At 34.0% G+C, this 72,089-nt stretch overlaps 6 protein-coding genes and 1 pseudogene across 8 annotated transcripts; 4 read left to right on the top strand and 3 right to left on the bottom strand.

Annotated features, from left to right (window-relative positions):
* The first annotated feature begins 2,517 nt into the window (after positions 1 to 2,517).
* On the top strand, positions 2,518 to 3,592 carry LOC127120962 (uncharacterized). The gene has a single exon (XM_051051589.1). The coding sequence runs from the start codon at positions 2,845 to 2,847 to the stop codon at positions 3,421 to 3,423; it is 579 nt and encodes a 192-aa protein (XP_050907546.1). The 5' UTR covers positions 2,518 to 2,844; the 3' UTR covers positions 3,424 to 3,592.
* A 2,807-nt stretch (positions 3,593 to 6,399) lies between these two features.
* LOC127120961 (uncharacterized) lies at positions 6,400 to 7,556 on the bottom strand. The gene is made up of 2 exons (XM_051051588.1): positions 7,382 to 7,556; positions 6,400 to 7,142 (listed from the first exon to the last, which is right to left on the bottom strand). The coding sequence occupies exon 2, from the start codon at positions 7,123 to 7,125 to the stop codon at positions 6,634 to 6,636; it is 492 nt and encodes a 163-aa protein (XP_050907545.1). The 5' UTR covers positions 7,126 to 7,142; positions 7,382 to 7,556; the 3' UTR covers positions 6,400 to 6,633.
* Positions 7,557 to 25,564: 18,008 nt separating this feature from the next.
* LOC127123948 (uncharacterized) lies at positions 25,565 to 28,031 on the top strand (annotated as a pseudogene).
* Positions 28,032 to 28,652: 621 nt separating this feature from the next.
* On the top strand, positions 28,653 to 30,471 carry LOC127121594 (uncharacterized). The gene is made up of 5 exons (XM_051052054.1): positions 28,653 to 28,994; positions 29,061 to 29,210; positions 29,284 to 29,433; positions 29,563 to 29,733; positions 29,819 to 30,471. The coding sequence occupies exons 1-5, from the start codon at positions 28,704 to 28,706 to the stop codon at positions 30,209 to 30,211; spliced, it is 1,155 nt and encodes a 384-aa protein (XP_050908011.1). The 5' UTR covers positions 28,653 to 28,703; the 3' UTR covers positions 30,212 to 30,471.
* A 7,059-nt stretch (positions 30,472 to 37,530) lies between these two features.
* On the top strand, positions 37,531 to 42,434 carry LOC127120960 (KH domain-containing protein At2g38610). 2 transcript variants are annotated; one of them, XM_051051586.1, is made up of 7 exons: positions 37,531 to 38,010; positions 38,087 to 38,175; positions 39,227 to 39,378; positions 39,981 to 40,097; positions 40,220 to 40,336; positions 40,441 to 40,584; positions 41,730 to 42,434. In XM_051051586.1, the coding sequence occupies exons 1-7, from the start codon at positions 37,928 to 37,930 to the stop codon at positions 41,883 to 41,885; spliced, it is 858 nt and encodes a 285-aa protein (XP_050907543.1). In that variant the 5' UTR covers positions 37,531 to 37,927; the 3' UTR covers positions 41,886 to 42,434. The 2 variants fall into 2 exon arrangements, with proteins under 2 accessions (XP_050907543.1, XP_050907542.1); XM_051051585.1 differs by having other exon boundaries at positions 39,978 to 40,097.
* A 12,928-nt stretch (positions 42,435 to 55,362) lies between these two features.
* Positions 55,363 to 57,653, bottom strand: LOC127120959 (acid phosphatase 1). The gene is made up of 3 exons (XM_051051584.1): positions 56,682 to 57,653; positions 56,377 to 56,589; positions 55,363 to 55,726 (listed from the first exon to the last, which is right to left on the bottom strand). Exons 1-3 carry the CDS (start codon positions 57,131 to 57,133, stop codon positions 55,549 to 55,551), a joined length of 843 nt encoding a protein of 280 aa, XP_050907541.1. The 5' UTR covers positions 57,134 to 57,653; the 3' UTR covers positions 55,363 to 55,548.
* Positions 57,654 to 60,549: 2,896 nt separating this feature from the next.
* Positions 60,550 to 63,049, bottom strand: LOC127120957 (vicilin-like seed storage protein At2g18540). Of its 2 annotated transcripts, XM_051051583.1 has the most exons (5): positions 62,882 to 63,049; positions 62,404 to 62,659; positions 62,198 to 62,319; positions 61,421 to 61,485; positions 60,936 to 61,034 (listed from the first exon to the last, which is right to left on the bottom strand). In XM_051051583.1, exons 2-5 carry the CDS (start codon positions 62,624 to 62,626, stop codon positions 60,968 to 60,970), a joined length of 477 nt encoding a protein of 158 aa, XP_050907540.1. In that variant the 5' UTR covers positions 62,627 to 62,659; positions 62,882 to 63,049; the 3' UTR covers positions 60,936 to 60,967. The 2 variants fall into 2 exon arrangements, with proteins under 2 accessions (XP_050907539.1, XP_050907540.1); XM_051051582.1 differs by lacking the exon at positions 61,421 to 61,485 and having other exon boundaries at positions 60,550 to 61,034.
* Positions 63,050 to 72,089: the final 9,040 nt, after the last annotated feature.

Genomic DNA, 72,089 nt, shown 5'->3' with positions numbered 1-72,089 from the left:
GTTGATTTTAGAGAACTCTCCACCCGAACACACTGATTTCAGATGGAGTTTTGTTTTCCCACATGTTTGCTATGACTTGTTTTTGTGTGACATCCAGCTGCAAAGAGAACAGAAAATTCAGCAAAGTGTCATAATGTGATTTAACTGTAAAACATATGGGAAAGCAACACTCCATCTGATGTTTATCCAATGGTAGTTTTCTGCTACCGTGCTTAGGTTTTTGATTCTGTTGGGGAAGAGTGTTGGGAACAGTGCGGCGAAAGGTTGTTAGCCCATCCATTTATCGATTCAAAAGTCAATTTCTGTACCATTTCCCAAGTTGTAACAAATGTTGTTTGAGAACCAGGACTTTTCCGGTGTTGTTGTTGTTGTTCCTACGAGAATGAGGTCTTTCCACCAAATTGAGTCACCTCTTCCATTGGTTGTGTTGGTAGTAGCCAAAATCTTTTGATGCAGTGTTCCGTATTTGAATTTCAAGAGTCACTGCCATGGTGCATTGTGATCCGTTAGAATGCGCCATTTCCATTTGTTTAAGAGTGCCAAGTTGAATATTTCCAGTTCTTTCACTCCAAGCCCACACTTGTTTTTAGGCGCACAGACATGACTCCAAACGAACCCAACAAGTCTTATTTGGTTCAGTATTGGATCCCCACAAGAAGTTCTTTTGAGTTCCTTTTATTTTCTTCAGAATGCTTTTTGGGGCTACTTAGAGGTGAGTTGATACGTGTTACCCTTCCGCCTATGGAGAGGTTTCTGCAATTCTATGCCGAAAGCTTTTTCTGCATTATCGTCACCACCGGTTTCCAAGTTGCACGTTGCCGGGGGTTTGCACCAATAGGTAAGCCGAGGAAATTGAAGGGTATGCACTCTGTGTTACAAGAGAGAAAGGATGATGCTGCCTCCAGGAATCTATCCTTAAGGTTGATCCCATACAATTTGCTTTTGAAGAAATTTTCGAAACTTCTTAGTATTATTGTCTTGATGCTCCAGAGATTTTTCCATGTGCCTTCACCTATTAAGATCGTGTCGTCTGCGTATTAAAGTATGTGATGATGTTGGCAATCATTCACTACGTAGCCCTTGAAGCATTCAATTCGAATGACATTGTTTACGAGAGATCTGGGAATCCTTTTGCTGCTATTAAGAGTAAGAATGGAGACAAGGGGTTCCCATGCCTCAATCCTTTGAATACTTGAAAATCATCTGTGGGATCAGAAATCAAGTTATTATAACTCTTGTGCAGTTGCAAGTGAGGATGCAGGGGAGTGGCTTATGGCTTTACTTCAATTAAGCATGTATCTTGTAAGAGATCTAATGTGTATTTTCTTTGACACAATATGATACCTTCTTTGATCTAGCACTTCAAAACTTAGAACGTAATTGAGAACTCTTAAATACTTGATGTTAAATTTGTCATTTAAGAGGGTCTTAATGTTGATAATCTCATCAACATCACTCCCCTCTAAGACCAAATCTTCTACATATACAAAGATCATTGTCAAATGTGAACTATTAGACTTATTTATGATTGAATATACCCTCAGTGAAGAAGAGTTTCGGTATGTTTTGTGTTTCATTTCCTACCTGTCTGCTTCAAATCATAAAGTGATCTTTGTAGCTGGCACATCATTTCTAAGGTGATCTTTGTGTTCCATTTCTTAAAGCATGTATCTATGGTATGATTAGTCATACCATAATGTGTGCAATTTTTGATTCCTCTTCCTTTACCACCAGATTTTCGACCACCTATAACATTCTTGCCACGAAAAGAATAATTACTTATACCTTGAGATTGACTAGAAGGGAAAGCTAAGATCTTAGATTCATCAAGAGGGGTGACAACATGTATTTCTTGTTAAGGAATACACTTTATAAATATTAGATAGAGAATCCATCAACATAATCTGAGACCTAACACCTAACAGTAAAATATTGGTCATTTAAACCCTTTAAAATTCTAATAACTTGATCAGAATCTTTATAACTTCGAATTTTGTCAAAGGATATACAAGATATGGCACAATCACAAGCAAGAATGGGGCGAAAGTTGTCTAACTCTTTCCATATTATTTTTAATTTTGTGAAGTAAGAAGAGATGAAAGAGTCACTCTATTTTAAAGTACGAATGTTTTTCTGAATATCTGAGATTCTGAATATATCACCATGATAAAATTTATATTTCAACTTCTTCCAAATGTTGGATGCAGTTAACATCCATAAGATACTCTAAAAAATTTTAGACTCAACTTAATTGTTCATACTATAATCAGTTATCGGTTGACTTGTTATAGAAGTAACTTCTCCAACCTTGTAATTTCCTTCTTAACAATATTAAACAAACAATTAACAGTAGTATCATCCATTAAAAGTGAAAGATAATAAAATATGCAGTCAAAAGATGAATACAATTGAGGTAAAAGAATGATTTTACCTCAAATTTGATTTTGTCTTTTAACATTTGTTCTTTTAATGGAGCTGATTATCCATTTGAGTTGAATCGTTTGGTTTACGTGTACATAACTCCTAAACCGCATTTAAGAACAACACGGGAGTTTTTATTTAGAGGAGAAAAAAACCCTAGGAACAATAGGACTAATACTTATTTGCCTATATTGTTGAGTTACACTCGTGATTTAATTTATTTATTTTTCAAGAAAAAGGAGAGTTAGAAATTGAAGTCATTCGTTAAACCATAAAGTATTGAACAAGTCCCTGTCGTAACTGCACGCTGTGTTTAGGGTTTTAAAAAGAGATCCAAATTGGTGAGATTTCCACCATGTCATTTGATTTTGGGCAATATTGAAAGAAAGAAAGAAACAAACACACCATTCTTGTGTTTACAGGATGAAAGTAGGATCTGGCAAAGGGAGAAAAGTATGTCTCGCGGTGACTATTGTTTTCATTGCAATTGTATTGCTAATTCTCATTCTCGCTTTCACTGTATTCAAAGCCAAGCATCCTGTCAACACCGTTGACTCCGTCAAGCTACAAAACTTCGACGTCCACTTGGATATAGCAAAACTCAAGGTTGATTTGAATGTAACCCTCGATGTCAATGTATCGGTCAAGAACCCTAATAAGGTTGCTTTCAAATACTCAAACACCACTGCGCTACTCAATTACAGAGGGCACCTTATAGGTGAAGTCCCTATCCCTGCTGGACACATATCTTCCGGTGGGACCAACGGATTCAACCTCACCCTCACCGTTATGGCTGACCGTTTGCTCTCCAATTCCCAGCTTTACTCGGATATCATCTCGGGTACATTGCCCCTAAACACTTTCGTCACTATTCAAGGAAAAGTCAGTATCTTAGGCTTTATCAAAGTGCATGTGGTTTCCTCCGCATCCTGTGATCTTGCACTTAATACTTCTAATAGAACAGTTGGCAACCAACACTGCCAATACAAAACTAAACTTTAATTATTCATTTCTATTTTTTTTTTATGTAATATGTTCCTATTTTACCTTCTTCCATGGGTAATCCTCATTACTATTCAACTATCTCTTCTCCTCTGTAAGCAAGCTGCTTCTGCAAATTTATTTGTTATTATCTTTCTGTTTATCAAATTACATGATTTATTCCATTCCATTACTCTTCTCCTTCTTTTATTAACCCATTGCTACTCTCAAACATGCTTCTTTGCTTCATTCGTTATCTGTTTCTAGAATTAACTTATACATCTACCTTATGTCCTGGAATAATGTAACAACACACTGCAGAAGAAACATCTCAATGCTTCATACTACATAAATGTGCAGAAAGAAGCATCTCAATGCTACTTTTTGTTGTCCCTTTTAAGCACGTTAGTCTAGTTGTCAATTTGGGTTGGCTCAGTTCATGTGTCACTCTGTGCCGGGCCAACGCATTATTGTGTCCGGCAGAGTTGGCTTAAATTTAGTTCAAATCAATAACTTGCTAGCATGACCAATATCATCTTTGGAGAAGAGAGAATGGTTTGAACTAAATATCTCTTTGGTGACAGAGAAGACTTGTATGCCAACACATTGTGGAGTCGGCTAAGGAATTGGTTTGAACTAAATTTAACCCAACAACTCAACGTCTGCAGTAAAATGTCTTTGGTAAAAGAGAGGACTTGTATGCCAGTGTCATCATTGGAAAAGAGAGTGGCGGCGCTAGGGGCTAGCAACAGCTACTGTCATTATGTATGTCAATAAAGGGTATGAATCCCCTTAGTCCCAAACTCTGCCGTATGTGTTATGAATTCAAATCAGAGAACACTAGTTTCAATTCAAGGGTCTTATCTCTGAACTAGTATTTAACACCAGTGGAAGATGATCACTGTATATAAGCAGGGTTTTGTCGAAGAAGAAAGGGGAAATGTAGTTTCTTTGGTGAACTGTGTTTGAATCCTAGTTGAAGGACTAGTTTCTTTGGTGAACTAAGTGGGCTTCATATGTGATATAAAAAATGAGTAAACTCAATCGAAGATGAATTGAGTTCAGTATTTTCTATGGATGTTGTTGCTTCAATATGTTTGCAGTGATTTTTACAGTATAACAATATCTAGTTTTTTTCTCAAAAATTAAGTGTTAAGCTCTGCAATAGGTCACCTGTGTAATCTGTTTTTCCTACTAATAGCATTTTTTGTGTTTTTAAGTAGTGTTCAATAAAATTTTGCCTTAAAAACTAAAATGCATGACTAACACAAACTTAAGACAGATACATGAAGACCACCTCGGCACTCTTACCAATCGAAATGAAATCTTACCTCATAATGTTCCTCAAGCATTCTTCTTTTGGATGCAATTGTAGAAATTAGTTTCTCAAATTGAATTGTGATGAGGCAAGAAAACACTCAAAATTCAACACTGTTTCGTTCGTAGGACAGGCCAACCCTCTGCACCTCCCAGTGTTGCATTTCCCACCTGCAGTTGCGTGTACAGACATCACCTGATAAAAGTAGATTTTTTATTGCATGAAATGAACTGTCTTATGTGTTTTTTTGGGGGTCTTGACGTTTCCTGTAATGGGGGAGTTGGTGTATTGACTTTCATTTATCAGTGTGGATGTGTATCTTTTCAAAAAGGCCAAAAGATGTTTCTTCAACAAGTAAATCATATATAGTCATATTATATGCGTAGTTGCCACGGTGGCTCTGTGTAGCTGTCTCTGTCTGTTATCTAAATTGCAAGGTGTCTCTACGGACTTATTTTGCTTAGAAATTTTACAATGACAATTAATTGGCACGGTGCCCTTTTGGAAGGATTTTTCACCTCATCAAAATATAGTTTCAATGCGAGATTCCTCTATATATTGTAATGTCCCGTTGATCCACAATTCCTCTATGTTTTTGCGTTACTTATACAGGGTAAAGTCTCATTATTCAATTTAGTTGATAGTTGTAGGAACATTTGGTTACAAGGATGTGGTTTTGAACATATGAAATTTTCTTTATTCACCTTTTAGAGGTGAAATTTTTATTATTGAACTATTAAATAAAAAAAAAGTTATATTTATATGATGTGACATTTTGCAGGTATAAGAAGAATTTAAAAAATAGACAAATAATAAATAATAAAGACTGCAAGTCCGATTTAAATATTGTTGAGTCAATCGACATCGTCATATGGTTCGATGTGTGTCTTCTTTGTTCACTGTGTCTATGACATCGTCATGATTTAGTCGTTTGATTCAATATATAATATCATAGTTTATTTAGTGTCTTAAATACTAGGGGTGACAAACGGGCATCTTCATCCTATAACAAATTTAAAAAGAAATAGAATGGAGCAAAAATAATAGAGGGGGTGTTTCAGAAACATTGACGCGCACTAAAATAAAACGGATAAGAGAAGATTTGACGAGCACTGCACCAATAAAGCCTAATAGTGACCGAAAAAAATCCTGTTAAAGCCCACACCATCAAAAAGCAAGATGGTGCGGGCAGGGTAGAGGGTGCATGTGGAAGACCTTGACTCGCTTCTTTCCCGTGTTGCCACCCCTACTTCTTACCCTTACCAAGTTGATTTAAGACACTAGGTTGGTGTTATTGATAGCAACAGGTCCAGTTGGCATTCTACGAAAAAGTGTACTCTGGCTTATCTTCCATGGTACTATTCTCTCTGAACACCAAAAAGTGAGACTTCCCAAATTAATGCAATGGGGCTCACACCTCTCAACATACATATGCAAAGTTTCATTTTTTACAAAGCTCCCACAAAATAATATGAAGAGATGAGTTGAAACAAAATCAGTCCCCAGTGTCTTGATTGATCATTTCCTTTTCTTAATAGAGGAAAGAACGTTCAAGAATCAAGCTGGCATAACTCCAATCCAAGTACTGCTAGGGACACCCAAAACAATGAATTTCAAAAGATTAACATTTCTACTAATAATCACACAAATAAGTGAAATAACAAGAGTAAATCTCCCCATTAAATTCAACCGGATCTGAATGATTTATTTAGCACAAAGTAATTAGTGTAGTTATACAATATTGATGGTCATGCTGCTGCTACATCCATCTATATGAGGTTGGTCAGATGCAGTTATTTGGTCTAAAATTATAGTATCATTCAAAAAAATAACAATAACTAACTAAGATACAAATTAATAAGACATAGAATCTCAAAATGAGCAGCACAAGTACAGAAATCTGTTGGAGTGAGTCAGAATTCAAGCTTCTTGCATAGCTCCATTAGAATGGCCTTGGGTTGATGTTTGAGCTTGCGAGGCGCAGGAGGACAAGTATGAGCAATTCCTGTGAAACGGAGCTGGGGAGGAGGCGATTTACATTCATCTTGTTGCACATTGGACATTGGAGTGAGGAGCCTCTCCTCCATTTGCTTAGAAAGAATGAATTGAAAGAGACTGTCGTGTAGTGATTCAAAGATATCGAGATCGGAACGAGAATCAGCACGGAAAGGAAGACAGCGTACAACAGAGCTCCTGGAATCATTGAGATTCTTGCGAGTATCCGCAAAAGAGTCGACAAGAACATCCTTAGGGCCAGAATGAATGGTTGTCTGGTTAAGTTGTTTTCTGACGACGGTGAGTGTGAGAGGGGATTGCAATTCAAAATCAGCATTTTCCTTGACAACTTCAGGAGTTACAGGAACTTGACAATCTATTTTGTCACCATTGGGAGAGCTGGAATCCATATGGGGCGAGTTTAGTTCTACACAGTGAGGCAGCATTTGTAAAGTTAGGGTTTAGTTTTCCAGATAGAAAGAACGAAAGAAAAGAAACCCTAATTTTACCCCCAAAGCAGAAATAAAAAGAATATTGTGAGAAAGTAATAGATAAAAAAACACGAAAAGAGATAAAGAGATCGGATCGAAAAGTTGAAGGTAGTTAGATAGAAAAGGTTTGGAATTTGAAATTGGTGAGAAAAAGAGAGAGGAGAGTGAGTAGTACCTGGTTTGGTTGAGTTGAGTTGAGTTGAGTTGAGTTGAGTTGAAGAGGGAGACGGAGAAAATGAATGAACAGTAAAGTTTTATTGTAACAGTCGCCGCTGCCAAGTACAAAGCTTTGCTTTCATGTGTTCTGTCCTCCAACTACTGTCTATGAGTGCCAAATTGCGCCAACTATTCGATCCTATTTATATATTATTTTTATTTTTATTTTTATTTTCTCTACCACTTTGCTTTTCTATTTCCATATCCATATACTTGTAATAATGTTGTTATGCGGTTATTAACTTTCTTTTTGGACGGAACAGGTATTTCATATTTATTTCCGCAGATTCTCCACGTTTACTTTGGAACACCAGGGAAGTAACTATGGAACTCAATCTTCTATTTGCCACGTAGTCTACAACAGTTAAAGGATAAATATTTATTTCCACTACTTCCACTTAATTCATAATTCTCCTCTATGGAATTAATAATTTTACTACTACATTAAATTAAAGCTATTGGGGATGTTTTTAACCAAAACAATACACTTTTTTTATAGGTTAAGAAGCAATAACATAAATAAAAACACAAAACTATAAGGACATGTTTGGATTGGTGGTATGTGATCAAATGAAATGTAGTGGAGTGGTAATTAATGAGATTTCATTGTTTGGATTTGTAAATAATGGATGAAATGGAATGGAACATGATGAAATCCGTTCCATCCAATTCCATCAAAATCTCTATTTTTTATTCCATACAATTTGGGGTGTATGTGATGGAATGAGAAATTTATAATAAAATAATCAAACAATGGAGTAGAATCTATATTCCATTCCACTTCGTTCTGTTCTACTCCGTCATGTTCCATTCTACTTCGCTCCGTTATGTTCCATCATTCCAAACATAACCTAAAATTTTGATTTATGTTCAATCCTGTCATCATACTCAAATTAGTTGTGACTCTGTTTAAATATAATGTTCATTAAGAATTTGTTTGAATGATGGACTGAAATGGAGTAGAGTGGAATGAATTACGATGAAATGAAGTTGAGTGGAGCTGAACGAAATGAAATAAAAAATTTATCCTACAATTTATCCTATAAAAGTTTGCTTTTTACTCTTCTAGGATATCACACCTCTTGTTAACGTAAACATATAACCAGAAGTTGATTTCCTATTAATTACACAACCAACAAGATCAGAGTCAGTATACCCAACTATTTCCAAGTTGTCAACTTTCTTGAAAACAAGCATATACTCTTCAGTTCTCTACAAATATCTCATGACTTTCTTAGCAGCAATCTAATGACCATCCCTAGGATCAGACTGATATTATCCTAAGACGCCAACTATAAAATCGATATCAGACCTAGTGCATACTTGAGCATACGCCAAGCTGCCCAATGCACTATCAAAGGGGTTTCCCTTCATTTCTGCACGCTTAATCTCATTTTTAAGACATTGATCTTTACTGAATTTGTATCCTTTAGTAACTGGGACATCCCCTGGCTTACAGTTCTTCATATTGAACCTCTATAAGACTCTATCAATTTAAGTCTTTTCGGACAAGCCAAGTATACCACATGATTTATCTTTGTGTATTTCATTTCCTAGCACAAAGGATGCTTCACTGAGATCTTTCATATTAAAAAACTTGGTTAACATAAGCTTGATCTCATGAAGTAGACCAAGGTTGTAACACCCCGATTAAAATAAGAGAATTATTTAATTGAGTTAATATTATTTTATTAATTTAATTAAATAAAGTTGAATTATTGGATTATTTTTATTATTACTATAGATGTTATTTATTTTAATAATAATTAAATAAATAAAATAAATGGAATATGAAGAGTGGAAGGGTAAAAGTGGAAATTGGATAAAAGAGGCCAAAGTGAGGACTCAGGTTGTTTTCACGTGTTTTGCCTCAGAGTCAGAGAAAGGGGGGAGAAACGCTGAAGAGAAAGAGAAGGAAGAGGAAAAGGCCAAAGATTGCTCAGAGCTTCCTTCAATCCAAAGAGGTAAGGGGTCTGAACCTTATTAAACAATAATATGTTGAAAATGGTGAAATATTGGATGAACGAAATTGGGATTTTAATCGAAGGAATTCGTAGAAATCATATGCAATGATGTTAGGAATTGTGAAATCGAATAGGGGACTATTTGTATTAGATGATATGAGTGATTTTGTGTGAAATTTGGACTGTGGAAGGATGAATTTGGATAGATCTTGTAACACCCTTCTAAATACCCCAAAATATTATAATTTAAAATAACAATATATTCATCAGAGTAATTATGCCCCGAAGGGTGTCACACAATCATTTCACCACAATTATCAAAATGTCCTGTCATGCTCATTTATTAAATCAAAATAAGGTTCTTTTGCATAATTCGCAGCGGAATGAAATCCAACATCAATGTAAATCATGTAACACGATACATGTAAATCATTCAACAACCAATATCAAATTAATTAAAACATCCCCTCCCGATGTTACATCTATCAGAGCATGACCCGCTAAAGACGACATTAGACTCCAAAGAATAGCTTCTACTCAACTCACTGCTTGTTACCTGAAAAATAGTTGTAAGGGTGAGTTCCTCAATCAATGTAATAGGCATTATACAACATTATGTAATGTTAAGTAAATAACGCAACAATTCACCCTAACCAGACTACACCCTCAATAACGGCAGTATTAACTCCAACATCATACTCAACAATAATATATATCATATATAAAATTTTCAACCCATATTCAACATCACAACACAACACAATGATTTACTCACTAATTCCTCACAATGGGAATTAGCTACAGCCCCACAGGCTATGCCATGCATTCACTATGTAATGAGACTCCATGAAATGCGGTACCGACTCTTCTTGAACATACAGTTCAAGCTCACCGATCCCTCCGGATACGGCTACTAAGCTCACTAGTCCCACTCATTGAGATCTAATGACTCACTCACTAATTCCTCACAATGGAAATTAGCTACAGCCCCGAAGGCTAGACTATGCAAGCTAATCATCTAGCATGCAAACATCAACAACAATTACCACAACAATTCACTCACTAATTCCTCACAATGGGAATTAGCTACAGCCCCGAAGGCTATGCTATACACGCTAATCACCTAGCAATGCAGCATCAACAATAATTCACAACGGACATAAGCTTACACTCTAAGCCATACAACAGTCCATTCACAACACAGGCAATATATATACATTCACATCATTTGGCATGCCATCATACATCAATCAACACATCATTATCATGTAAGTCAATTAAACACCGTATTAGCACTCTCTACTAATACCTATACGGCTCACAACAGCGGAATACAATCCCTATTACATCACGTGCCAACATAGGCCAGCTCTCAATTATGTACACAACATTAACATATCCATCTTTCCACTCTGCAACATACGATATCCAGTTTCGATGATGACAAAACCCTTATGCACGTCCATGAACAAAGAATGAAGGCTTTTGAGTCGACTATAGGGGTCAGCTCAAAGCTCGCGGTCGGCGCAAAGGCTCTGCTCAACTGGAGGGAGTCAGCGCAAACACCCCTTGCGTCGACGCATAGGGTCGACGCTTAAGTCACGGGTCGGCGCAAAATGCCTTGCGTCGACGCATACAGTCGGCGCATGCCCCACGGGTCAGCGCACGCCGACTCTATGGTCGACCGTTCGCGCGCAGACTCAGATTTTTCTGAGTTATTCCCAGTTCCGTCAGCTTAATGCATATCAGGTTTTCCGGCCGCTCCCGCATCTAAAACCCTTTCTACAAAAACCCAATTTGTCTCATAAATTGGTAGTGCCGATTCAAGTTTTTAATTGGGATCCGTGCCATAGTCTAACATTTACGACTCGTACAACTATCGATTTAATTTACAGTTTTTAACACAGTTTATCCAACATCAACTTCAGCATATACAGTCCCAATTAGGGTTAAATCGACGGCTTATCACTACCCATTACATATTATCCCATAATTCCCATTAATCGACGATAAACCCCCTTTACCTGAGATAATCCGGCAATTCTTTGAGTTCAAGCTCTTCCTCTTCTCCAACTTTCTTCCTCTTGCTCTGCCTCTGCCCTTTTCCTCTTCTCTGTAGTTTCTCTGTTTTCACGTGAAAACACTCCTTTACCAAATGGGATTCTCTTTCCTCATTTCACACTTATATATTTTCCAATAATAATTATTATTCCAAAATAATTAAAATAATCCAATAATAATAATCTAATTATTTAATTAAATTAATAATATACTATTAATTCAATTTTTAATAATTATTTTATTTTATTTGGGTGTTACAACTCTTCCCCACTAAAAGAGTTTTCGTCCTCGAAAACATACCTCAAGCGAACAACTCTGGATAAGACTCTTTCATCCTACTCTCCAGTTCCCAAGTCGCGTTGCCACCTGCTGGTCCTCCCCAAGCTACCTTCACCAAGGCAATCTCTTTACCCCGCAACTGCTTCAACTCTCGATCCTCGATCCTCATAGGTGATGTTTCAACAGTCAGGTTATCTCTCACCTGTACATCATCTACTTGGACAACATGCGACGGATCATGAATGTATCTCCTCAACTGAGACACATGAAAAACCTCATGCAAATTCGCAAGTGACGGCGGTAAGGCGATACGATAGGCTACCTCTCCTATCCTTTCCAAAATCTGATACGGACCAATAAATCGAGGTGTCAACTTCTTCGACTTCAAAGCTCGACCAACACCAGTTATCGGAGTAACACGAAGAAACACATGATCTCCCTCTTGGAACTCAAGTGACTTCCTCCTCTCATCATGATAACTCTTCTGACGACTCTGAGCAATTCTCATCTTCTCCTGAATCATCTTAATCTTTTCTGTAGTCTGTTGAACAATCTCCGGTCCAACCACAGCACTCTCACCGGACTCATACCAACATAACGGTGTCCGACATCTCCTACCATACAAAGCTTCAAACGGTGCCATACCAATACTCAAATGAAAACTATTGTTGTAGGTAAACTCAACCAAAGGTAAATAACAATCCCAAGCACCTCCCTTTTCCAAAACACAAGCTCTCAAAAGATCCTCTAGTGACTGAATCGTCCTCTCAGTCTGACCATCAGTCTGCGGATGATATGCAGAACTCAACCTCAGCTTAGTTCCCAAAGCCTTCTGCAAACCTTCCCAAAACTTCAATGTAAACCTAGGGTCTCTGTCCGAAACGATACTCGACGGAATACCATGTAAACTTACAATCTTCTCAATATACAACTCGGCTAATCTTTCTAACGGATAATCCATTCTGATCGGAATGAAATGAGCCGACTTCGTCAATCTATCAACAATCACCCAAATAGCCTCCAAATTCCTACTTGTCCTCGGTAAACCCGAAACAAAATCCATACTGATACTATCCCACTTCCACTCTGGAATAGCCAACGGTTGCATTAGCCCAGACGGCTTCTGATGCTCAATCTTCGACTTCTGACAAGTCAAACAGGAATAAACAAAACTCGCAATTTCTCTTTTCATCCCCGGCCACCAAAATAGCTTTTTCAAATCATGATACATTTTTGTAGCTCCAGGATGAATACTCAAGCCACTACGATGTCCTTCCTCCAAAATACTCTTCTTAAGTTCGGTAACATCCGGAATACACACCCGATTACCAAATTTCAAAACACCATTCTCATCAACTCTGAATTCACCACCTTGACCTTGATTCACTAGAGTCAACTTATCAACCAAAAGCATATCGGATTTCTGACCCTCTCTAATCTCATCCAAAATACCACTCGTTAACTTCAACATTCCCAATTTAACACTATTGTGAGTACTCTCACACACCAAACTCAAGTCTCTAAACTGTTCAATCAAATCCAACTCTTTAACCATTAACATAGACATATGTAACGATTTCCGGCTCAACGCATCAGCTACTACATTTGCTTTACCCGGATGGTAATTCAAACCAAAGTCATAATCCTTCAGAAACTCTAACCATCTCCTTTGTCTCATATTCAGCTCTTTCTGATCAAACAAATACTTTAAACTTTTATGGTCACTGAAAACCTCAAATCTTGACCCGTACAAATAATGTCTCCATAATTTCAGAACAAATACCACAGCTGCCAACTCTAAATCATGCGTCGGATAGTTCCTCTCATGAACCCTTAGCTGTCTCGAAGCATAAGCTATAACTTGCTTATTCTGCATCAACACACCACCCAAACCCAACAACGAAGCATCACAGTAAACCTCAAATGGTTCCGACGAACTCGGTAATATCAGAATAGGAGCAGTAGTTAACCTTCTCTTTAACTCTTGGAAACCTTCTTCACATTTTGAGTCCCAAACAAACGCTTGCCCCTTTCTGGTCAACATCGTCAACGGTAATGCCAACTTAGAAAATCCCTCAATGAACTTCCTGTAATAACCAGCTAAACCAAGGAAACTTCGAATCTCAGCAACAGACTTCGGAGCTTCCCACTTAGACACCGCTTCTATCTTAGAAGGATCAACAGCCACACCACCTCTGGAAATCACATGACCAAGAAAACTAACCTCTTCCAACCAAAATTCACACTTGGATAGTTTAGCAAATAACTTCTTTTCTCGTAGAATTCCTAAAACCAATCTCAAATGCTCAGAATGCTCTCCTTCAGATTTCGAATACACCAAAATGTCATCAATAAACACCACAACAAACTTGTCTAGGTACGGATGAAAAATCCTATTCATATACTCCATAAATACTCCAGGCGCATTAGTCACACCAAAAGGCATTACAGAATACTCATAATGTCCATACCTTGTTCTGAAAGCAGTCTTCTGAATATCCTCAGTCTTCACACGTATCTGATGATACCCAGATCTCAAATCTATCTTGCTGAACACACTCGCACCAACCAACTGATCCATCAAATCATCAATCCTCGGCAAGGGATACCGATTCTTGATCGTCACTTTATTCAGTTGCCTGTAGTCCACACACAACCTCATAGTACCTTCTTTCTTCTTAACCAACAACACTGGTGCACCCCACGGTGACACACTCGGACGAATGAAGTTCTTATCCAACAGATCTTCCAGCTGACTTTTCAATTCAGCTAACTCAACAGCAGACATACGATACGGCGCCATCGATATCGGTCTAGTACCAGGTACCAAATCAATCGAGAACTCAACTTCACGCTCTGGCGGTAATTCATTCACCTCTTCCGGAAACACATCAGGAAAATCGCACACCACAGCTAAATCGCCAATCACCAGTTTATCTTTAGCCTCCAAAGTCGCTAACAGCATAAACAACTCTGCCCCATCTGCTACTTCCTCATTCACCTGCCTTGCTGATAAAAACAAACTCTTTTCTTCCTCAACTTCAGGAAATACCACTGTCTTATCAAAACAATTGATAGAAACTCGGTTAAACACCAACCAATTCATACCCAAGATAACATCAATCTGCACTAACGGGAGACACACAAGGTCTATCCCAAATTCTCTACCAAAAATACTCAAGGGACAACTTAAACAAACAGAAGTAGTAGTCACTGAACCCTTCGCAGGAGTATCAATCACCATACTTCCAAACATCTCAGATATCTCTAACTTAAGTTTCACAGCACAATCCAAAGATATAAAAGAATGAGTCGCACCTGTGTCAATAATAGCTACAAGAGGAAAGCCATTAATATAACATGTACCTCGGATCAAACGATCATCTGCAGAAGTCTCAGAACCCGATAAGGCAAAAACCTTGCCTCCCGACTGATTCTCTTTCTTCGGCTTAGGACACTGTGGGCTGATATGACCCAACTCTCCACAGTTGAAACAAGTCACAGTCTTCAACCGACACTCTGCAGCCAAATGACCACCTTTTCCACACTTAAAACACTTCATCTCAGTACTGGTACACTCGTGAACACGATGTCCAGCCCGACCACATCTGTAACACTTAACAGGAGCACTAGAATCTCCCCCACTAGGCCTCTTCATCCCACTCTGTCTCTGGAAACCCTTGCCAGCTGCATACGGTTTCCCACGATCCATCTGATTCTTACCCTTCCTATCAACCCTCTGCTGATAGCTCTCTGCTCTAGCCTTGGAATCCTGTTCAAAAATCCTGCAACAGTCAACCAAGTCAGAAAACACCCTGATCCGCTGATATCCAATCGCCTGCTTGATCTCGGGACGCAACCCGTTCTCAAACTTCACACATTTGGAAAATTCCCCAGCAGCCTCATTATACGGAGTGTAATACTTTGACAGCTCTGTGAACTTCGCAGCATACTCAGTAACGGTCCGGTTACCCTGCTTCAATTCCAAGAACTCTATTTCTTTCTTTCCTCTGACATCCTCTGGGAAGTACTTCCTCAGGAATCTTTCCCTGAACACAGCCCAAGAAATATCAGCATTCCCAGCAGTTTCCAACTCGGTGCGGGTAGCAACCCACCAATCATCAGCTTCCTCTGACAGCATATGTGTACGGAACCTGACCTTCTGGTTATCAGCACACTCAGTTACTCTGAAGATTCTCTCAATCTCCTTCAACCACTTCTGAGCACCATCTGGATCGTATGCTCCCTTGAACATTGGAGGATTGTTCTTCTGGAACTCACTCAACTGACGAGCAGCTCCCATTCCCACAACATTCGGATTTCCTCCAAGTACTCCAGCTAGCATACCCAGAGCCTCAGCGATCGCAGCATCGTCTCTACCTCTTCCAGCCATCTCTATTCTGAGAACCCAAACAAGCTAAACAATAAGTACTGATAGGGTTACACAACACCTATCCCGTACAGGGGAAAAAAGAATAGTTACGACTCGACACGACCGACTATGCTCTGATACCACTAATGTAACACCCTTCTAAATACCCCAAAATATTATAATTTAAAATAACAATATATTCATCAGAGTAATTATGCCCCGAAGGGTGTCACACAATCATTTCACCACAATTATCAAAATGTCCTGTCATGCTCATTTATTAAATCAAAATAAGGTTCTTTTGCATAATTCGCAGCGGAATGAAATCCAACATCAATGTAAATCATGTAACACGATACATGTAAATCATTCAACAACCAATATCAAATTAATTAAAACATCCCCTCCCGATGTTACATCTATCAGAGCATGACCCGCTAAAGACGACATTAGACTCCAAAGAATAGCTTCTACTCAACTCACTGCTTGTTACCTGAAAAATAGTTGTAAGGGTGAGTTCCTCAATCAATGTAATAGGCATTATACAACATTATGTAATGTTAAGTAAATAACGCAACAATTCACCCTAACCAGACTACACCCTCAATAACGGCAGTATTAACTCCAACATCATACTCAACAATAATATATATCATATATAAAATTTTCAACCCATATTCAACATCACAACACAACACAATGATTTACTCACTAATTCCTCACAATGGGAATTAGCTACAGCCCCACAGGCTATGCCATGCATTCACTATGTAATGAGACTCCATGAAATGCGGTACCGACTCTTCTTGAACATACAGTTCAAGCTCACCGATCCCTCCGGATACGGCTACTAAGCTCACTAGTCCCACTCATTGAGATCTAATGACTCACTCACTAATTCCTCACAATGGAAATTAGCTACAGCCCCGAAGGCTAGACTATGCAAGCTAATCATCTAGCATGCAAACATCAACAACAATTACCACAACAATTCACTCACTAATTCCTCACAATGGGAATTAGCTACAGCCCCGAAGGCTATGCTATACACGCTAATCACCTAGCAATGCAGCATCAACAATAATTCACAACGGACATAAGCTTACACTCTAAGCCATACAACAGTCCATTCACAACACAGGCAATATATATACATTCACATCATTTGGCATGCCATCATACATCAATCAACACATCATTATCATGTAAGTCAATTAAACACCGTATTAGCACTCTCTACTAATACCTATACGGCTCACAACAGCGGAATACAATCCCTATTACATCACGTGCCAACATAGGCCAGCTCTCAATTATGTACACAACATTAACATATCCATCTTTCCACTCTGCAACATACGATATCCAGTTTCGATGATGACAAAACCCTTATGCACGTCCATGAACAAAGAATGAAGGCTTTTGAGTCGACTATAGGGGTCAGCTCAAAGCTCGCGGTCGGCGCAAAGGCTCTGCTCAACTGGAGGGAGTCAGCGCAAACACCCCTTGCGTCGACGCATAGGGTCGACGCTTAAGTCACGGGTCGGCGCAAAATGCCTTGCGTCGACGCATACAGTCGGCGCATGCCCCACGGGTCAGCGCACGCCGACTCTATGGTCGACCGTTCGCGCGCAGACTCAGATTTTTCTGAGTTATTCCCAGTTCCGTCAGCTTAATGCATATCAGGTTTTCCGGCCGCTCCCGCATCTAAAACCCTTTCTACAAAAACCCAATTTGTCTCATAAATTGGTAGTGCCGATTCAAGTTTTTAATTGGGATCCGTGCCATAGTCTAACATTTACGACTCGTACAACTATCGATTTAATTTACAGTTTTTAACACAGTTTATCCAACATCAACTTCAGCATATACAGTCCCAATTAGGGTTAAATCGACGGCTTATCACTACCCATTACATATTATCCCATAATTCCCATTAATCGACGATAAACCCCCTTTACCTGAGATAATCCGGCAATTCTTTGAGTTCAAGCTCTTCCTCTTCTCCAACTTTCTTCCTCTTGCTCTGCCTCTGCCCTTTTCCTCTTCTCTGTAGTTTCTCTGTTTTCACGTGAAAACACTCCTTTACCAAATGGGATTCTCTTTCCTCATTTCACACTTATATATTTTCCAATAATAATTATTATTCCAAAATAATTAAAATAATCCAATAATAATAATCTAATTATTTAATTAAATTAATAATATACTATTAATTCAATTTTTAATAATTATTTTATTTTATTGGGGTGTTACAGATCTCGTAGCAGAAAAAGCCACTGCAGATCTGGAAATCTGATTTCTGGTCATACGCGTATGGCACTAGGCAATACGCGTATGAGACTGCTGGTACGCGTATGGCACTAGGCAATACGCGTATGGACGAGGAAGATGATGTTTTGAACGTGTTTTGGTCTCTGTTGGTACGCGTATGGGAATGTGATACGCGTAGCATACGCGTATGGACATGGGCAATACGCGTATGGATTTGGTCAGGCGTGGGCAATACGCGTATGGGCATAGGCAATACGCGTATGGGCAGACTTGTGGTCTTTCCTGGGTTGTTGTTGTGCAGTTTTTGGTTGGTTAGGCTGAGCGAGGTAACTTAGCTGATGCATGGTATACGAGGGATCATTTCCCGTTGCTTTGAGTGGTGTAGATATTAGTAGAGTGTGATAATACTGTGTTTGATTATGTGGCATGATGTGATATGCTTTTGTGATAGAATGTGTTAATGATGATGATAACATGAATATATGATGCTGTTGTTGCTATGTTGATTATGATGCATGCTTGGTGTGCATGCATTCATGAAAGGCCGATGCCTAGTGATGAACGGACTGAGTTCCAATGATGTTGTTGACTCCGGGCTTGTTGAGAGGCTTGGTTCCTTGCGGGGAACTCGGATTCTATGGTGATGAATCTGGGAGTGGTGATCCTGTAGTTGGTCACAAAATGGGTATACCGAGTCGTGTTGAGTCATGCATGGGTGTGTGCATTGCATTTGATATGTTGTTTTGTTGATGTTCATGAATATGTTGATTATGATGATTATGATGAGCTGTGTTGGCATATGTGAAATATATTTATGTTTATATTTCTGTCGTTATATTATTATTTAATAATGTAATTCTCACCCCTTCTGCATGTGTTTATGTTCATCTGTGATGAGCAATGTGCAGATAAAGAGGAGTAGCTATTGTTGAGGTTTGAAGAATAAGTGTAGAGTTATTCTACAGAGTCGAGTCAAATGCTCTGGTCATGTGACACCGGGGTTATGGGATTCGATAGATAATTGATTATTATTTACGTTGTTTATGATGACTAACATGTTGAGATGTTTTGTTGAGATAATGTTGAACCATTATTATGAATTGTTATATGATGAATGATAATATTAATGTTGTTGTCCGCTGCGAAGTTTTAATAAAATAAATAATATGTTTTATGTTGTGATGCGATAATTGTTATGTTGTAAGAAATGTAAACTCTTCTACATGTTGTACTCTGATAATCTATTTAAATATGTCGTTTGGGTAGAAGGGTGTTACAAAGGTCACTACTAGAAAGCAAAATATCATCAACATACAACACAAGAAAGATGAATTTGCTCCCACTGACCTTAAGATAGATGCATTGATCAACTTTGTTTTCTTCAAAACCCAATGAAGTTACCAGCTCATCAAATTTCAAGTACCATTATCTAGGAGCCTGTTTCAAACCATAAATATATTTTCTCAATTTACAAACCAAAAGCTCATTACCACTTGTCACAAAACCCTCAGTTTGCTGCATGTACACCTCCTCATTAAGATCACCATTCAGAAAATATAGTCTTAATGTACATCTGATGCAAATCCAAGTCAAAATGTGCTATAAGAGCCATAATTATTCTAAAAGAGTCTTTAGTGGAAAGAGGAGAAAAAGTTTCATTAAAATTAATCCCCTCTTTTTGTGTGAGTCCTTTAGCCATAACTCTTGCCTTAAACCTCTCAATTTTACCCTTTTGAGTCCTTCTTTGTTTTGAATATCCACTTGCAGCCAATCGCCTTACGATTTCTTGGTAACTCCACTAGTTCCCAAACATCACTATTTACCATGGATTTCATTTCATTATGCATTGCATATGCCCATATGCTAGATTGAGAACAAGTAATAGCTTCTAGATAATTTTTAGGATCAATAACAATACCAACATCATAAGCATCCCCACTAAGATAAACTACAAACTCGTCCAGGATAGAAGGTTGCTTTTGTCTTACTGACCTTCTAACATGAACTTGCTAAACTGGCTAAGCAGGTTGTGCAGCCTCAGCCACAACATGAGGATCAACTACATTTTTAACAAATGGTTCAACCACATTTTCAACTGGATGTTCAACCATATTCTCATTTGGAGCAAAACCGTAATGAGTAGGGGATGATCTAGCATTATTAAAATTAGGCAGTGACAGAGTAACAACGCCATGTATAACATAATCAATATTATCAGATATAATGACAAGCTCAACAACATCAAGCTCAAGAAATTTTACATGCATGGATCATCCATAGGAATTTGTACAGACTTAAACAAGCTCCAAGAACTTGGAACAAGAAGATGGATTGCTTTCTAAGGGAGAAGGAATTTGTGAAGTGCAAATCTGAACATGGAGTATATGTAAGAAGAAGCAAGAATGAATTGTGTAATACCTCGTATTTCCTAAATACCTAAATTCCTATTAATTGAGATCAATTGAGTTCCTATGTGCTCTAAAAGTTGCCGATTGGGATAAGTAGAGTAAATAATGAGTTCAAGTTGACTTAATTAATATTAATTTGGACTGACCTTTTATTAATTGAGATATTTTGGTAACACTAATAATGGGTCAATAGCTCTAGTAGAACAAATATTACAAGTTTAGTGCCACTTGAGATATTTGTTGCTACTAGTAACCACTTTCTTACCACATATTTCTCATGGCCATTTGCTTATGATCTTTGACTCACTCACCACCACATGTTTGTATGATATACTACCTACCATAAGCCACTTCATTTCTCAATGTATCAGAAATGATAAGTAGAGAGAAAGGGAAAGATAGAAGAAGAGGAAACAAACTAGTGAAGAAGAAGAAGGAAAGCTTGGAAAGATCAAGAGTTTGGAACCAACACCATCATCTTCATCCTCATCTCATCTTTAACAACTTCTCCTCTTAAATTTATTGAGGTGGGTTCTAGTTAGAAACCCTAGGTTTCTAGAAGATTAGGGTTATGGAATCATAGATAAATCATGAACAATCCATTCTATGTGATGAATATTTCTCTTGATGTTGTTGTTTTTATGAACATGTGCTTGATAGGTTCTTTATGATTGTTGTGATAACATGATTTTGTTGTGGTTGTGGTTAAATGATTGGTTGTGTTTATGATGTTGAAATCCTTGTGGTTATGAACTTGGAATCCTTGTTATACATGTGTATATAAGCATGTAATATGATGAGTTTTGTTGGAAGAAGAAATGGATGGTGTGCTAGAAATGAAATAATAGAGGAAAAAGTGTCTGTAAAGTGGAAAATGTGAAAATGTGAAAATGTGAGTGAACCAATCGATTGGTCTCTGTCATCAATTGATTGGCAGCCCTTTGTTTTGCAGAAAAAATGTAATTTTAGCAGAACTAATCGATTGACACTGCATTACAAGCGATTGCACAAACTTGCTATATATGAACAGTGAATTTTTTTCAGTGAGCCAATCGATTGACACTCAGGATCAATCGATTGAAAAACAGAAATGTGAGAGGAACCAATCGATTGGGCTTCCCCAACCAATCAATTGACTTATGTTAAAAACTTCAAAATCCATTTCTTAAGTGTTTCTAAATGCATTCTTCCACCCATTAATCAATTGTGATGCTATGCTTATATTGAATACATGTTAATGGTGAAAATTACATGATGAATCTAGTGAGTTAACCTAGGATTGAAATTAGGTCATGAGTCAGGTTTACAACCTAGTTAATATGAGAATACGGTATTCATTCGTACGACGCTTATGCGGAGGTTGTGGACGAATTGTTGCCATGATTAAGAATGTGACGCATAGTATGGAACATGCCATATTAATATTTGTGTATTGTGGTGAATGAAGTCACTTGTGATTGACTGATTTTGTTATGGTTTGTGAAACCAATGTTTTGTGGAACCGATCATGTATTCAGAATGTGTATTTTCTGTGATGGTGCACATCTCTATTTGGTATGCTTTGATGAGTAAGCATTGGGAAGTGAGACCGATGATTCGAGCCTCAATTGGGTTTGAGCCCCAACCACGGCGGACGTGGGGGAAAGGTGGACAACTAAATGGGTTGCATTCCCATACGGTGAAAGATACCCTAAGTGGGTTAGATTCCCATACGGGTGACGGTCGCTTGAACTGGGGATTAAGCATCATAGAGGACCCGATATCCACCGCGAAAGTCGAATCATACGAGCATGCATGAACCGGGTCTGGCTTAGACGTAAGTCCGTTCGGGAATTGATGTTTCGTGATCTGAATAATGATCGTGGTTGAGTTGTGAGAACTCAGGTGCATGTTGCCATACATTGCGAGTTAGTTTCCCCATTGCTCAAATCTTCGTTCCTTTGTTAACTTGAGTTGAGTATGAGTTGAATATTGAATAGAAAACCCTGTAGAGACGAGTGGACCCATAAGATAGGGAACCCACTGAGATTATCATATCACCCTATGTTGTTGATTATTTTTCAGGTGGTTCTATGCAGGAGAGGGATAAGGGCAAGATAAAGTGATGTCTTGCTTACCTGATGACTAATGGCTTTCCTTTCCGCTGTGTAGATATTTTTGGGATCATTGTCTAATAATCTAGATCAATAGTTTTATTTTGGGCACTTTTATGTACATTCTATGCCCTGTTGTATTTGTATATGTACACTGTCTTGCTAGGCGCTTATATATTTCAGTACCAGTTTTACACTATGTATAATATGTATTCTAGACATATATTATATATGGATGTTACAAATTACTTATACTATGTCTCTATGTTGATGACTTGTAGACAACATGTAGCTGCAAGAAGGAGATCGAAGACTTCAAAGGTGATCTCAACAAGGAATTTGAAATGTCATATTTGGGTGACATTCATATTTTCTTGGCATCGAATTCTACAAGAGTGGTAGAGGTTTTGTGATGCACCAAAGAAGGTATGCAGGCGAAATACTTAAGAAATTTGAGATGCAAGATTGCAACCCAACTTCGACTCCAGTTGAGCCCAGATTACAACTGACGAAAGGTTCAGATGAAGATGATGTCGACCTAACCCAATATAGAAGACTTATTGGGTCACTTCGATACCTTTGTCATACAAGGTCTGACTTAGCATACATTGTAGGTATGGTGAGTAGGTTCATGCAGAAGCCAAAGATATCACATCTAGTAGCGACGAAGAGGATACTAAGGTATCTGAAAGGAATTCTCGACTATGGCATTTTGTTTCCTGCAGTTGATGAAGGAAAAGAATGCAAATTAGTGGGATACACCGACTCAAGTTGATGTAGTGATGCTGAGGATCGAAAATCCACAGTCGGCTATGTATTTATGCTAGGTGGTGCACCCGTTGTTTGGAGTTCGAGAAAAGAGCCAGTAGTGACATTATCATCGTGCGAAGCAGAATACATATCTGATTTCCTTTGTGCATGTCAAACAAAGTGGATGATGAATCATGTCGAAGAGATAACAACGAATAGTCATGGAGCAATTACCATGAAGATCGATATCATGTCAGCTATCAATCTGATGAAGAATCTGATAGCACATGGTCGAAGCAAGCACATTGAAATGAGGTTCCATTATCTTTGAGAGCAGGTAGCAGATGAGAAGATGAATGGGGAGCACTGCAGAACTGAGAATCAGATTGCAGACATCATGACAAAGGGAATGCAGGTCGAAGTGTTCATAAGACTAAAAGCTATGATGAATGTAGATAACTTAGACACAATGAATTAGGTGGTGTGTTGAATTATAATTCCTTATGTCGAAGCAGATTGCTCGACAGAACAAGGAAGTGTCGAGTCACCTAGTATGTTGAGTTGTGTTAGTATGTCGAAGTGTCGAAGCATGTTGCTTCACACATGATTTTGACTTAGGTTTATTTTAGTAGTATTAGTAATTTTGGGCTTTTATAGTTTGGGGTTTTGACTTGAGATCCAAGTTAACCTAAATCTATAAATAGAGGGAGTAACCCTTATTATTGTAATGAAGTGAATAAAATATTCATAACATTGTAATTCACAGTATTTTGCAGTTGCAAAGTGAATAAGAAGTTTTCCACAGTTTGTGGGTAGAGAAAAACTCTGCAGAATTTTAATTATTCTTCTCCTTCATCGTGCTTTACTTTCTTTCTTTCTCCATTGTTCTTTTTAAATATTATTGTGTGAGTGATAACAATCCTGTTCATCAAGATTGATTAAAATTATCCATAAATTATGGGGGATTTTCAACAATATCGAATAATTACACAAATAAAATGGCATAAAATTTTAATTTAACGTTGAACTTTGTAAAATATTTATGAGTAAATATTTATGGATATATATATATATATATATATATATATATATATATATATATATATATATATATATATATATATATATATATATATATATATATATATATATATATATATATATATATATATATATATATATATATATATATATATATATATATATATATATATATATATATATATATATATATATATATATATATATATATATAACACTAACTAAGTATTAACAAATGTTATTTGATTCCCTTATATATTGACATATAAAAATGTCAATAAAAATGTATGATATAAATATTTTTAAGTCGTAAACATGTAAAAATACATGTTTAATAATAGACACATCTTTTTCTAAATTTGATCACTAACATATTTTTTTTGTCTTAAAGTAGTTAACATATAAGTTGTCATAAATAATGGGATCACAATATATTTTTTTACGATGATTCTTTTCTATTACTCTAACTAATTATTTTCGGTTTAAAATGAAGTCGATGGATCTTGACTTGAGTGAAGAAATTGTGAGTGATAATAAGGAGAACATTTTTGTATGTGTGGGAAGTGTATCATTGGTATTTAAGTTCAACAAGTTGATTTGGTGACAAATTTGTCCCAATATTTTCTTCTTTTGATTATAATATTATTTTACTTCTTAGTTGAAACAAAATTTTAAAAGAAAAATCTTTGATCTGGTGACCCATAAGCATTATTGCAAGATCATGATCATGTTATTACTCATTAATTGACATAACTCTACCTTTTCAATACTTATACATAGTTAAGCATTTTGATATTTCCCAAATGCAATAAAAATTATACCTTACCTTGTAAAAATGACTATTTCTATATATTTAAAAATATTTGTACATTATTTGAAGTCTTTGCATGCTAATCCACAATGACTATATCGAGGTTGATTTAAGCTAATGTTCAATCTTAAATCTTCGAGTGAATTATCGCTTATACTAATAATTTGATTTGTGTGATAGAAATTTGCAAAAAGAAGGGGAAACAAGGAGGAGTCCACGTATATCTTGCATGATGAAGAGTCATGCATTTCGTGCCAGAGACAAAAAGAAGACAAAATTAAGGTCACCTCAACATCTCACAACGTCATCAAATCATGTTAAGTTTGTTAACCTTATCCATATATACTTATAACAATTTTCTTTCATGTCTTAGATTGGTTTTACTTAATTATTTAACATGATACTTAATTTATGCCATTTATATAATTATATGCAGAGTGTGAAACGTGAAGATGACAGAAAGAAAAATACTAATGGTTAGCGAACTTCATTTTTCTATACTTTGTATCGCTTCAAATTATAAATTTTCATGTATTGTTATAAACTTGATAATGCATTTGATTTATTTCACTTGCATGTATCAGATCAACCATCAACTATTTTGCCAGAGAAACAAGTACTTGAACTTGTCGTTGACACTTTACAAAGGTGTTTATTAGCTTTAAATTTTATATGTCATTGATAAAATAACTTATATTGATATTTTCAATTTTTTGCTTCATAATTATTTTTGTTTCAGTCTGTTGGATTGTTTGGAGGCTTGTTACTATTTAATCAATATATTTTGTACCTTGGTTGATTAAATTTGAAACTCATAAAATATAAATATATATATAATATAGGAGAGACATTTACGAAATATTTGCTGAACCAGTCGATCCAGACGAGGTGAGTGATCTTAATTACTTATAGTATGTTATAGATATTTCATGAAATATTTCTTATAACTCACTTGTGGTGGAATTTTTGGAAAGGTTAAGGATTACTATTCAATCATCGAGGAACCTATGGATTTTGGCACAATGAGAGCTAAACTACATGAGGGAATGTATAAGACTTTAGAAGAATTTGAGGTTTACAACCTTGATTTTTCATAAATGATTGTCTCCTTTTTTAATATATTACTGTATTACTTTTAGTAGTAATCCTAACATGTGTATGCATAAAGTGTTATTATGGTTTAATTTTTGTCATCTAATACTTGGAATTTGAACTATTATGCAGCATGATGTTTTTTTGATATTCAACAATGCAATGGAATTTAATTCTTCTAGTACCATATACTTCAGACAGGTATGACATAGAACGTTTGTGAACAACATGACACCAAATTTCACTATCAAATATTTATTTATTTTGATTAAACTATTTATACATGTATTATATCAATTTGTAGGCTCGAGCTATAAGTGAGTTAGCTAATAAAGTGTTTGAGGTATTGAGAATCAATCCTAGCAAGTTTCAAATTGAGTTCTCGGAAGTGAGTCGAGTAAATGAAAGAACAGTTGGTGTGCACTCGAATAATGTATCAGGCTCTTCCCACGGTACATCAAGTCGAAAAAGCGTCAAGATAAATTTTCATGACACCTCTAAACATAATCATGCTATAGATGTAGAAGTTGGTACAGGTAAGAGGAAACATATAAATAAATTAAGACTGTTGCATCCTATTTTGTGTTGAAATTAATTATGATATTTGGTAATGTTTGATGTGTGTTTGCATAGCTCCTAAATTTGATATTCTACAAGTCAATCTTGCACTTATTCTTATGAATAGTTTTCATCCTAAGCTTAGTGAAATTCAATTGCAAAGTTTGTTATTGCTAAAGAAAACCATCCTCATAACAATTTGGTCTTAATGAAGAAAATGTGAAATTCTCATGACTTACACATTTTAAATTTACTAGGTATCAAAGAAAATCGCAGATATAAATCTATTAGTTTTGATAGACGTTCTACTTATAGAAAATTTCCCCAGGACAAATACAAGCCAATATTTTCAAGTATATACGATGATAAAGTAAAGTTTCTTGAACAGGTGAGTCTGTTTTTCTGTCATTGTGGCTATTTTACAAAAAGCATAAATTATGGTTTTGGTTGATGATATGGTTATATTGTGTGTTTGTATAGGTTAGTGAAGAAGAGAATGGGTACAAAGATAGTTTGATGTTATTTTGTAAAGATTTAGGACCCACTGCCCAACAAATAGCTAAAAGGAAATTACTTGGATGTGAAATCCGCACTGCCTCTTCTATGTCATTGTCTCAAAATCCCAAGGGAAAAACTAATATGGAGATTTATGGTGAAAGTTCTAATTCTGGCTATTCAACTAAATATATAGAGTATTTCAATCTCTATAGTTATGGGTCCAAAGAACAAGTATCAGTGTCAAATCAAGATACATGTCAAGTTCAGAATGTGAAAATACAATAGTGCAATGTTCAACAAATGAGACATGTTGCTCATTTAAAGTCCTGAGGACTTAATAATCAAACCAAGTTGTGCAATCTGCTTCCATATTTGAAGACAAGTCTTGGTCAGATGGAATCCTATTCTCTAAACAGTACAAGCTCTTATTAATAAGAAAGGCCAGTTTTTTTTCAAATGAGTTTTGATTTGTAGTCATCTATTTCGTCAACGTCATTATCAATATTACTACATTCATTTTAAATTAAAAGTCATTTTAGAAGAATTTTTTTTATTATCAATAAAGTCAAAGTTGTCCCAACCATCATAATCTCTATTATGAATTCTTATACATGTGTACTAAGCATTTGTTAAAGAAATCTTATTTAAATTTTTTAATTAAATGTGAGTTTAACTTTAATGGAGATTATGCAAAAGAGTATTCCGTGATGGTTAGCTAAGTTTTTAAAAAAAATTATTTTATTTAATTTATCTTTTTTTTTACTTAATACTAACATATAAAGAACATAAACATGTAATCTTTTGTGTCAATTTAATATTTGTATTTAAATTGTTTTGAAGTTAAGTTAATCTTATAGAATATATCCACTTTTGATGGAAGTGGAATTGTAGAAATACATATAGTAAAGTTAATTAATTAAGGGAGAAGAAAAGGATGGGGGCTAATAATGGGTATGAATCCTAAACACCATCCACTTGTGTGTTAAATGTTAATTTGGTTATTTAGTTTTATTCGAAAAAAATGAAAAGAGTTGAAATTAGTTGAATGTGAAAGATGTTTGTAGAGAGGTAATAATAATAATGGCATACAGGAGAAGACAGGTTGTATCTCGGAGTTCCACCTTCAAGGAAGACATTAACGTGAATAGAAATGACTTATTACAAGCTCATCATAATATAAATGATGGTTCAATGAGTGCTCCTCCACTTTCCTCCTCTATTCACAATTCCTTAGCTACTCCATCCTTTAATAATTCCCTTGCTGCTCAAGCCATCAAAGCTTCCGCCACTCGTCGCGATCCCTCTCATTCCTTTGCTATTGCCAATTCTTCTATACCTATTATTCATCATGAAAATCATACCAGATCCAAGGTTCTTCTCTTTTCTTTATTCATTTCCTTCTCTCTTCTCTCTCAATCATACAATTTACCTATGCAGAGTTGTGATTCTTATACCGATGCTTCTAAAGCTGGTTTCTGGGGCGTCCTCGCACAGAAAGCTAAAGATATTTTGGACGACGATAATCCACCCGCACAAACTCCTGATCATCACATCCATAAAATCAGATCACACTCTTTTAATTCTCAGGTCCATTCATTCATTCATCAAATGCATTCCATACAGGCTTCTTTTTTCTCTTAAATATTTATAATTTCTTCAGGATATTGGAAAAATTGGTGAGAGTAACCTTAAAGGATGCGAAGATGTCAATCAATTAACGTGGAATCCACGCAAACAACAATTCAAGCAGACACTTGAGACCGCCAATCCTCAATCTATCCACGAAACACAACTCAAGGCATCTCGCGACGTAAGGTGCCAACTAACTATGTCATTAAATTGTGAAGATACTTATTTACATAATCAAACATTTAAGAACATATTGAGATCATTTTTCTATTTACTTTTTGAATGCTCAACATGTTTGTTAACATGATAGGTGGCAATGGCAACGGCTGCGAAAGCAAAGTTACTTCTGCGAGAGCTTAAGACGGTCAAAGCGGACTTGGCTTTTGCCAAAGCACGATGTTCTCAACTAGAAGAAGAAAATAAACTACTTCGTGACAAGGAAGGTCGCGAGAAGGGACAGAATCGTGCAGATGATGATCTGGTATGTGTATACTAATTAATCTATAGTGTAGCGAGTAGAACCTACTAAATGAATGAATGTTGATGGATTTTGTATGTGTAAATAGATTCGTCTTCAACTGGAGACACTTCTTGCTGAGAAGGCTCGATTGGCTAGCGAGAATGAAGTGAACTCTCGTGAGAACCGTTTTCTACGAGAAATTGTGGAATACCATCAACTGACTATGCAAGATGTGGTGCATTTCGACGAAGATATGGAAGATGATGACTCGGAGCTTTATGGACCCATAGATACCACTTATGGACCTCAAATGTTGTCTCCACGCTCTCAATTATCAGGTCTGTCCATGAACTCAAAGTCAATGTTTGATGTACCACCACCAGCACAACAGCAGCAGCAGCAACAACAACAACAACACGATGATCAGAATACATCATCATCATCATCACAAGATGAAGCTACTTCTACTCCTAGTAGCCCACCCTCGGTTTCTAATTAAGGATCAACATGCAAATCAAGCCATCCTTTTCATTAATATAGATTAGCCTAATTAGACATATTTTTGATACTACTGAAATACATAATCAATGCATGCATGCATTGTTGAAATATACATGTTTTCTTCTCTGTTATAAATACATATCAAACTAAAGGGAAAATAGGTGGATTACTCATCCGTCTTGTTTTCCCGACCAACTATGTACACTTGTTAATTAATTGGAAAATTGTTCATTATTATATCACCTAATTTTATTTTTACTCTTCGGATTCATGATGGTTTCCACTGCTTGGATTCTCAATCCATTCATGGTTCTTCACTTACTTCTTGGCCTGCTCATGATTAAGTAGAAATGTTTTATTGAGGATGAGAACAGTGTACTGGCTAAGGTAACTTCCCATATCCTTCCACCTAAAGCATTGACTAAACTCCAACTAGTCACTATGGCTTGAAATAACTGAGAGTTGGAGGTTAAGGTTCAAGTTTGGACAAGGATACAAATATATGTTAACAATTTCTTTGGTTTTATCACTCAATACATACATAGGATCAAAGAGCTTCTTCACATATTGTCAAAATCCTCAAAGCCATACACCTTTTTAACTATGACACTGAGAATACCAAGTTATTCTCATCTTATAGTGTCATACAATGGTTTAAATCTCCGTGGGATTTCAATAAATTAGAAATAAAGTATTTATTTAAAAATGGTTGAATTTATGTCGTGAGAAGTTAGCATAGGAAGATGAATGTCTGATTGGTTAGTGTTAAAAGTTGAGATGGTGTGCATGAAGGACATGTAGATGAGAGTGTTTGGGAATTTAGTGACAGTTATGTATGCAGATGAATCATCCACTCACCATACAAAAGTAAAAGAGTTTGGATGTGTGTAAGTCATAACTTTTCTTGTATTTTACTACTCTTGTTTGGGTCAAATCTTGTAAGTTGTGTTGTAATGGTAAAAGTTAAGAATTCCTTAAAGACTTTACATTAAATATTTGAAAACTAAAATAACTATATTAAATGATAAGTATTTATTTAAAAATTGTTAAATTTACGTCATGAGAAAATAGTATAAAGATAAATGAGTGACTGATTAGCATTAAAAGTTGAGATGGTGTGCATGAAGGACACATAGTTGAGAGTGTTTGGAAGTTTAGTGACGGTCACGCAGATGAATCACTCACTCACCATACAAAAGTAAGTGAGATTGGGTGTCTATAAATCGTAACTTTTCTTGTATTGTAATAGTCGTGTTTGAGTCAAATCTTGTAAGTTGTGTTTTAATATGGTAAAATTTAAGAATCCCTTAAAGACGGTATATTATATATTTGGAAAACAAAATAATTATATTATTAAATAATAAGTATTTATTTAAAAATTATTGAATTTATGTCATTAGAAGTTAGCATGAGTGATTGGTTAGCGTTAAAAGTTAAGATGGTGTGCATGAAGGACATGTAGTTGAGAGTGTTTGAGAGTTTACTGACAGCCACGCGGACGAATCGCTCACTCACCATACAAAAGTTAAAGAGATTAGGTATCTGTAAGTTGTAATTTTTCTTGTATTGTACAAGTCTTCTTTGGGTCAAATCTTGTAAGTTGTGTTGTAATGATAAAAGTTAAGAATCCTTTAAAAACTGTACATTAAATATTTGAAAAATAAAATAATTATATTATTAAATAATACATATTTGTTTAAAAAATGTTGAATTTATGTCGTGAGAAGTTATCATAGGAAGATGAATGAGTGATTTGATAGCGTTAAAAGTTGAGATGGTGTGCATGAAGGATACATAGTTGAGAGTGTTTGGGAGTTTAGTGACAGTCATGCGGATGAATCTCTCACTCACAATACAAAAGTAAAAAAGATTAGGTATGTGTTGTTGGAAATCCACCACAACCTATGAATAATTTCTATCAATCTTGATGAACATGATTGTTATCAACAAGCAATAACAATGAAAAAAGAGAAGAATAATTGAGAAAGAAAAGAAAGAACGATGGAGAAGAAGAAGAATATTCTCGACAGAGTTTCTCTCTGTCCACAACCTGTGGATAACTTCTTTATTCACTTTGCAATTGCAAAATTCTATGAATACAATGTTATGACTTCTCTATTATAATAATAAGGGTTACTTCCTCTATTTATAGATTTAGGTTAACTTACTCCCTAAGTCAAAACCTAAAACTATAAAAGCCCAAATTAGATAACACTACTAAAATAGGCCTAAGTCGAAATCCTGTGTAAAGTAACATGCTTCGACACTTTGACACACCAATACAACTCAACACACTAGGTGTTTCGATACTTCCTTACTTCTGTCGAGTAACCTGCTTCGACACAAGGAATTACAATCCAATACACCATCTAATTCATTGTGTATAAGTTATCCACATTCATTATAGCTCTTAGTCTTCTGAGCACTTCGACCTGTACTCTCTTTGTCATGATGTCTGCAATCTTATTCTCAGTTCAATTTATTCCAAACTCATCTTCCCATCCATTACCTGCTCTCGAAGATAATGGAACCTCATTTCGGTGTGCTTGCTTCGACCATGTGCTATCGGATTCTTCGCTAGATTGATAGCTGACATGTTGTCGATCCTTATGGTAATTCTCCATGACTCTTCGTTGGTATCTCTTCGACCAGATTCACCATCCATGTTGCTTGACATGAACAAAGGGAAACAACTATGTATTCTACTTCGCACGACGATAATGCCACTACTGACTCCTTTCTCGAACTCCAAGCAACTGGTGCACCACCTAACATAAACACATAGTCAACTGTATATTTTCGATCCTAAACATTACTACACCAATTTGAGTTGGTGTATCCCACTAGTTTGCATTCTTTTCCTTCATCAGTTGTAGGAAACAAAATGCCATAGTCGAGAGTTCCTTTCAGATACCTCAATATCCTCTTTGCTGCTGCTAGATGTGATACCTTTGGCTTCTGCATGAATCCACTCACCATACCTACACTGTATGCTAAGTTAGGTCTTGTGTGACAAAGGTATCAAAGTGACCCAATAAGTATTCTATATTGGGTTGGGTCGACATCATCTTCATTTGAATCTTTCGCCAATTGTAATTTGGGCTCAGTTGGAGTCAAAGTTAGGTTGCAATCTTGCATCTCAAATATCTTGAGTATTTCGCCTGCATACCTTCTTTGATGTATCATCAAACCTCTACCACTCTTATAGAATTTGATGCCAAGGAAATATGAAATGTCACCCAGATCTGACATTTCGAATTCCTTGTTGAGATCACTTTTGAAGTCTTCGATCTCCTTCTTGCAGCTACCTGTTATCAACAAGTCATCGACAGAGAGATATAGTATAAGCAATTCACTCTTTCTTCTTCTTACATATACTCCATGTTCAGTTTTGCACTTTGCAAATTCCTTCTCCCTTATAAATCCATCTATATTCTTGTTCCAAGCTCTTGGAGCTTGTTTAAGTCTGTACAGGGCTTTAGGCAACTTGTACACCTTTCTTTCTTCGCATTGTTTCACAAGCTCAGCTGGTTGTGCAATATAAAATTCTTCTTCTAAGGGGCCATTTAGAAATGCACATTTCACATCCATATGAAACATTTGTCAGTTGTTCATGTTTGCTAGACCAACAACCAACTTGATTGTTTTGGTCCTCGCAACAGGTGCAAAAACTTCGTCGAAGTCGATTCCTTCTTTCTGAAGAAATCCTTTCGCCCAAAGTCTCGCCTTGTGTCAAGTCACTTCTCCTTTGGGATTCAACTTCACCTTGTATACCCACTTCACATCTATTTCCTTCTTTTCTTGGGGCAATTCTAAAAGTTGCCAAGTGTTGTTGACTTCGATTGACTTCAGTTCTTCACTCATTGCTTTCGCCCACTTCGAATCTTTCAATGCCTCAGCTGCATTGAATGGTTCGACATCTGCGTAGAAAGCATAGTGTACCAGCTAACCTTATTCATTGACCATATCATCTGATGTAATCACACATTCTTGCAACCTTGAAGGCATGCGTCTTGTTCTTTAAGGCCTACTTGAGCCTGCTTCCCCTCTGACTTCTTGTCGAACTTATCTTTCGACTTCACTAGCTGGTTCATCACATAAGATTCTCACTGAATCCTTCTTAACATTCTCAGTCCAATCCCATTACTTAAGGTCATCTATGATCACATCCCTGCTAATGACCACTTGCTTGTTCACTGGATCGAACAACTTGTATTCTTTAGTTGAATGATATCCTATCAGGATCATCTGACTTGACTTGTCATCAAGTTTTCTTCTCAACTGATCTGACACATGTCTATGTGCTATAGATCCAAATACCTTCATATGGCTCAAGCTAGGATTGACACTAGACCAACATTCTTCTAACATGATTCCTTGTAGCTTTTTCGCCGAACATCTGTTCAGGATATATGTTACAGTCGACACAACTTATCCTCATAATTCTTTGGGTAGATTCCTGTCTTTCAACATACTTCTCATCATATTCATGATGGTTCTATTTTTCCTTTTTGCGACTCCATTCTGTTGTGGAGTGTAGGGTGGCACCACCTCATGCACAATCCCTTCTTTCACATATAATGTATCGAAGTCTTTCAAGCCATATTCTCCACCACCATTAGTCCTCAGAATCTTGATCTTTTGACCGCTTTGTCTTTCGACCATAGATTTAAACTTGGCAAATACCTCGATTAATTCACTTTTCTTCTTGATCAGGTAAACCCACAGTTTTCGAATGAAATCATCTATGAATGTAATAAAGTATTTGTTACCTCCAATGGAATCCACCTAGATAGGACCACATACATCAGAGTATATGACTTCTAGAATTTCCTTCGACCTGCTTCCTGCATCCTTACTGAAGTTGTTCTTGTGTTGCTTCGCCTGCACACGTTCTTCACACACTTCGTTTGAAATGTCGATTTTTGGTAATCTTGAAACCATATTTCTTCTCTTCAAATCTCTGATGTCTTTGAAATTGAGATGTCCAAGTCTATAATGCCATATACATTCATCTTTGTTGGTTGTTGTTGCAAGACACTTATGCTCCATCACGTTAAACTCAAACTTGAATGTTTTATTTTGAGACATTGAAGCCTTCAAGATCAATCTTCCATTTGAGTCGATGACTCTCATCATCTTCTCTTCTATCAACATCTTGTAGTTCTTTTCGAGTAACTGCCCCATGCTGAGCAAATTTCTCTTCATGCCTGGTATGTACAACAAATTTGAAATTACTGACCTCTTGCCATCTTTCCTCATAATCATAACATCATCAACATCTTCAGCTGCTAGAGTATTGTCATTTGCAAATTTCACCATGTTCTTCATTGAGGGAGTTATGTTGACAAATCAATATTTCCTTCCAGACATCTGTGATGAGCATCCTGAATCCAAGTACCACTGGTCCTTGAATCTCTCTTCATCTCTCATTGTAACCATCAACAACATCTTTTCTTCTTCATGTTTTTCCAGCTTTGTATAAGTTTCTTGATTCTTCTACTTTTTTGGACAATCACTAGAATAATGACCATGCTTTTGAAAATTGTAACACTGAATGTGACTCTTGTCTGACTTTTGACCACCACCTCTTCCTCTACCTGCAACACCACCTCTTTAGTTGCTTTGGTTCCAGGGTTTTCTCTGATTCGACCAATTCTTTTTTGTTGATTTCGACCAGTCGAATTGTTGTAGCCTCCTTTGCCTTTGTTGCCATTTCAACTTCCTTTTCCTTTCCTTTCTTTTGTTGATTGCGCCTACAAAGCCATGTCACTCTTCGACTTTCCTGCAGCTCTTCCAGTCATTCTTTGTTCATGAGATTCAAGCGTCTCTTGAAGCTCTTCCTTTGTCAGTTTTGATAAATCTTTCGGCTCTTCGATGGCTACTACCACGTGGTCGAAATTCGGAGTCAACGACCTCAAGATCTTTCCAACAACAGATCTTGATGTCAAGACTTCTCCATATACCTTAATTTGATTCACCGGTTTCGTAACCTTAGTGAAGAAATCAATTATGCTTTCATTGTCTTCCATCTGAAGCAATTCATACGTCCTTTTGTGAGTTTGTAATTTCACCTCTTTCACCTTCTCCCCGCCTCCAAACGACTTCCCCAGAATTTCCCATGCTTCTTTCGCTGACTCTACATCACTAACCTTTTCAAAGTTATTTGAATCAACACATTGATAGATCACAAAGAGAGTTTTATAATCTTTCTTTTTCAATTCTTTATGTGCAACCCTTTCTTGACCCGTCGCGTTTTCTGCAAGCGTTGTTACTCATTTCTTCACAAGATCCCAAAGATCTTGATAACGTAACACAACCTTTATCTACTTGCACCAATTATCATAACTATTGTTCTTTAGAATCGGAAGATTTGTTGAAAAATGCCCGTTTGGATTATTCATTGCCATCATGATTTTCTTCCCACGAATCGCTTAAACCGGAGCTCTAGATACCAGATGTTGGAAATCCACCACAACCTATGAAGAATTTCTATCAATCTTGATGAACAAGATTGTTATCAACCACGCAATAACAATGAAAAAAGTGAAGAACAGCTGAGAAAGAAAAGAAATAACGATGGAGAAGAAGAAGAATATTCTCTGCAGATTTTCTCTCTGTCCACAACCTGTGGAAAACTTCTTTATTCACTTTGCAACTGCAAAATTCTGTGAATACAATGTCATGACTTCTCTATTAAAAGAATAAGGGTTACTCCCTCTATTTATAGATTTAGGTTAACTTACTCTCTAAGTCAAAGCCCAAAACTATAAAAGTTCAAAATATATAACACTACTAAAATAGGCCTAAGTCAAAATCCTGTGTGAAGCAACATACTTCGACACTTCGACACATTAATACAATTCAATATACTAGGTAAATCGACACTTCCTTATCTCTGTAGAGCAACCTGCTTCGACAAAAAGAATTATAATTCAATATGTGTAAGCCGTAACTTCTCTTGTATTGTACTAGTTGTCCTTGGGTCAAATCTTTTTCTTTAAACTTCATTCATATCTCTTTCTCGTACCACATTTATTTTACAATTTGGATCTTGTTTGATGTAAAAGAAAATTCATGCAATTGTCCATTTAAGTTGATGTAAAAGAAAATTATTTGATTGGTCCAAATTGGATCTTGTTTGGCTAAAATCTCATTTTTTAACTTGATTCATTAAATCAATCGCTTTTACTATATTGAGAACCGTTCTTTTCAAAATTCACTCAACTCTTTTTTTATAATTGAAAGAGATTATAAAAAAAGATTTTTTTAGATATGATTAAGTTCCATTTAGTTAATGTATAGGAAAATTACTCATTACTCCTAATTGAGTCTTGTTTGGGTCAAATCTTATTCTTTAGACTTATTCATAAAATCTAGCATTTTTACTATTCTATGAAATATAATTCACTCAAAATTGTGTTTACAATAGATGAAGATTATAAAAAAAGATTTATTTAGATTGTATTGAGTTCCATTTAAGTTGATGTAAAGGAAAATTAGTGATTGGTCTAAATTGGTCGAAATTGAGTCTTGTTTGGGTCTAAATTGGTCTAAAATGTAGAGTTAAGAAGTGTCCTATTTGTTTTACAATTGATATGGAGATTCATTCAAAAAGATGGTTTAAGTTGATGTAAAAGAAAATTACTGGTCGATTGAAGCATATAGTAAGAATTAAACCTAGGTAGGTAGGTAGGGAGAGACAGTAGTCATCATGTCCGGGCTGTATAATCATCCCAACAACTTCTCTCCGGTCAGAGCCGCTTCTCCTCAGATTAGACCTTCAGACATGGACAGGTATATCATCTTCTTCTTCTACGATCAATCTTTATTTCATTTACTCTTTCTTATTTGATTGATTGATTCATTTCAGTCAGTATCTTTCCGAGTTGCTTGCGGAGTATCAGAAACTTGGACCCTTCATCAAAGTTCTTCCCAACTCCAGTCGTCTCTTGAATCAAGGTTACTCCTCCTTCCAGATCCATACTCCCCTTTCATTTCAAATATATACTTCTCCATACCACAATCCTGCTGCCGCTATAATGCCCTCAATTCTCACCATTAAGCATTGCAGACTCGCGTAAAGCCTTTCGCGATTTCACTCTGTCACGCTGATTGCTGTCATCGCGCTGTCAATTAATCACAATTTGTTATTTATCACTCCGTATCGGTATTAGCACCTTCCAATACCGTTTGGTCGTAGACTATTGCTTGCAGATGTAGTTACTGAGACGTCCTAAAAGTTGATGTTGTGGACCAAATTGTGCGTGTGCTCCTTTTCTAAAAAAACCTTTTTTAGAATATCTCGGTCTTCAGTTCTTATGTGGGGCACTGGTACCGACTGCACTACATCTTGCATAGAGTTACTTAGGCCTTGTATAGGCTGTTCATTTTGGACATCACCACCTGATATGTTTCTGTTAGGCTTTGTATCAGAGGAGATGAATATAGACACAAATCTTTCACCCTATTTCAGACTGTTTTTCTAGACAATGAGAAATCAATCTTTATCATCAATACATTTTGAGTATGATAACAACATGGAAAGGTTTTCAATCATTTTTTTTAAACCCTCCAAAATCTTCATCCAATACATTTTTTGTGTTCCTCTATGGTAGGGGAATTTGGTATTTTGAAGAATGTTTTTAAATCCTCCAAAATCTTCCTCCGATCCAGTACCTCTGTGGTAGGGGAATTTGGTATTATGAAGGAAAACAAAATTTCCCATTCAAGTTGGAGGACTATTGTTCTTTTTTCTCAAAGCCATCCTTTCCATTCCTCTGCTAAACTCCCAAGCAAAGCCATAGAGATATAAAACCATTTAAGAGACTTCACAAAATGGCTATACGCTTCTAGGAGAGAAGGTCTATGGCAAGTTCATTGCAAATGTTGTCCTAAGGTCAATAATATATGATCTGATCCAGTTCCATATCATAATATATGCTCCTCTTTCATATTTATTATTTTCAATAATACATACATGTTTCTCATTACTCTAGTTTTTGGCTTGCAGAAATTGTAAGAGTTTCTAGAATGTTGTCCAATCAAGGTTTTGGTGACTTAGACAGACTGCGCCACAGAAGCCCTAGTCCTATGGCTTCTTCAAACCTCATGTCCAATGTCACTGGGACAGGGATGGGTGGATGGAATAGTTTTCAGCAGGAGGTGACTTCTACTCAGTTACCTGTCTTTACATCTGAACTTTATATTCCCAACTTAAGCTTTGTCATTGTTTTAGTATCATATGTTCATGTCATTCAAATTTGATTGTGCCACTTTATGTAAGTTAATGACTCGTAAGTGATTGCTATGTATGCTATAACTAGACAATGTTAAGAGGATATGTTTTAGTTAAGAAAACATAAACATACAAGAGATTACAGTTCAAAAGATTATAATATTTGGAAATCTGAGAAAGTAAAAATTTCAAGAAGTTGAAGAGTCCTGAACAAAATAGAAACTGCTAGTGGGCTGACGAAAGGACTGTAAATGCAAAGACGGGGAAATTCTGATTGATCAATTCATCCGTCTGGAAAGAAAACCACATGACACGCAGAAAACTTTGTTCCCTAGTATATTGATCTATTCACCTCACTTTGTATCAAACTTCTTAACTTTAATGGTTGTTGGTTAAAGGATACCTAGTTTGAGAATTCTAGTTCTTTTCTTTTTTTATAATAAAAAAATTTCTTTTTCAGCTTATTCTTTTTCTACCCTACCTGATCTTTTATACATCCAAGATAACATTACTTTATTTTGCACAGCAGAGATTATGTGGAGCTCCTGGGCTGGCAATGGACTGGCAAGGCGCGCCTGCAAGCCCTAACTCATACACCGTTAAAAGGATTTTGCGCTTGGAAATTCCAGTTGATACATACCCCAATGTAAGCTCATATGTCAATTCTAGTACAATAATGGAAAATGATTTACTTGATCAAACCACTGTCCGTTATCTTTCTTAAAACTTAAGGTTCGAATGTAAATATATTTCTATTTATTGCATCAGTTTAATTTTGTTGGAAGACTTTTGGGACCTAGAGGAAATTCTCTGAAACGGGTAGAAGCTACTACAGGTTGCAGGGTGTTTATTAGAGGACAGGGATCAATAAAGGATCCAGACAAGGTAATGATATTACTTTCCAGGTTTATTATATGATGTTTTTTTATTGATCTGGTTATGTATATTTTTTGTTTGACAACTGAGATTGTTGTTTTATCAATCTTTAGGAAGAAAAATTGAAAGGAAGACCAGGATATGAGCATCTCAATGAGCCACTCCACATATTGATTGAGGCTGATTTACCTGCTAATATTGTTGACATGAGGCTTAGGCAGGCTCAGGAAATTATAGAAGAATTGCTAAAACCTGTGGTAAATTTCTTCACTCCGAGTATTCATCTTCTCTCTACTTTAGACTGTTTGAGGGGGCTACTAATCTACTTCACTTTGTTTTTTAAGACTGGTATTAAGATACTGATAGAGGGATGCATAAACATATTTAAAAGCTTTAAAATTCCTAAGCAAATGTGAAGAGAAAAATGTTTAATGGTTTCGAGGTTTGTTACTTAATTCTTGGTATTTGAGTCGTATCATTTGATTCATTGAAGTCAGGAACAAAAGTTCCCAGCCTAAATTTTAAGCGATAAAACTTATGTACAACTCTATCTGTACTGGTGTTACTGTTCCCGATTAGAATAATACTCTTGTTTTTTCTTCAAAAATTAAAATAATCTTTGTCCTTCTTAACTCTGGCTACCCATATAAGCCTTCTGGTCACCACTTTGGCCAAATCATACCATTCTTCGTACGGGTTGTGAGGTTGCTTAAATGATTGTATTGACATGATAGTAAAATCATGTGAAACAAAAAATAAAAAAATCTGAAACAAAATAAAATAACAAGAGAAGGAATCAATATAATCAAGAACGAAGAAATAGTATCATAACGGATCAAATCGAGGGGGCAATAGACAGAATTTCTGTCTCAACTTTAGGCTGGCAAACTGGATGAACTTCTAAAATCAAATGGATGGCAGGAGATACAGTTGCAGTGAAAGTGGTTAGAGGAGAAGAATAGGTGAGCGATTGTTTTGCTGCGTAATGGAAGCCAGACAGTGTGTGATGTAAGACGCGACGACGGTTGTTGTTCTTGTACAGTACAATGAGATATGCGGAAGAGAGGGGTTTGGTGATTGTTTTTATACGGGTAGCATGTTCTATTATTATTGGAAAACAATACTAATAGTATGTAATGACACTGTAGCTAAGCTTTGTTCTCATAACGGTTTTCGAATTTCCCATCTTAAGCTAGCACATAAAATCCTTGGTAAATATATTAATTTAAACATTTTTGTGCAATCTAAATAATTTTGTTGAGCTGTCTAGTATGCACAACAATATCTTCCCTGATGGAAACATGTTATTGTTGAAATGAAGAACACCGAGAGTTGAATATCATAATCATAGTTGTGGAAAGCGTTATATGTTATTAACTTTGGGTGGGATGTGAACTTGCAGGATGAGTCAGAGGACTTCATCAAGAGGCAGCAGCTGCGGGAATTGGCATTGCTGAATTCAAATTCTAGAGAAGAGAGTCCTGGGCCAAGCGGAAGTGTATCTCCGTTCAATTCTAGTGGAACAAGTGGAATGAAGCGAGCAAAAACGGGTAGATGAAAGGTTGTGTTAGATGGGTATTTAGTTTTGCAGGCAGGGAATGCAGCTACGAAAGAATTGGTGGCTAGCATTTATGTTGTTAAACAAGAGGAAGCAATGGGAGAAAACGATAAAATAATAATGAATAGGGTTGTTGCGATGTATTGGATTTATTCTTGTGGAGTATAGAAATGATGGATGAAGTTTGAGGTCTAAATGGACCAAAGTTTTGTTGGCATGTGACTTGTCAAGAGTCTCCTGAGTGGGTCATTAAAGTAAAGATTTACAAGGTTAGAAGCTGTTTGTATTTCCTTCCGAATAGTATAATGCACCCATCTGTGTGGCATTTGTTGCAGTTGGAACTATGAATGAATGTCATGCCATGTGTGTGGCATTTGTTGCAGTTGGAACTATGAATGAATGTCATGCCATGTGTGTGGCATTTGTTGCAGTTGGAACTATGAATGAATGTCATGCCATGTGTGTGGCATTTGTTGCAGTTGGAACTATGAATGAATGTCATGCCATGTGTGTGGCATTTTCTCGAAATAGATACTAATTGTTTTTATATATTGATCATGGAATTTGTAGGAATAGATACCATCAGTATTTCTAGTACTAGATTGGGGTGGTGCTTATTACACGCATGGAACGATCACATATTCTATAGAAATTTGAAAATACTCTTTCTTCCTAATATCTAGAGATTGAAATTTGGATGTCACTTATTTTACAATAAAAAAATATGATAATCCATTTTTCCAAAAAGAAAGTCTGGATTTTAATTTTTGGATATCCTATTCAAATTCAAATTTCAATCTTCGGATAAAATCCATGCATTGACTTGGGCCTCTATTTCATCCCAATATGGTTTATAAATGGGGTGAAAATAGATTACAAAATCCGAAAAAACCCCAAGACAATATTTATACCCCATAACAATAACTTTGATTTTTTTTTTCATTATTAATAAATCATACATAACCATATAATCATATATTATAAGTCATTTTTAAATCATACCAACAATATATCATGCACATTAGCCATTCATTATTAAGATCGAATTGTCAAACAAAATATTGGTAAACCATATATCAATGTTCATAAAATATGAAAATCCATACAAATTCTCAAAAGATTAATATCAAAATACAAATTAAAATATCACTAATGAGTATAGTTCCTCGTATGCCTCTGTTAAAATTGCTTGTAGAGTAACCTTCCTAGGAGTGCTTCTTGAAACTCACCTTGGAGATTATGAATTCTTGAAATATTTGTCAAAATAAAAAAGAACAACGCAGGTTTCAATGGGAAACCATTGAAGAGTGCACATAGGCAAAGTGAAGATGAACAATGAAACACTATAAATCTTGGTGTATTATCTCTCCCTTACTCTTGTATTTAATTTTCGTAGAATTTGCATGCTTAGGTATTTTAATTATAGTGTAGTTTATCATTTATTCAATTGGTAGTGATTTATTACATAATGTTAGGTTTTGTTAGAATTGATGCCTAATCAAACTGAATTGGTGATTAAACTCTGAGAAACAATTGAGATTAAAATTCATTGATATTGAATTGTTTATATACACATCTCATGGGATATACAACTGAATCAATTGAATACCTTGTGGATCATCATAAAACCATCAATTGATTTTTGTAGATTGATTAAGCATTAATGTGATCAAGTTTTAATAAAAGTATAATTTTCATATTTTCGCTTCAAACCTTCCGCGTGCACTTTTGAAAAACCTATGATATTCTATTTTTGAAAAAGCGGTTGAATTTTTTTATTAAGGGTATATTCACCCCCTATAGACCGTTTTTATACTTACATATTATTATCCAAAAATCAGCATCAAGAGCTGGTCTTTTAATTGTGTCTAATCAACATCCAAAAGTTGTGAATATGGCGAACGATGACGGCCCTAAGGGAGCGTATAATAGAGCCCCTATTTTTAAGGTGAAAATTATACTTATTGGATAGCGAACATATACATAATTATTATCGGTTGACAAAAAACTATGGTGTATCGTCACCGAGGGATCATATATCTCTAAGGGTGTGGATAACATTATTAACCATCCTAAGGGTTATACGGATGATGAGACAAAAAAGGCTTCATATAATTTGAAAGAGATTAACATACTTATCTCCTCTTTAAGCGTGAAAGTATTCTACTCAATTTCACATCATAAGAGAGTTAAAGGTATGTAGGAAGCTCTCCATACTCTTTATGAGGGGACGTATGGCGTCAAGGATTCTAAAATCAATATCTTTACAGAGGGATTTAAACTATTTCATATGGAACCCGGAGAATTCGTGGATTCCATGCAAACAAGATTCCTCCACTTAATCAATAAACTAAGCAACTTGGGTACAATATTTTCTAACAAATATTGTACTAACAAAATATTTAGATCCATGTGCAAGGAGTGGAAACCAAAGGTTACCGATATAAAATAATCTAACGGCTTAGTACTTTGGATAGTACAAAACATTTTGGAAAATTAGTCGAGCATGAAAATGAACTGAAACGAGTTGTCGATAGCAAAGTAAAGTCGAAAAAGAAAGAGAAAGAGAAAAAAGAGAAACATGATCTTTCTTTGAAAGCTTCGTCATCTAAAGGGAAGAAGTCAAAGAAAGAAATTGATAACTTTGACGAAGAAGCTTTGAAACAAGAGAAGATGAGTTCATTCGTCACATGCCACAATAAATACTTAAAAAGAAACAAGCTAAAGCATACCGACAAAGACCTAGTAAATTTCAAAAATACTCACTCTCCTAAGAAAGAATACAAGAAAAGGATGATGATATCACATGTTACGAGTGCGAAAAATCAGGACATTTTAGAATCTCTTGTCAAAGTCTCACCAAACAACATAAAAAGAAAGATAAGGAATTCTACAAGACAAAAGGAAAAAGCTTCAAAGGCAATATAGCATGTATCGTGTGGGAAGAAAGGATGAGATCTCCTCCCATGATTGTTTCTTAAGTTTGGATAATGAATATGCCAACTTATGTGTGATGGCACGTAAGAAAGGTGAAACGTCAAATGTATATACTTCTGATTTTGATAATGAATATTCATATAGTGAATTGTCGAAAGGTATATACATCAATCTATTTTGGTTTCAATACCGGGATGACCAAGAACCTTGGAGATTTTATCACAAGTTGATCTCCAACCTAAAATAGGACCGAATCACACAATCCCAAACCAAAGTTTTTAACAGGTTTAGATTCTAACCCAAATAAATCCTTAAATGGATAATATTGAACCGATGTATACAAAAAATTCCCTTGGTGAGTTTACAGTTATACGTTTTCCAGAATTACTATTATATCGTCACTCACAAAATGAAATTTCTCATAGAAGCACTTAGGTTAAACCATTAGTGAGAGAAAGTTAAATAAAAATTTAAGAGAGAGAGAGAGACACACACACACACACACACAGAGAGAGAGAGAGAGAGAGAGAGATGTGTCAAAACATGGTTCTAGATTATTTGAAATGAGAAAAAGGACCTTTATTTATAGGCCAAAGGTTGGCTAAAAAAGGAATTCCAATAAAATCTTTTTATGACATTCTAATCAATTGGCACATATCCACAATCGATGAGAAATTTGAAATACAAACGTTTGTGAGTTTATAAAAGGAAGGAAAAGATATCTAGTCGTTGCACGTCATTAAGGCACTGTCCCAATCACTTATGGTTCAATTTTGAACTGAGCTAATCTATTAAACAAATGTCCCAATAGATTAGATAAGTCAAAATTTTGCATATAACTATTTTGACAATTCCTAATTCATCTGGAAGAACTTTAACATATATTTGAAGGTATTTTTTTTGGTAAAATATTTTGAAAATCATTTTAGTGTGTGTGTGTGTGTTTTAGGCATGTACTTTTACGATAAACTCATTATACTTTTACAATAGGTTCACTCACTACTAAATTAGGAGGATTCTTTAGTACTTCAAGACTTGACAAATACTCACTATTAGGTTTGCATCTTTATCCACTTAACCATTCATGCTTGACTTATCACAAGACATTAATTGTCATCATCAAAATGTGATGTCCTTGTTAAAAGCATATATATGCAAAATAAGGTTCTACATTTCCCCCTTTTTTGGTGATGATAACACATCTCTCAGGAGAGGTGGTAAAAGAAACAATATATATATATATATATATATATATATATATATATATATATATATATATATATATATATATATATATATATATATATATATATATATATATATATATATATATGTATATTTGGAGTGATTAAACTTCCCATGAGTTAAAGAGAGTTTACCATATTCCCCTTCAGAGTATATTTCTCCCCTTTTGTCAAAATCAATAAGGATGGTAAAGATGCTTTGCGAGAAGTAAATATGCGAACAAGGGAAATTTATACATTTAAAGAAAATAAACACTCATATTATTACTAAGAAACTCAAATTACAAAAAAGGAAATTTTGTGGAATTGAAAATACAAGAAGGGAAGATACTGAATTAAAGTTTGCTAGAAAAATGAAAATAAAAAGAAGATGAAAACACATAAGTGAGATTATTCTATGCCATGAGTTTCACCATTCCTTCCTATGAATTTATTCATATCCTCAGTTATAGTTTGACAGAGCTTAAGGATTTTGTCAGTCTTGATGCTCTCATCCTCAGTTGGTTCATCATCTTCTTCTTCCTTAAAGGACAAATCTTCTTATATATCTCTATGCTTGATGTGAATTGTCGTGTATTTTAGGGCATTGTAGGTGATCCTATGGTTTGTTGAGTCTTCTATCTCGTTTGTGGTATCAACATTAAAGGTGGTTAGAATTATTATGATTATTGGTCCATAGGGTAGCCCTGCATATGAGTTTCACTTGCATCAGATCATGTGGTTGAATATTACGTCTACCTAATTTGTTGGAATTTATTGGGATATGATCCATAAAGGTACCACATCTTCCATAATCACATACCCATGGTTTATGACCATTGGAAAGAGGATTCTAGTGAGATGGTAATGAAGGATTATGACCTTTGGTTTTAGATGAGTGGCTTTGAAAGGTACTTTCTTTTTTCCACGAGGTTGATTATCATGTGGCTAATGGCGATGAAGTGCTTAAAGTTATTGAAACCTATTGGTCTATCAAGAGTGTAGGTCATCCCTTCTGAGGGTAACTCAAAGATTCTCCCAAAGTGGTCCTTGTGAATAAAAATTTCAACTTCTCTTACAGATGTTCTTAGATAAGATCCTACAAGTCTTAGGTTTATGTAAAATTCTTTTACTAAATTTGGAAAGATCCTATCATGTATATTTAGGAAAAGTTATTTGAGGGAAACCTGGTAGATTTGGTGGTAGGGCTTAATGCTTTTCAAAAGACTAGAATCAAGGAACCATGGTTGAAAACTCTCTTGGATATGATTATCATTGTTTCTTATTGTTTCCAATTTATTAACCCGACAATGAAATGAATTTTTATTTATTTTTTCCTTGAGTAGGCCATGGCAAGAAGAAAAAAAACTCATAAAAGAAAAGATGCAAGAAAGTATGAGATGCAAGAAAAAGTGAAGAGAGTATACCTATTTATAGTGTGTCATCTAAGGATTTGAGCTTATATTCTTGGCAAGCTTTTAATGTAGATCATGCTGATCAAAAATAAAATTAAAATCTTTCCTTTTTGTGTCTCCTAATCGATTGGCTAAGAGACCCGATCGATTAGATCTTTAGTTTTCTTAAGATTTTGTGCAATCTTCATAAATGCATGGATTTGATTTGATTGAGGTGCAGTGTAAGATTGGATTTGATCTGGAAATATTTGTTTCAAGCTTTTCAAATTGGTTGTCAACATGTGATAACAGACTGGGCTTTCGTAGCTCTGCCTCCTTTGGGCCTTATGTTGGATTTCTAATTTTCCGCATCCCCAATTGTTAATTTTTGCACCCTGTTGCTAAAAAGCACTAAAATACTCATCTTATGGGTTAGAAAATAATTTAATTTGATGAGTAAAATGTTTATAAATATTATTTTAAGTGGTTAATTAGATTTTCCTGATTATTTCAATCTTAAACTAATTTTACCTCATTTATCAAGAAGTCTTGATTTTAATCACGGGCTGACCAAGAACCTAGAAGATCCTATCACAGGTTGATCTTCAACCTAAATTAGGACTGGATTATACAATCCTAGACCAAATCTTTTAATGGGTTTAACTTCTAATTCAAACAAATCCCTAAATATATAATACTCAATCAAGGTGTAAACAAAAGATTCTCTTGGTGAATTTACAATTCTACCATTTCTAGAATTATAATTATCTCCTCACTCACAAAAGGACTTTTCTCACAAAAACACTTAGACTAAACCATTAGTGAGAGAAAGTTAAATAAAACTTGTGTGTGTGTGTGTGTGTGTGTGTGAGAGAGAGAGAGAGAGAGAGAGAGAGAGAGAGAGAGAGAGAGAGAGAGGAGACAAAAAAAGGTTCTAGATATTTGAAATGAGAAAAGGGACTACTATTTATATGCCATATGTCGGCTCAAAAAGGAAATTCCAATAAAAGTTGTTTATGACATTCTAATCGATTGGTACATATTAACAATCCATTAAAAGTTTGAAATATAATTAATTGTAAGTTTATAAAAGGAAGGAAAAAATATCTAGTCGTTGAACATCATTAAGACATTGTCTCAATCACTTGTGGCTCAATTTTAAACTGAGTTAATCGATTAGACAAATCTCCCAATCAATTAGATAAAAATTTCACCTATAGCTATTTTGACATTTCCTAATTCATATGGCTTAACTTCAAAATAATTTTGAAGGTATTTTCTTTTTATAAAATATTTTGAAATTAATTTTAGTGTGTGTGTGCTTTAGCCGTGCAGTTTTACGATAAAGTCCTTGTGCTTTTACAATAGGTTCACTCACCACTAAATTAGGAGGATTCTCTAGTACTTCAAGACTTTACATATAATTCACTTGTGTGGACACTTGCTTGAGTATGTTGGGTTGAGGCTTTAGATTACATTCCATTTGATTTTCCATCATCGGATAGTCAAGTCCATCAAACTCTAATGATTAGGTTTACATCTTTATCTGCTTCATCGTTCATGCTTGACTTATTACAAGACATTAGTTGTCATCATTAAAAGTTGTTGTCCTTGTTAAAAGCATATACCTGCAAAAAAAAATCCAAACGATCTTCCCATCAAATGTTACTATGTGGGACGACTTTAAGTATTTTGAGACTAGAGTGCCCTAAATTTTGTCTGAGAGGGGTGAAGGTTCGTCATCTTATTATTGTTGGATTTTCATAGGATTCTGAAATGTGTGTCGCCACCATTGATAAACAATGACTGATTGAGTAAAAACTCTTATTTAAATGATGCGGCTCAAGAACACTTTATCGGACCCCACAATGCACGCCAATTGTACTTACTGAGAGTAGAATAATAATGACTATACTAGTGATATACCAAGACAAGGTCTTTAGTTTGTGATTTGTGAATGTGATAGATTGACCTAACACTAAAGATAGATATGTATAACCTTTTAGACATAGCGAAAGCCCAAAGCCTTAAGGCTTTCTCCTGGGATTTAGTCAGCTTTGCCCCGTGCTATCAAGGATCGTAGCAGGTGACCTCTATTAGAGGAAGTCTCATGACGTGACCAATTCGTCTACGTTCCGAGCACAAGATCTATCATGCTATGTCTCATTTAAGAACTCCGGTGTGTCTCACGTGACTGCAAACCCTGAGCCAAAATCATTTGTAATGTGTGACTCTAGACTAAAATATTTATATCGGCCCATAAATTTATGACAAGTGGAAGCCACATTAGGCGACAATGATTAATTTTGATTAAAGATTTTACTAGGGGTGGAAAAACGGGTTGTGGTCCGCGCACCCCCAAAAAATGGCGGGTTGGGTTGAGATTTTGTAAAAATAAGCTTATTAATCTATTAGAAAATTGAAAAAATAAAAGATAAAAATAAAATAGTCGGGCAGGTTATCATCGTCTTGCCGGAGCGTGTTAGATTTTTAAGCCCAATTTCACTTGGCAGGTTTGTCTTCCCTACCACTTTTTTGGTGGGTTTAAGGCGGAGCGGGGCGGATGACCTGTTTCGCTACCCATATATATATATATATATATATATATATATATATATATATATATATATATATATATATATGACTTCAATCTTTTCAGATTTAATCACATCTTGCAAAATTCATTCTTGAGGGAATTTGTCAATAATATCAGAAGCAGTAAGAATTTTCGGGGTCATAACATTAGATCTACTAAGAATGACTTTAATAATAGATGTTTCATTTCTAGGAGTAGTTTTAAGAGATTTAAAATTATAATTAACATTAGAAACATTATAGGTAATTTTACTAATAACGTCTAGTGAGTTTTCAGTGAATTCATCCGTTAAACTCATAGAGTCATTAGGATGACAGTTAAAGTAAACTGGACAATCGTTAAGGTTAGATTCAACTATAACAATAGTTGAGTTATGAAAATCTTTAATACGAGTATCACGAAGGACTAACAAAATAGGTGTGTTTAGCCATAGTTTATGTAAAGGCTTTATAGCTATTTGAATTAATCCTAGATAGATATAACGATATTCTTCTCTAATATGATTTTCTAACAACTTTCTAGTTAACAAATTAATGGTTTCATGTTTACTACATATATATGTAGCAGATTCTGTAGTATGAATAATTTTTTACTATAAAAATCAAACTAAAATGTATTTACAAAAGGTTTACAAATTTTTAGAAAATCATGAGGTTAATATTTATTTCTTTACATGATTTGAATTACTTTGCTTAGAAGAAGGGATAGAAAATCCTTTTGCTGTTAAGATGTACTTAGATGCTAATGTTAGAATTAATACTAAATGGAAGACTGTTAAAAAAGATATAATAGAATCTATCCATCCATCTTTAGAATCCAAAAAAATTACCCCTTCTAAAGAAAACATAGAAATAAAGGCTTCTCTCTTTAAATCAATTGTCAATCCTACAGAACAGAGGAAAGCTATAAATTATCTACATAGTCAGATGAATTACTCAAACCAAATACTTCACACTATTGCCCAACAATTAGACAGAATAGAAAACTCCATCCCTTAACCTAAGGATGTTAAAACCTTTAAAATAGATCCTATCCGACCTATATATCATTATCATACTCCTTCTACCCAAGAGCTAACAGGTGTGAGTTTAGGTCGTGATGCTAACCATGAGATAAAAGAATTAGTTAAAAATTAAGGACCTTAAGTATGGGAAATTCTTCATGAGAGATAAATACTTTATCTCGGGAAGAAGAATTTGATAATATAGTGAGTAAGTTAGGTGGAAGATCCCCAAGAGCTAAACTCGAAACTACTATCTTAGATCGTCATTTGCTGATGTGTAATTTGAAGAAAAAGTAGTTTTGTTGAAAATAGTTATTAAGGAGAATCCATTGTAGAATGGAACATCGACGGTGCTTCTGAGAAATAAGTGTTAGATACCATACAAAAAATGACTATGGCTGCTACAACTTTTAAACTCAAAGAAAACACCGACAAGCATACTAAAGATATATTAGTTATAGGGTTTACAGGGCAATTAAAAGGATGGTGGGATAATCTCCTTAGTCCTGAAGACAAAACCCAAATTAACTTAGTTGTTAAAATAGAATCCAATGAAGTTGTTTGTGTTACAACTCTCTTGTATGTTATTACCAAGTTCTTTGTAGGAGAGCCTTTAAAGCTCCAACAAGGAGCAACAAGCTAATTACTAAATTTGTACTGTCCAACCATGTCTGAAAATAGGTGGTATAGAGACATGTTTCTTTCTAAACTCTGCCTTAGGTCAAATGGTGCTGCTGATTATTGGAAAGAAAGATTTATTAGTGGCTTACCTAGATTATTTGCTGAGAAGGTTAAGACAAATATTAAACAAAATTTCAATGAAATTATTCCTTATCAGTCGTTAACTGTGGGTGAATTATCTAATTATGTTATTGAAACTGGTATACAAATTTGTACTAATTACAAACTTCAAAATAAGGTTAAAAATTAAATAAAAAAAGAGTAATAGGTGCGAAATGGGTTAATTTTGCGAACAATATGGAGCTACTCCTTTAAGAGCTCCTAGTAACCCTAAGAATAAAAGGGTTGCTATTAAAAGTAAGAAACACTTTTGTTACCATAAGAAACAACCTTACAAAGATAACTCTAAATTTCATAAAGCCCCTTATAAGAAAAATTATGGTAAGAAACCTTATAGGAAACCCTATGCTAAATCTAAAGCTAAAGACAAAGATGTTAAATATTATAAATATGGTCGTTTTGGCCATTATGCTAATAAGTGTAAGATGCAAGAGAAAATTAATCAATTAGGAAATTTAGATATTTCAGAGGAGTTAAAAGAAAGTTTGATATCTACATTAAAAAAATATCTTGCTAAATTCGGAAGAAGAAGACATCTCTTCATCTTATGAAGAATCTTCTTATAAAGAAATTCGTCAAATTAAAAATTATGAGGAGTCAAATTCTGATTCTGATGAATGTTTAGGAATAGACTTTTGTAATTGTAATAGTTGTAATAAAAGCAATAATGTTCTCACTAATCATCAAGCTAATACCCTAATAGGAATATTAGATAAGATGAAAGAATTTGAAAGTAAAAATGCTTTCATGAGACAAATTAAAAATATTATTGATGAAAACGATATTTGTAAAAAGCATGTTAACAAAATAAAATTTAAAGATGTTATGAACTTATTTAAAAATCTCATTGAGAAAACTGTTTATGTTAATGACTTACAAGAAGAAATTAAGAATTTAAAAAATGAAATTCAAACGCTAAAAACCCGGGATGATGAGATAGAACTTAAACTTTTAGAATTACAAGGCTACATGATTATTCAAAATTAGCATAAGTTAGCTTCTTCTAGTAAAAAACATGAAGAAACTAATGAAGAAGTTATTGTTGCAACCAATGAAGATCCTTATATCAATAAAATAGAAAAGATGTTATCTTACAAATGGTATAGTAAAATAAATCTCATTATTAAGGATAAAAATTTTGAACTAGTTGCTTTAATAGACGCGGGAGCAGATTTAAACTGCATTCAAGAATGGTTAATCCCAACCCAATATTACGAGAAAACTAAAGAATCCTTACGAGGAGCTAATGATAACATATTAAATGTGTCATATAAGTTATCCAATGCTACGATCTGTAAAGATCAAATATGTTATAAAACTTCTTTTCTTCTAGTTAAAAACATTGAAGAAACTATTATTCTAGGAACCCCTTTATTGGCTTTACTTTATCCTTTCATCATTGATAACCTAGCTATAACTATGTTTCATACTTTATTCCTAATCTTAGAACTAACTGTCTTCCTTTATTTAAGAGACTTAGAAAGAATCCCCCACCTTGAAATGATTCCATGATCAAAAGGGTCACCCAATTAAAGCAAATAGTTAATAGATTACCTTGCCTATGAATCTCTTATCCAAATGTTAATCTTATTGTTGAAACAGATGCCTCGGAACTAGGGTTTGGTGGTATATTAAAATAACTACTTTCAGACACGGATAAGGAACAAATTGTTAGATATTACTCTAGAACTTGGTCTCCAGCCCAATTAAATTATAGTACTATAAAGAAAGAGATTTTAGCCATTGTTTTATGCATTACCAAATTTCAAGATGATTTATTTTCAAAGTTATTTTTATTAAAAACAGACTGCAAAGCTGCTAAGAGTGTTTTAAAGAAGGATGTAAAAAATTTAGTTTCAAAACATATTTTTGTCAGATGGAAATCTTTGCTATCATGTTTTAATATTGAAATAGAACATATTGAAGGAATTAAAATTTTTTTACCAGATTTTTTAACTCGAGAATTTTTACAGGGTAAAAAGGAGCAAGAAACAGAATGATCCCAGAGATAATTATGGACCTCCATTATCATCAAATAATAAATCCATAGTTTTAGGATCACCTTCATATATTACAAAAATTACTTCTCCAATACCTTCTTCCCCCAGACATTTGATTAAGCCTGAACTATTATCTCCATTATCTTTTACTCAAATAATTACTACTTCCCCATCTTCTCAAAGTAAACCCATATCAAAGTTAGCTTTTTACACTCCCCCATCTTCTACAAAATCTTCTTTTATTATCAAAAATATGTCAGAACCGATTATCCATTTGGAGCCTATGTACTGTCTTTCAGATGCGTCATTATTACAATTTATTTCAAGAATTTTCCCTCTTGGAATTTTCTTTTTACCGAAAGACTTATTAAAACCATGAGAATATTATGAATTTATTTTGGTTGATACTGATTCTATTTCTCTTACTCATCAATATGATGAGAATGATAAATAAAAAATTAAGTTCTCCAAATTCAAAATTATTAAGGTTTTATCTTCATCAGTTTGGAAGCAACCCCCAACAAAAGAATTTTTTTCCTCAAAGTCTTACTCTCCTCAAACATACAATTATCTGGATTACATGGATGCATGGTCCAATTTCTTAGCAATTGAACCATTTAACCATACCTGATTTATTTGGTTTAATAAAGATATTTCATTAAACTTTTCCTATTGGTTTATCCAATGGTTTCAGCTCATTGGACCCACTATGGATATTTTCCTCAATTATGCTTCTAAAGTCTTCAATGACTTTACCTCAGCTACTACTTGTCCTTCACACAAGACTTTATTATTTTTTTATGCAGTTTTTGGGATTACTTGGATTATCTCCTAGACCTTTTCATCTGAGCAGTTATGGCAAGATTGTCTAACTTCTCAATTAATTAAGAAATTTTCTATTAAATGGTGGGTTAAGTTTAATCCAGATCTGCTAACAACAACAAAGTTGAAAACCTGGTGTAAAACTCATTCCAACCTTTGCAAAAATACCAATATTAGTTCATAAGATACTGATTTTCTTATGGATCGATCTAAGTTACTAGCCAATTTATCAGCTGCTACCAGTCATAATGAATTTTTAAATAAATTGAAAGATGTTATGTCTGTTTTATCCGAAAGTGATAGTGTTTCCAACACATCTGACCACTTGAATGACAATGAAGATGACTGTTATGGAATTACAAATCTCGAAGGATAAGGATGATGTGTGAAGATAAGATCAAATTACTTTTCTGAAGAAGATAAAATCATATTACTTTTCTGAAGATAAACTGACATTTATCCTACCATGTTATTTTTTGGCTTGTTGTATTCATTAAAGGGTCATATTATCTTTGATTATGTATTTCATTATTATGTCTTGTCAACCACTTGTCTGTATAGTTTTAGGGTGGTTTGAAATTTATTTGAAGCCCGTATGCTTTTCTTCTCTATATAAGAGAAGATAGTTTGTGGTGAAGGACATTTAAAAATTGAGAGATTCTATTGAGTATCCCTAAGCTTGCCATCAACTCTTGTAATCATCTTTTGTAAGTGTTTTTCAATAAAATCATGTTTTTAAATACATACATCCTTACATCTGCATTTATTTCCGCATTTATTTAGACTCTGATTACTCAATTTATCGAACAGGAAGATTGATAATTTGTGGAAAACAAACCATTTGGTTTGTTGAGTACTGGTACAACACAAGTAGTAGCAGTGATGTGTCATGAAATGCAATACATAGGATTGGGGAGTTTGAAAGTACGATTCCCCAAAGAGTCTCCTTGTAAGTCAGTCCACTGGTCTCCAACATTTCCCCATATTCTATAACCTTCCTTTTCTATTTCCTTCCTAATGGATGACTTGTATTTCACTGCACTCTGTCCTTTGTATTCATCACTCCTGCCAAAAAGCAATTAGAGCTGCTTAGGTAAGACTTTTTCAATCCCAAAAAGTTAATTAATAGTATAAGAACCTTTCAAAATGTTGATTGAATTAACATTACATAGCCAAATTAGGCACCGTCAGCAGCATGATATTCAAGACTTTTACGAGAGTTGACCGATTCTAGTGTGTGTTTTTCATGAACTAGAAAATGTGCACACAACATTGTTATCTGTTGGAGGAAATTTCTTTCCTGTTTCCACTAGCCGTTTATAAAAATACTACACACCAAATGCCAATGTTTTTGACGATTGTCTTTTTTATTTAATACTTCCAACCAACCGGCCATGTCTCTTGTTCTCTACTTTCAATAAGACCCTTTAATTTATGTATATAGGTTTTGTTAAATTAATATATAAATACTCTATAGACGTGCAATGTTCGGTGTTGTTATATCACATATTGATTAACTTAGGAAACTAAAGTCGTATGCATGTTGTCTAGTACTAGTTGAAAATGAATTTGTGGCGTCGACATCTTAGGGGCGATTCCACGAAGCTACGCAACACATAAATACCAAAATCCATTTTCACACACTCCACCTTCCTTTTTCAAGTCGCTATCTATAACTACGTGATAAAAACATGAAAATTAGTTTTCAATATTACCTCAAAATAAGGCGTTGGTATCCGATGAATCCTTGAATATGTAGGTTGTCCATAGTGATTTTAGCGAGGGTTCCTTCATATCTACCCGTTAGTAAGAACACCTTAAAACCTTTTTGTATCAACGTTTTAAACAATCTCAGTACCACAGGATTCGCAGGACACATTCCCTTGTTGATCCATGCCTTAAACATAGTCGAATCGAACGGCTCGCATCTGAAAATATATTTATACATAACAGAATCAAATCATGTTAATGAAGAGAAGCAGAACAAAGCATATATACATATACATATACATATACATACCCGAATCGCTTATCTTTGTAATAAGGAATATTAGAGATACATGTATCATCCACATCTAAAATCCACGCATCTTTATGACCAGGAACGGGTATTTGAGATTTTGCATAGAAAATAATTTCATCTACGATGGTGTTCATGTCAAGTTCGTATTGTCCGCCAAGGATGTAATTTTCAACATGTTTATAGCAACAAGGTGGCACCGTCTTCCACGGTCGCACATTATTATTGGTCTCCACCGCCAACCTCCAGCTCAGACCATACCTCTCATCATCAACCTCGGAGGAAGAAGAAGAATCTAATTCAGATATCATCATCATCTTCTGGAGTTTCTGAGAAGAATGAGCCTTATGGTTCTGCTGCCTATGCATTTTCAACAATAGGTTGGTCAATAAGCCCAACAAAAACGTTAACCCTGCCACTATGGTTTGCACAATCTTTATCTTTAGCATCATCTTATGGAAAGAAAAGAAAGGAGAATATTATTATTATAGTGATAAGAAATTGGAAAATGTGCAAGATTTGTTGGTTGGTAATGGCATTAGGATTTTCTCTGTGTGATCAGCCTATTACATGGGCTGATGATGATGGCAGAGAATGACGAGCATACCATCCTTTTAATATCAAATTTTGGAGCCCACGCCGAAACTTCATCGAAATTTTTAGGAAAATCTCTTTTCATTTCCTCTCTTATCCAATTTTTGAAAATTATCAGCACGCTATTTTTATTTTAACAAAATGCACATTTAAACTATTTAATATATAATTTTTATTTTGGATGATTTAAAGAGACAATTTTAATTGATTATTTTTCACTCTTGATTTTTTCGTATTTCCATTTTTTTATTCAGCCGCGATATTTTTACATTTTTAAATTGTTTCACACACTAGTTCATACTTATCAATAGGTTATCCTATTTTACTTTTATATTTTACACATGGTTGAGTTTTTCTATGCATAATTTCTTTACATATAAAAAATATAAAATGTCGATGTAAATAACTATATAATTGTTTGTAAAACTTATCTCAACCAACTAATATCAATATTGTTAAGTTTTATACTTTTATTTGAATTCTAATTTGTATCAATTTAAGTATCGTCCACACAAGAGATTTTATAGTCGTATATGGCACTATTTTTTTTGATTATGTTGTCAATGTTGAGATATAAGATATGATTTAAGTTGTGTGAGGCACAAGTTAAAGATGATTAGGATTTAAAATTTGTTACTTAGTTTGTTATAGTTTGTTATTTAGTATTCAAGTAACTTTGTATATAAATACATACATATGTAAATCAGTTTGTATCACAATCATTCTTCAATAATAGAATCTTTATTTTCATACTCTCTATCTTTTCTCTCCTCACAAAAGTGTCTCATGCACTAACAAATTGACATCTAGAGCCCCGATTAGATTCTTGATCGTGTTTTTAAGAATCACACGCTAGTGATCTTGGGTTGTTAATCACATTTCCCGCAAAGATGAATGACACCAACGATATTCTGAATTCTCTTCCAATTCTTTACGGTAAAAATTGGATTCGATGGAGAAAACAGACACAATCTCTGTTTGACTTTCATGATACTCTTGAAGTGGTTACTAATGACGTCCCTGAGCTTGCTAAGAACGCAACTAATGCTCAGAGAGTCACGAACAAGGAGGCCAAGAAGAAAGATTGTAAGGCAGCGTTTTGCATTCAATCGGCTGTAGACTCGGAGAATTTCGATAGGATTTCTCATGTTGAATCGACGAAGAAGGCATGGGATATTCTTGTCAAATATTATGAAGAAGGTGAGAAACTCAAAATAGTCAAACTGCAGACTTTGCGACGGCATTATGAAATGCTGCAGATGGAAGAATATGAAAATATAGCAGGCTATGTGTCGAAAGTGCAGAATCTCGTCCATCTCATGAAGGGTTGTGGTGAAACCCTAACTGATAAGATGATAGTTGAGAAGGTAATGTGTACGTTGACCTCTCACTTTGATCACGTTATCTTAGCTATGCAAGTATCCAACAATTTTGAAATCATGAACTGGAAGATTTGGTTAGTTCGTTGGAGGCGCATGAGATTAGGATTGTCGAAAGGAAATGGTTCAAGAATCGATACAAGCGCTGCAGACTCAGGCTTGGAAGAAGAATGGTGGTTTCGACAAGTTCAAAAGGCAAATGAGACAAGACTCAGAGTAAGAAGTCTTAGTCGGACCCTCAAAAGCACATGATCGATGACAGGGCTTTTGAATCCTTGAAAACAGGATAAGGAAACTCTTATTATAAAGACAAAGAGAAAAAAGATGCGAAATGCTATAACTGTGAAAAGTGGGGTCACGTTGCTAAGAATTGTTGGTACAATAAAGACAATGGATCGACAAAAGGCAAAGAGGAAGGAGTGGACCTTGCACACCAAGATTCAAATGATTATGAAGATATGATGGTTATGACTGCAGATGTAGATGATCATGTCGAATCCAAAATCTGGTTCCTCGACTCAGGCTGCTCGAATCACATGACTGGTCGAAAAGTGTGGTTAGCAAAGTTTGACCCATCGTAGAAGAGCAAGGTCAAACTTTCCGATAATAGATCGTTGCAAGTAGAAGGTATTAGTGACATAGTTTTCAAAGGAGCAATGGAGGAAAATCTATGATCAAAGATGTACTCTGTGTACCTGGAATGAAGTGCAACCTACTAAGTGTTGGACAACTAGTCGAAAAAAGTTTTTTCAATCATTATGAAAGATAAAGCGTTAGAATTGTTTGACACCCATAACAATTTGGTCTTAAAATCTCCTTTGTCGAAGAACAGGATATTTAAGACCATGATCAATTTGATTGAAGTACAATGTCTAAAAAATGTTTCGACCATAAGGATAGTTGGCTATGGCATTTGAGGTTTGGACATTTGAACTTTCAATCACTCAATCAACTGATTACTCAAGATATGGTAATTGGTATACCAATCCTGGATATGCTCGACAAACTCTCTGAAGGTTGTCTAGTCAGAAAGAAATCCAGAAAGTCTTTCGTTTCAACTATGCCAATGAGATCATCCTGCATACTTTAAGTATTTTGTTTCGTTTGTCGATGAGTTTAGTTGAAAGTTATGGATCTATGTGATCAAGAGACACATTTTCTATTAACTTTTTTTATTAGAAGTTTTTATTTTCTACTCTATTTTTAATTTTTAATTATGTATATAGAACATAATATTTATTTATTATATTCTATATTAGTTATTAATTTATGGTAGTATTATATCATACAATTACTTTTTTTACTTTTTAAATTTATAAGCATCAATCAATATTTTATATCAAGATGACCTATCGGCTATCTATTGGGTTGATCGGTCCAGATTTTAAAACATTGATAAACATAATTCAAAACTAATAAAAAAAACATAAATTTTAACTTAATTAAGCGACATCAAAAGAATCATGAAACTTTTACAATTGTGGTGCAAATTTTGGAAAAAACAATATAGTTATTGACATTTTTCATTTTAAGGGACTAAATGGTTGCTTCACAAATTTGAGAAACAAAATTGACAAAACCTTTACATTTCATGGCTAAAATGTCAATTTACTCCATTACTAAGTGCAATTTCTTAACTGGATCTACCATACCCAAATTGTACCCCTTCTTTAGACTCACTCGGCATTTATAACTTTATCTTAACCCATGTTCCTCCACCAACCCTTTCACCCAGATGACAACATCCCTCTATATAGGCTCCTTAAACCATTTTCACATTCTCCCTCTCCTCCAATTTTACATCTTTCTTCCCCACAACTTATTATAAATTTAGACCCACAAGATCACTTCAAAACCTTATATTACACAACAGTAACATGACATGAAACCAATACTGAGTTTGAAAATTTAAATTTTATATGGGACATGTAGAGGGAAGATACAAGCTCACCGTGCATATGGAAAGATCTAAACCCACATGTGATGTTACTACCGACAGTCTTAACACCACACACGTGCAGAGTAATGAGGAACCAAAAAAAGCGAGGAGGTTCACACTTCCTAGTGTCGATAAAGAATTGCTTAAAATAAGCAGTCACTCAATCATTAGACAACATAAATAAATTGAGGATATAGTACTGTAGTGGGTTCAAATTATTAAGAGGCCCAAAAACTTGACCAGTATTACTGATTGCAGACGAGGTCCTAAACAAATTTAAGCCATAGACTTTTTCTTTTCCTCCTCAAGGCGCTTCAATTCGACCAATCTTACCGCCCACTCTCTTTCCCTTTCAACAGCAGCCATTTTACGCTCTACCTTCTTAATGTTTTTCCTCCGCTGAGCCTCTTGCATCTGAGCTTTCCTTTTTTTCTTTTCCTCCTACATATAAAAGATTTTGCAAAGAACATAAAAATATTAGGTGAGAGACCATTATCATTATTATTTTTATCAGAAGGCCTCTTGGCAGATATAAACCGAAGTTCAAATTCTTCTATACGGGATTTTTGGACTAATACCACAGAATTTTTTTGTTATAAAAATAAAAATAGTATGTATTTGGTTAGGTTGTAAAAGAACTTTACTCCAGTCTCCCTAACACATAGCTAAAATAACAAACAGCAGCTGACAGATGAATGGTCATAACCAATTCCATTTAGCTTTAGCAAACTGTGATGTTGTACGAAATAAACCATCTTGCGATATAATTGACACATGAAAGTCAACTATTTGCAACAAGATGCCATGACTACATACTGATATGGTACCTTAAACATATGTTTAGGTCAATTCCCTCACACACTAAGAGAGTTGCATTTAAAGCTTGGACTGTCTGCATTGGCCATGAAAACAAGCAAAAGTCCTGTAAGGATGCTTCCCATCATAATAATTTATTATTGACTACTATGTAATCCATATTACTTGCAGGTTTCATGCCAGTATATGGACTAGTGTAGTCCTTATCTATTGTTCATAACGATTTGCTTTTAGTTTTGCTACAAGTTTAGTGCCAATAACAGTAAAGCAAACACGAGGCATAATTCCTGTCATGAAAGAGCATGTAGATAGCCAGAATAGCTTATGTTTAAAATATTATTATTAATCTACAAAGAAAAGTGAAAATGCTAAACAAGTGGAAGATAATTATACTACACAAGAACTCTCACTGCTAACTAAAAAACTAGTCCAGATAACACCTTTGTTCCAAACTCATGTTTCCTAGTGGAGAATATTAATAAAGTTCTAAGTTGAATCATATTTTCTTATATTCATTAGGACTCAAACATGTAACACTTTAGCGAATCAAAGGGTCTTGTTGAACAAAAAAAAACAAGATAACACTCGGAACATAAGATGTAATTAGGTCAGAGTTACTATTCATTTTGAAACTATCATGCATTTCTCATGCAATCAACAAGTAGAAGGCAATCTCCTCTCCTGTCAAATTTCTTATTTTGTTTAACCACCAACAGAAAAGACAGTCGGTATTCAAAAACAGTCCAAGATTCATTGGGTATGTAATAACAGGTAAAGGGAGAGCTTACGAGTATAAAGGCACGGCGCTGCCTCATGCGTTTCTTCTCATTCCTCCTCTTGACACTCCCTTCATTAGGCTTATTGGGAAGTATGGTTTCACCAGTTGTGTGCTCAACCCAAGCATAAGGCCCTGAGCAACATCAGAAACTAAATAGTGTGAGACAAAATTCTAAAAAATAAGAGCATTAAAAGTTAAAAAAGACAACAGACGCACCAGAGGGTCTCAAGCTAGCCCGCTTTCGACGAGGCTTATCGGAAGGTCGTCTCTTGGGAAACCGAGTGTCAGTCAAGGTGTGAAAGTGATTCAAAAAGGGTAGAAGGAATTGGGGTGGTTTGCTGTAAGATGGGAGTGTGGTGGAGATTTGTGAAGTCAGAGGCGTTGAGGAGGAGAGTGAGAGAGGCCGTAAAATGTTCCTGAGAGCTCCTGCGAATCTCATTTCTGTCGTGAACAGCTACAATATACTTTTCCTCTGAGAATTTAAATCAAAATCACCATTTGAGCCAAGTTTTAGCAGTGAACATATCAACAAACTCAAAATTCATGATTTGATTATTAAAAACCTAATAAAGTGAAAATCATAAATTAAAGTAACAAAAAACCTAACCTAACTAGATTTATAGTTTCATCTAATAATAATGTTATCAATTCAGAGCCCAATCCAACAATCGTGGCGCCGAGAAGATAATCTAACCTGGACGAAGTTTTAGTGGCGGTTGACGATCAACTCCGGCAACGACTTCCGGGCAGTAGAGTGTTTCAGCGGCTCCAACTTGTTTTCAGGGCAAATTGGAAGAGACCACACTCTCAGTTGTTTTTTTTGTCAAAAAAGTTTATGAATGATGATGGGCCTCTTCATTAGAAAGTATTTGGGTTTAGATATTTCTATTCGGTACTCCCATAAGACAACAAGTACCCCTAAGTAATTCTACAATTAACACTTATTTTTTACCCTTAACCGAATAAAAACACTTAATTTTATCATATATTTACCCTCAATTTTTATTTAATCAACTGCAAGGTAGTGAATAAAATGACATTTACCGAAAGTTAAAAGAAGCATTCAATATTTAACCATATTTTTGGCTCTCAATTAGTTCACATGGATGCATATGTTATGATAAATATAAGCAACTGAGTCACCATTTTACAAGGTTTATGTCGATACAAAAGACATAAGCACACAATCAAAAGAGAAGAAAGATAATATGTTTTTCCTCATAAACCTGAAATTTTGCCTGTGAAAAGTTTTAACAATTATTATGAATCTAATGTTGTTGATGGGGGTAGGCAGATTAATACATCCTCACTATTAAGCCTAAGCAAACAAATAAAGAGAGACATTAACGAAATTGGACTCATTGTGCCATATAGGAAGTGAAAATCATTAATTGTGGAAATATAAATTTCTCTTTCTTACCCTATCAAAGCCACTTTAAATGGTTGGGAATGGAAGGGTCACATTTCCATTGAAGGCTTTCTAAATGACATAAGAAGGGAAATATGCTAGTAAAATTTTAAACAAGAGAATATATTAGTAAAATTAGTAGGTTTATCATTGGGGTTAAGTATAAAACTTAAAGAGATAAGTCATGCACGTCCATTATAAATAAAAAGGTCAATTACTTGTTGTCCTCCTGCGAATAAATTGCAAAGTTTCAAGTTGAGATCGCAATGAGAATAGTCAATGATTTAGTGATAATGTTACTATGAGTAGGCATGACAAAATAATCAATTTATTGATACTCATTCGATTTTGTCTAGAATTTGATGGGAAAAATCTGTTTTAATTGGATTTGGGATCGAGTTAGAATTTTCCTCGAATATTAAATATGTGATAAATGTTTCGATATTTTGATTTGTATTTATAATTTAAAATATTTAAAATCTATGCATGAAATTTTTTGAGATTTTTTATTTTTATTATTTGTAATATAAACTAGTAAAGGACCCGTGCGTTCGCACGGGTCGCGCAAGTGCAATAATTTATTTTAAAAAAATTAAAATATAATATATTTTTAATTAATAGTTAATATAAAATAATTTGTTTAGATTTTGTCTCGAATATTTTTTTTGATCAACGTACACAAATTTATTGCATAAGAGTTTTTTTTAATGTAATGGATGTTAAATGATCAATAAATAGGTTCAAAAAATTTCCACAAATAACTTTTTCCAGTTTGGGACATAATAAAGTAAAACATTATTAATTTATAATAATATAATTTGCTTAATTTTTTTGTATACTATATTAAGGAAATAATCAAAAAATATAATACAAAAATATTTTTACAATTTATTGATATATCTACTTTTCTACTTTTAATATATAAAAGTTAATTACCACCATAATTACTTAATTACCCTAATTACAATCCTTAATACAGCTACTTTCATGTTCCTATAAGTAATTTCGTACTAAACTCTATTTATACTACTAAAAAATATTACCGTTATTTTATTGTTGTTGCAATCTTATCATTCCAAAATGAAATCAATATTCTGAAATCAAATTAATTATTATTGTAGTTTTTTTGCCAAATATTATCGTTACTTGATTTTCTTTAAATGACAAGAAGGAGAAAGTAAACAACAAAGAAATATTATATTAATCGCATTAAATTTAATTAATCATAAAGAAAAAGAAAAAGGTTTTAAGTCTCTCCAAAGATGGAGTTCTCATTTTCTATGAAATATTAACTATTAATTAGTCTATAAAGTTTTATGGGAAATATCAACTATTAATTATTTTTAATATGTATTTTTCATTTTAAAAAAAACATAGATGTTTTACCAATCATAGAGCAATATTAATATAAGATTAAAATTACTATAAATTTTTATTTACCTACCTCAAAAAATTGAGTAAGATTACCCTTAATGTAAAATGCTTTGAAAAACAATTAATAATAATTTTCTATGATAAATATTGTATTATTATAATTCAATTTATATCTGACAATTAATTTTTTATATTGCAAGCAACCATTATCTGCATCTGATGAAAATGATCCAGAATCAATCATTCTAATGACTCCGACTATGGATGTTGTAATTGCTGACAAGGGTGAAAAAGTTGATTTTGAAGTGTCTGGCGCTACGCAATTATCAGGCACCAAACCATCCAAGAAATTAAAGATAGAACCATCTTCTTAATTAGAATTTTCGGAAATTTGATATTGAAATATATTTTATGAACTTTTTAGCACCAGAATGAGTTTAAGTATGAAGTTGTTAAGAACATGATATGTTTTGGTTGTAGGATGTGTTCTTACTTTTTTGAAGTGTTTATTTTGTGGGATTATAATTGACATTTATATTTCATGTATGGTTTAAAGGATGATAATGAGTATTTAATTCATGTGTGTGAAATTATTCAAAATCCTATGTTGTTATGTTGAACATTGTGTCTTGTGTGTTCTTTCAACTACAAAATTTATATGAGTATCATATATTCAAATGTTAATAAGTATTTTAGATTGATAACAAAATACATTGTCATCTTATGAAATATGTGTATACAACTAAATTATAAATAGATTATTGCATGTCATGTTTGGTTTCAGCATGCCTAATGGTGTTAGAAATTAAAAAAACAATTACATAAAAATTTATTACGAAATCCTTCAAAACTAATTATAGAAAACACATAGAAACACATTTTTTTACAATTTTTTTCAAAGTCTAATACATATGTTAAAATTCCAGGTAGTTCAGAAATGTTGGAGCAATGTTTGAATCTTGCATTCAACTGAATTAAGGATTTATAAAAAAAACAAGGTATAATTATCATATACAGTGAATTGTCTTTTGATTGGTAATGGAAAATCTACATTGTTTGTTTGAAATGATTAAGTTAAGCATGCAACTATACTTTTTACCAATCTCACGTCATCATATATAGTATTATAACTCATCATATTTAAATTATTTATTTGCCAAAATATAGTTGGGGTTGAAATGAATAATTATGTCCACGGCCTCCTTTCTACTGGCTAGGTCAGTGGAGTATTAAAATAATTCAGCCGTAAGATAATTAATGTTATGCATGATTTGTAATAAATCAATAAGAATATCAATTCTTTATACATTTAGTTGTACAAGAAAATGATTGTAAATAATTAAAGTGGGCTAAGAAAATGGGCCACACTAAATCCCACTATATATTATATAAAATATAATTAAAAAATTGATTCAAATATATCAAAATACATTAAAAGAGAGTTTTTCATTGGGTAAGGTGATGTATGATATGAGTAATTTCCAATGGGTGAATTATTTTATGGATTGGGGATAAAAAGAGAATTTTGAAATCTTGAATTATGGTGTGGATTTGGAATAAGAGGTGGATTTCCAAAATATGGGGTGTTTTGTTGATTTGGGATACAAAGAGGACTTCCATCATTTTGCATAAAATTGGAGCATGTGTTATGTTGGTTGAGGTTCATTTTCAAATGAAATGTGTACACAAAAAAATTAAAATTAAATAAAATAAATTGGTCAAATTTAGACTAGATGTGACTGAAAAATGTGATAAAATAAATTACCTATTTATACTACTAAAAAATATTACCCTTATTTTATTGTTGTTGCAATCTTATCATTCCAAAATGAAATCAATATCCTGAAATCAAATTAGTTATTATTGTAGTTTTTTAAGGTTGCGGGCAGGTTTTGAATCATCACTTCCTAAAAGGTTGCGGACAGGTTTTGAATCATCACTTCCTAAAAGGTTGCGAACAGGTTTTGTATAAACCCAGTTTTTTAAGGACCAAAGAATTGTACGAAGTTAAATCATTTTTGTTGCTGGACTTATTTCTCACAATTTTAACTAAAATTGTGAACCTTTTGTTTCAATATCTTTTGTTGCATTAAACCTTACTGTATCAATTGCAATTAATTTCAACATTTGGTAGTATTCATTATTATATTTTAAAACAAATGAGGTTTTGGTATTTCTTTTACATGGTTTATGTATTTTGGTTAAATAATCATTTATTATTAAGGTTAATATTTGCGCTTTTATACCTCAAATTAGTAACAGATTGGAAAATTTCATCCATTACTAAATAAATATATTTTTATTTCTTATGTCCAAAATCTCAATGATAAATGGAATGTTTATTCATAACATTAACAATGGAATATTTATTATATATCAATATATCAATAAATTGTAAAAATATTTTTGTATTATATTTTTTGATTATTTCCTTAATATAGTATACAAAAAAATTAAGCAAATTATATTACTATAAATTAATAATGTTTTACTTTATTATGTCCCAAACTGGAAAAATTTATTTGTGGAAATTTTTTGAACCCATTTATTGATCATTTAACATCCATTACATTAAAAAAAACTTTTATGCAATAAATTTGTCTACGTTGATCCAACCATATATATATATATATATATATATATATATATATATATATATATATATATATATATATATATATATATATATATAAAACAAAAAAATATATTATATTTTAATTTTTTTAAAATAAATTATTGCACTTGCACGACCCGTGCGAAAGCACGGGTCCTTTACTAGTTGATATATAATAAACATTCCATTGTTAATGTTATGAATAAATATTCCATTTATCATTGAGATTTTGGACATAAGAAATAAAAATATATTTATTTAGTAATGGATGAAATTTTTCAATCTGTTACTAATTTGAGTTATAAAAGCGCAAATATTAACTTTCATAATAAATGATTATTTAACCAAAATACATAAATCATGTAAAAGAAATACCATAACCTCATTTGTTTTAAAATATAGTAATGAATATTACCAAATGTTGAAATTAATTGCAATTGATACAGTAAGGTTTAATGCAACAAAAGATATTGAAACAAAAGGTTCACAATTTTAGTTAAAATTGTGAGAAATAAGTCCAGCAACAAAAATGATTTAACTTCGTACAATTCTTTGGTCCTTAAAAAACTGGATTTATACAAAACCTGCCCGCAACCTTTTAGGAAGTGATGATTCAAAACCTGCCCGCAACCTTAAAAAACTACAATAATAACTAATTTGATTTCAGGATATTGATTTCATTTTGGAATGATAAGATTGCAACAACAATAAAATAACGGTAATATTTTTTAGTAGTATAAATAGGTAATTTATTTTATCACATTTTTCACTCACATCTAATCTAAATTTTACCAATTTATTTTATTTAATTTTAATTTTTTTGTGTACACATTTCATTTGAAAATGAACCTCAATCAACATAACACATGCTCCAATTTTATGCAAAATGATGGAAGTCCTCTTTGTATCTCAAATCAACAAAACACCCCATATTTTGGAAATCCACCTCTTATTCCAAATCCACACCATAATTCAAGATTTCAAAATTCTCTTTTTATCCCAAATCCATAAAATAATTCACCCATTGGAAATTACTCATATCATACATCACCTTACCCAATGAAAAACTCTCTTTTAATGTATTTTGATATATTTGAATCAATTTTTTAATTATATTTTATATAATATATAGTGGGATTTAGTGGGGCCCATTTTCTTAGCCCATTTTAATTATTTACAATCATTTTCTTGTACAACTAAATGTATAAAGAATTGATATTCTTATTGATTTATTACAAATCATGCATAACATTAATTATCTTACGGCTGAATTATTTTAATACTCCACTGACCTAGCCAGTAGAAAGGAGGCCGTGGACATAATTATTCATTTCAACCCCCAACTATATTTTGGCAAATAAATAATTTAAATATGTTGAGTTATAATACTATATATGATGACGTGAGATTGGTAAAAAGTATAGTTACATGCTTAACTTAATCATTTCAAACAAACAATGTAGATTTTCCATTACCAATCAAAAGACAATTCACTGTATATGATAATTATACCTTGTTTTTTTTATAAATCCTTAATTCAGTTGAATGCAAGATTCAAACATTGCTCCAACATTTCTGAACTACCTGAAATTTTAACATATGTATTAGACTTTGAAAAAAATTGTAAAAAAATGTGTTTCTATGTGTTTTCTATAATTAGTTTTGAAGGATTTCATAATAAATTTTTATGTAATTGTTTTTTTAATTTCTAACACCATTAGGCATGCTGAAACCAAACATGACATGCAATAATCTATTTATAATTTAGTTGTATACACATATTTCATAAGATGACAACATATTTTGTTATCAATCTAAAATACTTATTAACATTTGAAGATATGATACTCATATAAATTTTGTTGTTGAAAGAACACACAAAACACAATATTCAACATAACAACATAGGATTTTGAATAATTTCACACACATGAATTAAATACTCATTATCATCCTTTAAACCATACATGAAATATAAATGTCAATTGTAATCCCACAAAATAAACACTTCAAAAAAGTAAGAACACATCCTACAACCAAAACATATCATGTTCTTAACAACTTCATACTTAAACTCATTCTGGTGCTAAAAAGTTCATAAAATATATTTCAATATCAAATTTCCGAAAATTCTAATTAAGAAGATGGTTCTATCTTTAATTTCTTGGATGGTTTGGTGCCTGATAATTGCGTAGCGCCAGACGCTTCAAAATCAACTTCTTCACCCTTGTCAGCAATTACAACATCCTTAGCCGGAGTCATTAGAATGATTGATTCTGGATCATTTTCACCAGATGCAGATAATGTTTGCTTGCAATATAAAAAATTAATTGTCAGATATAAAATAAATTGTAATAATACAATATTTATCATAGAAAATTATTATGTTAACAAATGAAGATACTTACTGCGGAAGTTTCCAAATTTTCTTTGTTAGGGACCAACTTTGCATATTTAGTTTTAGACTGATTTTGCACATTGAAACATCGAATATTTATTATACTTGTTAAATGTTTAAATAATACATGAATTAAGTGAATATTATACGTCTTCTACTATGTAGTCATTTTCAATCTCTTTAACAAAGGCTTCATCATCACAAAGCTTCCAAACAGACGCTTGGGAAAACGTTGACTGCACCTTAACTCTAAAAGCCATTTTCTTATTCAACAGCATTTCAAGCTCATCAGGATAAACCATTGGATCATCTTCTCCATTCTAATGGAAAAATAAAATATCAACCATGAGTGATAATCTGAACTTTACAACTCGATAAACTATTAACATTTTAACTTATGTATAACAATGTACCTCCACCATAGAGTTATGCATAAATTCAGTAGTCATTCCAAGTATAGCAGCAAATTCGGAATCCCAGAATACAAATCGATATTTTGATTCACCATTGCTAACATATATCTCAATCTTGTACCTATAGTATTTTAAACGAAGAAAATAATATGATTAATAACAAATCCAATACCAATTTTTTTTGCAATTCATCTAGATTATATGTACCTTGGTATAGGTTGTTCGACTTTTTGATTGGTATTTTTATTTACTGTAAACAGTTTTATTGCTTTTGATTTTAATACATTTTTATTATAATTCGGTATACAGAATGTACGTATTTACTATAATTATTCTGATGAATCTGACGGTATATTCTTAATTATTTTTCATTTGAGTTAATTTGTTTATGATATGTCATAGAATATTACAATATTCTTAACACAATAAATGTTATGTCAAAAGGTTACAGTTCAGCAACAAATTCAAGTTTTGATGAAGATGAAATGTCTAATGGAACAGATGCTATGGAAACTTTTGAAATTACATCAGGTATTTTAAAATGATTTACTATAAATAATATTTTATTATTATGAAATACAACTCATTTAACATATGAATTAAATACTATTGATGATCAGGAGGGTATTATGATATAGGGGATCCTGTCATTGAATGTCAATATTGTGGTGCAAATATGTGGTATTCGGAAAGGAAAAACAAATGTCGTCATGCGTCAAATCCTAAATTTTCCATGTGTTGTGGATCAGGAAAAGTTCAGTTACCTTTGTTAAAACTCGCTCCTAAAGTTCTACAACATCTGTTGTTTGACAACGAATCATGTGAATCAAAAAATTTCCAACAACAAATTCGAATGTACAACGTTATGTTTGCATTTACATCTCCCGGTGCGAAAGTGGACAATCGATTTAACAACGGTAGATGCCCTCCCAATTTTCGTATCCAAGGTCAATCATGTCACGAATAGGAAGCATGTTACCGATGCCAGGTCAAAATCCACGATTTGCACAACTATATGTTTATGACACTGAGAATGAAATTGAAAACAGAATGCATGGATTCAGGTTAGATATCTATTATTTTCCAAACTTTAAATTTATTTATTTAAGAAACTTGCAATAAACTGTTTCAACTCTTTTCATTATAGGTCAAAAAGTGGAGTTGATGTTAATATTGTGAGAAAACTATCTGAAATGTTATATGAACATAATGTTCATGCACAATCATTTCGCATGGCAAGGGACAGACTTTGTGAAGAAGGTGTTTCTGATTTAAAACTTCGTTTAATATCTGAACGAAGAAATGATGGAAGGATATATAATCAACCAACTGTATCCGAAGTAGCTGCTTTAATTGTTGGAGATGTCGACACTGCAGAAAAAAGAGACATTATAGTGCAAAAACAATGTGGCGAACTTCAAAGGATAGATGAGTATCATACCAGTTATTTAGGATATCAGTACCCATTATTATTTCCATATGGTGAGGATGGATATAGACCTAATGTGAGGCACTGTGATAAAGGGACAAATATTCGCCACTTCACAGACATAACACAGTCAGAACCGAACAATAAAGATATTCCTTGGGAAGAAGCAACAAAGCGAAATCGACTTACAATAAGAGAGTGGTTGGCCTTTAGAATTCAATCAAGATCTAATGAAGCACAAACATTATTGCGATCAAGGAGACTTT

The sequence above is a fragment of the Lathyrus oleraceus genome, chromosome 2 (genome assembly GCF_024323335.1).
Source record: "Lathyrus oleraceus cultivar Zhongwan6 chromosome 2, CAAS_Psat_ZW6_1.0, whole genome shotgun sequence".
NCBI classification, from domain to species: domain Eukaryota; kingdom Viridiplantae; phylum Streptophyta; class Magnoliopsida; order Fabales; family Fabaceae; genus Lathyrus; species Lathyrus oleraceus.
This window is presented reverse-complemented; position numbering and strand designations above follow the sequence as displayed.

Excerpts from the sequence above, each read along its gene's own strand:
- LOC127120962 (XM_051051589.1), top strand. The coding sequence starts at position 2,845 with ATGAAAGTAGGATCTGGCAAAGGGAGAAAAGTATGTCTCGCGGTGACT.
- LOC127120961 (XM_051051588.1), bottom strand. The coding sequence starts at position 7,125 with ATGGATTCCAGCTCTCCCAATGGTGACAAAATAGATTGTCAAGTTCCT.
- LOC127121594 (XM_051052054.1), top strand. The coding sequence starts at position 28,704 with ATGGCATACAGGAGAAGACAGGTTGTATCTCGGAGTTCCACCTTCAAG. Across the intron at positions 28,995-29,060 it reads AAAATCATACCAGATCCAAG|AGTTGTGATTCTTATACCGA; the intron begins GTTCTTCTCTTT and ends TTACCTATGCAG. Across the intron at positions 29,734-29,818 it reads ATCGTGCAGATGATGATCTG|ATTCGTCTTCAACTGGAGAC; the intron begins GTATGTGTATAC and ends ATGTGTAAATAG.
- LOC127120960 (XM_051051585.1), top strand. The coding sequence starts at position 37,928 with ATGTCCGGGCTGTATAATCATCCCAACAACTTCTCTCCGGTCAGAGCC. Across the intron at positions 40,098-40,219 it reads CAGTTGATACATACCCCAAT|TTTAATTTTGTTGGAAGACT; the intron begins GTAAGCTCATAT and ends TTATTGCATCAG. Across the intron at positions 40,337-40,440 it reads CAATAAAGGATCCAGACAAG|GAAGAAAAATTGAAAGGAAG; the intron begins GTAATGATATTA and ends ATCAATCTTTAG.
- LOC127120959 (XM_051051584.1), bottom strand. The coding sequence starts at position 57,133 with ATGATGCTAAAGATAAAGATTGTGCAAACCATAGTGGCAGGGTTAACG. Across the intron at positions 56,590-56,681 it reads TACAAAGATAAGCGATTCGG|ATGCGAGCCGTTCGATTCGA; the intron begins GTATGTATATGT and ends ATATATTTTCAG. Across the intron at positions 55,727-56,376 it reads TACCAACGCCTTATTTTGAG|GAGTGATGAATACAAAGGAC; the intron begins GTAATATTGAAA and ends GCTTTTTGGCAG.
- LOC127120957 (XM_051051582.1), bottom strand. The coding sequence starts at position 62,626 with ATGAGATTCGCAGGAGCTCTCAGGAACATTTTACGGCCTCTCTCACTC. Across the intron at positions 62,320-62,403 it reads GGCTAGCTTGAGACCCTCTG|GGCCTTATGCTTGGGTTGAG; the intron begins GTGCGTCTGTTG and ends GATGTTGCTCAG. Across the intron at positions 61,035-62,197 it reads AGCGCCGTGCCTTTATACTC|GAGGAAAAGAAAAAAAGGAA; the intron begins GTAAGCTCTCCC and ends TTTTATATGTAG.